The sequence below is a fragment of the Porites lutea genome, chromosome 12 (assembly GCF_958299795.1).
Source record: "Porites lutea chromosome 12, jaPorLute2.1, whole genome shotgun sequence".
Lineage (NCBI taxonomy): Eukaryota > Metazoa > Cnidaria > Anthozoa > Scleractinia > Poritidae > Porites > Porites lutea.
In genome coordinates, this window is record NC_133212.1 from 15,313,093 (window position 1) to 15,383,291 (window position 70,199).

The following is a 70,199-nucleotide window of genomic DNA, read 5'->3' on the forward strand; positions in this document are numbered from 1 at the left end:
AATCCCTCAAAGCAATTCCCCTCTTTTTTCCTTCAAAGTTTCAGATGGAATCAAATCACTATCAGATGAAACTGCATTTACAGACCTCATCATTTTCTTCAGATTTAAGCTAATTATGTCGATAGCATGTTTATGACCCTAAAAACGTTGTTTCCAAATATTTCCAAAACGCTCTCATAGAATTTGTTCAGACTTTGCCATAATCGTGGCAACTATGGGGGAGATAAAAGCTCCTACTTTAAGCGATTTCTGAAAAAAAAAAATTCTTGGCAATGAGAAATACAAGGGCAAGTAAAAACGTAATCGTGTCATTATGTTGCCTTGGAAACCCCGATCTCAATAAAAAATGAATCAAAAAATTTTCATCTTTATACAGTACAGCTGTGGTAACCGTTTTCCGCTATCTTTTTTAATGCAGACGTAGTAAACGCTCAAATTAAAGTGGGGAAGTAGACTCCCTAAAAAATCCAGTCTAGCCACCTTAACAAAGGTTGATACATTTTAATTATTAATAAAAATGAAGAAAATAAAATGACAAACAGTAAAAAAGGGGAGAGAAGCAAACCGACAAGCATCCGCAAATGTTTTGCTTCACTAAACCCAGTTTTCTGAGCCAAATTTTGAAAGATTTCATTTATTCATTCCTTTATTCATAATTGCTGCCATCGACTTGGACCACTAAAGGAGAAAAAAACGTCAATCTTTGGTCTAGCCTGCGACCTCCCTATATCTCTATTATGTTGCCTCAGCTACAACTTGCTCCAAATTTTCTTAAAAGTTGCCCAAAAATTCTTGAAAAGCTGATTGAAGTTGCTGGACATTTCGGTCTAAAAAGTTGCTCAAGAGTTGCTTGTTTAGTAAAATCAAAATGAAAGCTACTTTTTGCCAACTGCTGTTATGTTTTGTTATGTCCACTACTGCTGGTGAATTTCAATAATGCAATTTAAACTGCTTCCTCCTTTACTATCATTATTATCATAATTATTTGACGCATTTACGGCGGGTGACGTTTGAATGTACAGCAACTGTGTAATGTCATTTGTTTTATATCCTACAAAATCAGAGTACAGTTTCAACATTTTACAGAGACGAACTAAACAATTTAAGTCTTCTCTATATCAATGTCTTTCTCACAGTCTTTGTCTTGTTTTTCTAGAAAAAGGATACAGTTTCACTGTATATTTACTGCTACGCGTTTCGAGCAGACCTTAAATCATTCAGTGTACGCTTTAGACCAGTTTTGTGCAAACAGAAGGTTGTGAGATGAAAACCCTCTGAGATCAAGATCTTTTTCCAATTTGGTTTTCATTGTGCAAGTGTATTCTTCTGTTCGGATAGGGTCGTATTCATTCGAGGAAGAGAAACTACTATGTTTCAATATTTGTCGCCACCGTTGAAATGAAGGGGTCTTTAACTTTAGGCATTTCTGCTTTCTGGTTTGTTTTGCTTGAAACTTTGGGCAACAAATAAGTAGCAAGTTAAAGATGATAGTACATCAGCGAATCTCTTTGTAATCTGGCATAAACAGTATTTAACGTGAGCTCTGCTTTTAGGTTTGCCCAAACATGTGACAATTATCAAAAAATTAGAAACGGACTATCTAGACATCATGCTTGCAATTGTTTAGTAATTTTTTTCTGAACTGATTGGTATTGAATATTTATGTTTATGTTTATGTTTATGCTTTAGCGTAGATATTTTGCAAAGCTTTTACTAAGCACCATACTGAAAAGATCGTAAGTTTGGTTTTACGTTAAAGATGCGAACGTTCCAGTTTCAAATGCCACCTTTCCTTACAGAAACATGTTTGACACTACGTTTTTGTTTGACACTACACTACAATCCTAAGATTGGACCCAAAAGTGTACCAGAGTTAGCGATAAATATGATTGAAGTACTGTCAACGGACAAATTTAAGTCAATAGAGGGTTCGCGAAATCAATTTCTTCATTAACAGGCTCATTTTTGGAAAGCTGGTTAACCAAATTTTTAAAAACTGACACTACACACACCCGAACCGACATAAAATCAACATTTTTTCCCATTCACTAACCTGCTAGTTGGCAACATTTTGCGTTACAAAACAGCTTGGCGAAACGAGGAATCAGTCTGAAATCCTAGGGAGATACACCCTGTTGTAGGAAATAGTCCAAAGGCAAACCTGTGGTCCCTTATACTAAATATGAAAGTTATTTAATTGAATCGAATAAATCTATATCATGATTTGTCTCATGCACTATGACAATTTTCTACTGCCTTACTATTGGGTCTGTCTTCGTTTTTTTTCTTTGTATTTTTGTAAACGTTACTAATTATCGAACACACAAACTAATCCGCAGTATTCAGTCGTAACCGGGATAGTCTGAAGATTTATGATTATCCTTCATTCAAGTAACAAACTTTTTAAAGTGTCTACAGCTGAGGTTTTAGGTGATATTTAAAATGCTTTCTTCTCAAAAGTTCCATATTTCCTCTCATTTATTCCTTTTCTTTCTTTTGTCACATTTTTCCTTAAACATCACTAATTATAGAAAAAGGAAAACAAAACCCAGCTGTGGTCACTTATATCATTCCCTTCGTGAGCACCCACACAAACTAAAGCATCAATAGCGACGGAAATGGCAGGCCGCTTTCTGGATTTCTGACTAAAACTGAAGATGCACGAAGAGGTGCCAAACGTATTGCTCGATGGGCTTTATCTAATTTTTGAAGAGAATCCGATAGAAAAAACTTCGTTTTACATCCTGAAACCGTCGTGTCGAGAAATAGACAAATGTTTTGAAGAAAGTTTAAGAGGCAGTAAGGTTTTTAAGAGTTTATAATCAGCCTATCGTGGATGAATGACAAATAATTATTGAACTCGGCTTCTATTTGATGCAAGAAGAATTATCATTATGCAGATCTCAGTGGCTGTTATCCAAATCGGCCGATAACATCTCTCCTCGATCTGCGTACGTGTAATTCCTCTACTTTACAAGGGTGTATACATCATTATATGGAGAAAATAAATGACAAACAATAAAGGGGGAGAAAAAACCGACAGGCATCAGGAAAGTTTTTGCTTGACTAAAGCCACTTTTTGGACACAAAATTTGAAAGATTGTATGTACTTATTTATTAATTAATTTATTAATTAACTTATTTATTTATAGCCCTGCATTTTGATGTCATCGAGTTGGACCACTAAAGGAGGAGAAACGTCAACTTCCGGTCTAGCCTGCGATTATGCCCTTATCAGTATTATGTCTACGTTAAAAAAAAAAAACCAAAACGCCTGATCGCAGGTTATTCCGGTCATAATAAAAGTAACCGCCCAAAATGCCAAGATTCAGTGGTTGCTTATGGAATCAAACATCATCAAGAAGTCAAGAAACATCTTCACTTTGAAAGAAGATTTTAGAATTTCGTGTTACAATATGTGTAGTTCCATGTTGTCTCTGAAAGACATAGAAAGACAGCCACAGCGAACAATGAAAGCCGACCATGCGTCAAGTCGTCGCTTAATTACAAGAGGTTAAAAACAATCAGGAATGAAGTTCTTATAAAGTATTTCATCAAAAAATGGTCGCGGTCGACTAACTGAGAGATGGTTGTTTACAAGGGTTTTTTTTTTACTGAAAAAACTTTGGTGTTTTACAAATTAAAGTGGTCGCATAAAGGAGACGGTCGCTTACGAGAGACTGTCACACTTAGAGGTTGAAACAAATTGATATATTTAGGAGACGCGCGCGATTTACACGCAAAGATTGTAGCAGACATGTACCTGGAATTGATAACACCCGTTCTCCTCCTGTTTCAAAAGAAAAAGTTTCACATAACTGTTCTCATTGCTGAACATTTTACTGCCTTAATTTCACGCGGAAAGGAAGGGAGGAAGGTTTACTGCAATCAAAATTGCTTTTGTTCGACTCGAAGCCTACATAAAATAAAATTAAAGAAATCGCAATACAGAATAATACGATTGTTGCCATCACTATAGTATACTAACCGTGATCAGCATCAACGTTCTCCCTACAATATCAAAGCTTAATGAAACAAATAGGTGAGGAAGCATGATAGGAACATGACCGAGGGGTACTCCCTTACATAAGCGATATGGGTATGTGCCACCCCCAAAGGGTGGGGTTTTTGCGCCGTTTTGGTCTGAAAACGGGTACAGATTTTGCCCATTTTGGTCTGCAATCGGGTATGGTTTACAAATGAACTACGGTTGTGTATCAATGTCTTCGTCGTTTCAATTCCAAAGAAATAAGAAAGAAAGTGTAATATGAATTCGAAGTTTGCTGCGGTTTTAATCTCAGCAATGATGACATAATTTCTGTTTTATGTAAACATGTGTAACCATTGTGTAAACATTTGTAACCATCTCCAGATTTGAAAACGGGTGTGGAAAATGACATTTTTTGGTCTGAAATAGGGTCAGGATTTGGAGAACCGGGCGGCACATCCCCACCAGGAATTTCCGGGAGTATCCCTCCGGGAAATATGATAGGAACATGATTGCACAAGATGAATTTGGTTGATTTGGTTGATCCTTGCTTTCTTCATAGGAAACATATGACAACAACAATGACAATTTGAATTTATCATTATAGGGTTTAAAGGGTTATTCTAAGCAAACTCGCTTTTATGACTTTTATGACAATAAATATTGGTATCAGATATTTTAGTAATAGCTTTCTCATAAAAACTGCACGCAAGGTTTAATATCCCCGGTCCATAAGAAAACAGATAGAGATAATCAAGACCGCCACTAAATACCTTATTACGCTAGTACATGGAGAATTTGTCTTTCACTTTATTTTATTTCAAAATTCAGAAGGTTACTATACATTTAATGTTAATGGCAATAATAAAAAAAAGGGCTAATATTGATCTGTTCCACTCACTGGATATTGTGTTGCCGTGATAAGACAGTAGTGCGTTTAATCAGTTGGTTCCTAGTAAGCGGATTCGATATGCGTTGTATTTGAAACCCAATTTGGAAATTAACACGTCATCTAATATATGTGTTCGCTAAATGAATAGCCATTAAAGACGTTTTTAATGCAAAGGCAGTTTTATGTAAGTACGTTATTATTATTGTTAGTAACTTCCGTAAAAGACGAAGTCTTTTCGCTAAACAAAAGGACTGAACAATCATGGCTGGAGACCTCTAAAATTTGACAGTGATAGACTTCACCGGCCAGTTAGTAAAAGTAATGTAAGGTTCCACGTATCAACCTATGATGACCCTATAATTATAGCGTCAGTTCCCCGGACCTTCAACTAAAGACACTAATTCTTTTTAAAAATTCGTAAAAAGCATACTTTTCTCTTGATACAAAAGGTGCTCGTTTTATTTAATATCTCCTTTATTTAAATTAGGCGAAGCAAACAAAGGATACTTTATAAAGTTAGTTGAATTTTTTTTTAACCATTGGATACCAGTTGTATTTTTTTCAAAATTTAAAATTATTTTCAAATAGAGATTATTTTATAAAAGGACATTTGTATAACCCTTTTTCAAAAACAAAATTGAGAAACGTGCAATGATTCCTTAGTCGAAGAAAACGAACAATATACTAAAATATTGAAAAAATTATTTTTTACGACTGTCTTTCCACCTTTTGGGCCGAATATCATCCACCGTCAAAGGGATGTTTACTGACTCCATGATCTACGCAAATAATGTTTGATCAGCTTTAGAATTTAACTTTAATCGTTCTGCCCAAGTAAAAGCTAAATGACAGTTTTTCTCCTCAACAGCCTTTAATAAAAGACACACCCGGCCCTGAAAGCGTCACTCAGTTCATTGAGTTCATTCTTCGCTTAGGCAAGTCTTCTTTGAAAGGTAATAGTTCAGAAAGGAGAGCTTTAATTTGCCTTCCCTTGGATTTTTATCTGGTATGATATACGTACTCGTTACTCTTCAAACGTTTAATCTGTGCTTTGAGCAACAAAACAGAATTAGAGCCCGCTGTGTTAACGCCAACCGTGGTAGAATTTGCTGACGTTCTTTGCAGTATTAAATTCAATAACTATAACACTAAAAACCGTTAAACCAACTTTTACTAGTTAATTAACAGCGTTAAAATTGTACTGATTGTTCCTTTTTTGATCACTAATTAAAAAGGTTAAAAATTTGGTTTTGATAATATTCGACATTCTCATATCAAAATAGAGATGCCCTCGTTTGGTTTTTAAATAGCACAAATCTTCGTTGCAAAAAAACCTTTTTTTGACTTTTTGCGCTTACAATTCTGATTTATGATCTTAAATAGGAACTCGATCAGGGGGCGTTAATAGCCTCTGGATTAATTTTTATTTTTTTGATTCATTTGTAAAAGGTTATTTCTTTTGTTATGTTAACAGCTACGAAAAATGAAAGGAATATTTCAGTCAGTCATCTACATCTTTGGTGCAGCGCTCATTGTCACATGTATGCCATCTCTAAACGACCAAGGTAAATATAGTGACTAATCCCCAGTAAATACGTACACCGTAAAATCCCACCTCAAAGCCCTTAAGGCCCGGTTCCTCGAAAGATCGTTAAGTTTAACCCAGGAATAAGCAAAATTTTAAGCAAGGTTTTCTAGTCTAAGAATATGTAACTTGAGCTACGGATTAATTTAGCAGTTTCTGGGCAAAAACGTATCTGGGAAACAAATTAAAGCAAACGAAACACATACACTTGGAGTTACATTAATTATAATACATTTATTGTGCGTCACAATAAAGGAAGAAAGTATTTCAAAAACATCTATAAAACACTTATGCGACTGGAACAACTGGAACGGAACAGAACGAAAATAAAAAAAATTACACGCCTTAACGTTATCAATTTGCCTTTTTGCCATGAAACGATCCTGTATGTCATTGTTCAGTTGCGTTGGAAATGAACATTGGAACAGAACTCGTAGCGTTGTTATATTATATAAGCATGAACATTTCTTTCTTTCTTTGGTATTGGTGTAATTATTGTTCTAAACTCCACAGCCTCTTTTTTACCGGGAATCGGGAATCGGGAATCGGAATCCACAGCGTAAAATCAAGATTTCAAGACTGTCTTAGATTGCCATACTTGAAGCGATGTAGCTATCGACCTCGCCCGTGTAAGCAGTCCTTGAAACCGCTAATCAGAAAATTTCGTCTTTATAGTTAAACTGAGCTTTCGTATTGTGATAAACTTAGATTTTCCAGCAACAATTCTCGTCACAGTAAGATGGGATACCCGTGCAGTACCCATGATTCCGACAAAAAGTTGTGCTCTTTCTTCCCAATGTTGATTTTTTTGCTTTTGTGATGCCAACTCGCAAAAACCGACTTTGAGGGCGCAGAAAATATCCCCACTGTCCCAACTAATGTCACGAGTATTGAAGATACAGTACGTTGTGCCCCTCGCGCACTGAACAGCTTCCAGTCACATGCGCACGGCAATCTCCTGGATACCGCCAAAAATATAAACCTTTTTTTTCTCTGCTCCCATTCCTTACACTGATAACGTTTTTTTCTGCAGATTCAGATTCGTGAATTGCGGTGCGCAGCCCTTAATGCGACGTTTCCATTGGTCAGTTTACTATGACGGTGATTGCTTTTGAAGGCAGCCCAAGAAAAAAGCCGACATTCCGCAACGCCACTGTTGATTTTCCCGCGAAATGACGTCTGGGGAACAAACGCAAAAACTCCATACTGATGACGTGTCACTTCCCAAATCTGGGTAGTGCTTCTGATTGGTTGTAGAAAATTTCCCACGTGGCACGACCAGTTAAAAACACTGCTCACATCTGGGTTGTGACACTTGATCAGTATGAAATTAACGAGGCTCGTTCCTCAGACGTCATTTCGCGCGGAAACTAGCGATGACGTCGGTTAAATGTCGATTGTCGACTATTTTGAACGTTGGCACGGTTGGGTCTAAAAAAGCTTACAAAAACATTCAACAAATTGGCCGGGGTGACGGGCCTTATTGCCATTGCAGTTTTTTAAGAAAGACTGAGATCTTTATTTCGTGTATTGATTTGAGTAACTTGTTTCATTTCTTATTAGATATCTGCGATATCAAACCCAAAAATCGGAATGAATGTGGATGGTTTGGAATAGATCAAGGAACATGTGAGAAGAAAGGCTGTTGTTGGGACAGTACTCATCAAGATGCCCTCTTTTGCTTCAACTCAAAACGCGGCCCACGTAAGTTTGTGAACATTTTATTTAAAGCATTATAACTCTTTCTAGTATCACCCAACTAGTAGACTAATGCAAATCCTGCATTTTAATTACCTGCGCAACTAGGGGGCTATAAGTAATAGTCCTCGAGTGGCGAAATTCGGCCAATGACGGCCGCTTCGCGTTTTGTCGAGCTTTCAAATTAGTTTCTAGATAACTTGCTAGACAATTACATTCCAGAAAAGACTAAAACAGCAACGGAGTATGGAATGGAGATATTTAGTTGTAAGTTAACTTGTTTTACTAGACGAAATTACAAGCATTTAACATGGTTTCGATTTAACGGTTACCATCAATTCAAAACAAATAACCTTTTTTCGATCAGTGTTTTCAGTATATTGTCACATTTATTATTATAGAATTATTTCCAGATACGGCAAAATTCAAAACAGTTATACAAGAGATGTAGAAGGAAGAGTTAAATGAATGCCTCACAATGTTTTACGCCAAATTTAATTTTTCATTTTACCTTCTACAAATCGTTTATTGCGTAGCATATCGCGATATATAGTGACCGATCACCTAAAAAGGGAACTGGAAAGTAGACCTTTAAAGGCTTTTTTCTTAAAAACTAGCCATACGACCTCATCTCAAGAGGATCTCAGGATTTACTTAGTGTTTCTCCTTAGGTTCCTAAATTTTCTCAGTCCTCTTCCTAAACAAGTCCAGAGTTCCCATTGAAAAAATCCCGTAAAAAAAGACAAACATCCACACAAGATTTTTTTCTATGGCGTAAGCGCTCCTCCCCTAAATCCGGGGACTTTTATTTGAAACTGTCAATCAATCTTCCCGCGCGTAACGCAATTTCCGGTAAAAATGCACTTCCGGTTCGCTCTTACAAACAATTCTTTTAGAAAAAAGGCCCAAGAAATAATCCTTAACACTTAGTACGTAGAAATTATTGTTTTTAGAAAGAGAAAACTCCTGTAGACAGAATTTTTGCAAAAGGCAAAAACGCAGATAAAATGGCCCAAGGTACGGATATTAGCATGAAAGATAATATTATTTTTACGTTAAAAGTTAATTGGAGGCTTGTGTAACTGTATTAACCCTCGGACGTACAAGGAGGTTTTTCTGAGTTTTTTCTTAGAAGATTAAACATCAGCACCTGACGTTTTCAGTAGCTGTTCGTTCATCCCTCGCGCAAATTTTGAGACAAGTTCAGTGATGGTCAGTTTCTATGGTTATACAAGTTTTTTTTTTAACTTCTTTTAACAATAAAAGTAAATCTTGCGGCTAAAATCATGTACTAGTAGTTTTTCTCGCGCTTTTAACCTGATTTCTAATTCTTGGTAAAATCCAAGATGGCGGCCAAGGTGGCGACCATTGTTGTTGACGTGACATTTCTCCAGCAGCACAACCACCCATAAAATATACCTCGTCTTGTTAAGAAAATCAAAGGCTTTTCGCTAAAGGTAAAATCGTTTCGAAATACCGCAAACTCCGGGGAAGGGGTCCATTCCCCCTCCCCCTTGTACCAAGGTGGGAGTATGAATTTGCGTCACGTCCGAGGGTAAAGGTAGTGAACCATTATCTAGTTCTAAATCACTTTTGTTTCAGTCCTTGCAGTTCATGAAAGTATTGTGGGTCATTGCACTATTGTAAAGGTTTTTGTTGTTGCTTTTAAGAACAGTTTTGGTTGGATTTCCACCGACTTCACCTCTGAATGAGCGAACGAAAGAATTTTCACAAGCTTTGCTTTTCTATCACGTGTTTCAGAAACGTGTCGGTTAAGTGAATTTTTATTATGCAAATTTTGCGCAATCGAGCTTGGTCAATTACTTTCCCAAATATTTTTTAAGAAGTATTTCTTACCTTTATAATTGCTTTTTGTGCGACTAGCAGGGTGAAACAAAAACAATTAGACTCTTCGCCCTCAAGGCCACAGGTCAACATCCCATGACCCGTACCCCTTTGGGGCTAGGGGTCTATCTCGAACCGAGGCACTTTAAAGAATATTATCCACTCACAACGTTTTTAAAAAACAAAGATTTATGTTTGCAAACGGACCAATGAAAATCAAGGTCTGCTCCTGTCAAGGTTCAACTATGCAACCGTTAAAAACTTTACAACTACTTGAACTTACCTGACCTCTCAGGAAACAGCTATCAGATTCATGAATGTTATTGGTCCGTAGCAAAAAAAAACTTAAGAATCTTTTGTTTTCGAAAAAAAGTCGTGATTGGATAATCTTCTTCCAGGTGCCCCGGTCCGAGTAGTCCCACTTGCAAATATACCTTCTTTATCCTTGAATAGTACAGAATATCAAAAACCAAATTGCTCCATGGAAAAGTTCTGAAAGGGCGGTTTCTTAACAAAAGGAAAGTTTAAACCCATAGTAAGCACCGTTCATTTAGCCAAGATACTTGAAATAATAATGTATTGTGTTTCCACCTTGGTTATGCGTGAAAGTGGTGCAACATGATGTGCTCATTTAACCCCCCCTGAAAAAAAATTCCCATGTCCCCGTAATAGTGACCAACATCAATTTTCTCTTAACAATCTTGATCCATATTTAAGAGAAAAGGTTATGAGAATAAATAACCTGATCAATGGAACGTAAGGTACAGCGTTAACAAGCTTTGCATTTTTTTAATTATCTTGTGTTTTGTAACTTACAGCCCCTCCGTGTGACGTGCAATCTCAAAACCGTTGTGAATGTGGATGGCTGGGAATCGATAAACAAACCTGCTTGAGGAGAGGCTGTTGCTGGGATGAAAGCGATCCAAACGCAAAGTACTGCTACGTTAAAAGACACACGAGTAAGCCTTGATTAGGTGACAGTGCAGCTAAGAGAGGCCCTGTAAAAAAGTTTGGTGATCGCGTTTTTGCGACTAAAAGCCTGCATACTCGCAAGTTTTCGAAACACGTCACAAACTTACGCTTAAGGTTATGAGCTCCTGACGCTTAACATTTCCTTGAGGAAGGAAAATTGATTGGACGGCTTCGTAACCAGGAGCAAATATTTTCCAGTTAAAAGTTTTTTTTCCTTTTGAAACAATTGAAGATAAATTTGCATTAATAGCAACCCAAAGATGTTCCTTTTGTTACAGTACCATACAATAGATGTAGAATACAATGCAATGCAACGTGATACAATAAGATAAAGACAAATTATATATAGATTTATAAAACTGTCTTTCAAAAGTAATTTTTTCTGAGCCTGCGATCACTTGAATACCTTCACTTGTCTGCGGAAAACTATAAAAAACATGTTTCCTCACAGTTGTGCAACTAAGCTCGCCATACAGTCATGTGTGACTGGTCAGCGGGTTTTCTATGACAGTTCACAGCTGTTAATTGATCATAACATGGATGTAGGGTAAGACACTTAATATCCGCTTACATGAGCGGGGGACGTACGCAAGTACGTACGAACGATTTTCTCAGAACCAAAATCTCTTGGATGCATGGATAACCGAATTTTCTTACCCATGGTGCTCCGTTGCGCGAGAGCTCCACTATAAATACGTACTATTATTTTGTTAAGAATCATCACTGGTTAATAAAGGGTATACGGATGTTAAAATCTGTACAGATCTTCCTGATGGACTTTGTCCCGTGGCTCCATCTGAACGTGTGGAATGTGGATATTATGGGATAACAAAGGAGGAATGTCTTAACAGAGCATGCTGCTGGGATGAAACAGTTACAGCATTCGGTGCTAGGTGGTGCTTCAAACAGCCCAGTAAGTTGAGTTCGTCAAGTTCAAGTCCACGGTATACGTTTAATCATGCTGTACAAAGTCATACATTCGGAGCTTAACTCGGTGGTAAAACGGCCATGCAACAAAAACGTACAACTTGTTTTTCAACATTGCTGCAAAACGAGTTAAATAGCGATTTTGCTTGTCATCACCCACCTTCAAACTTGTCTTGCAACAAATCAGGTTCTCGATGGTTGCAAACATTTGTTGCAGAAAGTAGAGAGTGGTTCTACTTTTTGTAACAACATCTGTACATGTTGCGCGATTTAACGACCCAGCCTCGTCCCCACCGCCATTCACTGATTTTTTTTTGTAACAGGACTTTAGGCTTAGCAACCAACCAAATTACGACAAGCAATGAGCACTTTACGAGTTTCAGTCTGCCAATCAAAAGCATCATCTTTTCCAAATGAGGACATTTTACACACAACCTAAAAATAGAACATGATGTGATCTTTTTCTTACTTGTGACATCTCGGTCTTAAATTATTTCTGCGCAAAAAGCAATAACGACCCCAATAACATTTTTTAGACATAAAAATACAAGTAATAGAGAGGAGAAAGGCGACGTCAGGTTAACATGGCAGCAAAATTTCTGGATCACAACAATCTTTCTTGACAGAGACGGCCATTTGCATTGTCAAACGATGGAAGAAAAGTATGGGCTGCCGTTTTGTTCCTGAGTGTGATCATGCATAGGAAAATAAGACATGTTAACCTTTTCGCTATTTTCTGTCATATCAGCAGGACCACGGTTTGTTGAGACCCAGAAACCATGACAACCAAGGCAACGTGATCTAACGACTTCTCCTCTCTATGCTATTTATACAGTCTAGAAGCAGACTCGTACCCAGTCGCTATTTAAGTGTTTTTTGGGGTGAGAGAAGACTGGGGATTAGGTTGAGGCGCTCAGGGTCTCATGGGCTATTTTTCCTTCTTCTCTTCCCATGAGACCCTGCGCACGCCTCAACCTAATCCCCAGTCTTCTCTCACCCCAAGAAACACTTAAATAGCGACTGGGTACGAGTCTGGTCTAACTGGTACCGTTAGGTTAATAGTCTGATCATCGTGTGGTGCTATTAATTTCTAGTTGATAATCCACCTCTTGGTTGCTACATATACCACGGTATCGGAGGTACCTGCAAGTACGTATGTGATCAAAATGAAAGGAAAATCTACGGAATGTCCCAGTGTAAAGGCCGCATCTGTTGTGTTAAATAGTTGTCAGTAAGTATCCTATAATCTTCAATCCCGATATATACATACCGACATACACAGTGGAACCCGACTAAACAGACACCTCAGTTATTACAGTCAGTTTTCTTTGTAAATTTTTTTTATTTCTCTTATTGTGTTTCTTACCTTGGGAATTATACCCATTGGATCCGCAAATATTTTATGTATTTTTTCAAATTTTATATATTCGTTTTACACCTTGAACTTTTTCACTTTTCAACTTGATAACGGCGTAACGTAGAGCGGAAACGTCGTTCACTTTTTTAAATGTTTTTTAAATGTATTTTTTAAATCTTTTAGCGTTTAACATTTTGATCAAACCCTTAGGAAATCCCGAACATTTTCTCTAAATTGTACTCTACGAACTCGAGTTAATGTGGACAACGGGCACTTTTCTTTTGTCCGATCAACATATTCTCTTGGAAAGTTAACCTTGCTAATCCGGCCTCTCTCAACTTACTTTTTTGACAATAAAAAAGTTTCCACGGCATGCATGTCACAGTTAACGCAGCTGGCAATAAATGTGTTATACAAATAATATCATGAGTGACGAATTACTCCTTAATTTTGGAGCGAAATTTCAGGGTTTATACTACTACATGAGAGATTTCTGCAATTTGATTGGCTTAGAGCAGTGGTATTTCAGCTTAATAATTTGAAATACCTTCATGTGGAGATTACAAAACCTTTGCGGGTAGTAGTATAAACAAATAATAGCATGATTTGTACATGATATTTCAAAATTGTCTCAAATTTCACTCGATTAACGGCTCGTGAAATTACGTAGAACAATTTCGAAATATCACTCCTGGTATTTATGGCAAATATCACTACAAATCATGCTATTACTAATTTGTAATTTCATGCTTAAAATTACAAAATCGCCATGGCAACCTTCCGTACGTCTCAGTTCCAAGATGGCGACGAAGTTTTTAAATTTTATGAATGAAGATGTCAGGGCATGAAAAGCACGCTTTGGAAAACATAAACACACATCAAGAAGGCCAGATTCTAACAGGTATTTTGTCGAGACATTCTGAAAATTCTAAAATTCAGCCAAAGTTAAGCTCTAAACTTTTGAGAGCGTGGAGTTCTCCGATCGATGCGATAAAACCAGAATAGACATGTCAAAAATCCACAACTGCAATCGTAATTCGTCACCTACGATATTACTAAATAGGTAATCAAATCATATGCTGCGAGAAATAAGAGAATTATTTCACGTGCGTTTTGTCCAAATCCTAATACATATAACTTCCCTCTCCTAAAGGGTGGAGAAATTATTAGGATGTCACAAAACGCGCGTGAAATAATTCCCTAATTTCACTCGTCACCATTTGGTTACACATACAAACTGTTTTTGATTACCGTAAATCCTCTATTAAGCCCCCCTCTCAAATGAGGCAACTCCCCCCACCCCCATTTCAGAGGAGGAAAGTTAATAAGCCCCCCTCCCTCCCCTCCATCCTTATTCCGTGGACTGATCAGTTATGGTGTATTAAGGCTGGTAATTCATGTTGTTTTTGGTCTTCGGCCACATGACGTCAGACTTCATGATCATGTGCAGAACTTTTTCAACTTTACGCTCTCGTTCTCTGTGGAGAATTATTACCATTATCATTTTCTCCCGTTGATACATTTCGCTAAATTAAATAAGCCCCCCCCTCTCTTTTAAGCACCCCCCCCCCATCAAAAGTGCTTTAAAAAATAAGCCCCCCGGGGATCTTAATAGAGGATTTAGGGACAAATGAGCGACTTTTGAGTGTCTCCGAGGACATAGTCCACGGAACACCCCGTAAATACGGTCACTTCATATGGGCTCCTTAGTGTCGGTATTAAAAAAGGGTTTGGCTGTTTTATTAAATAATAGCTTCAATTCAGCCTTATCGTCAGTTTTCACCTTAGTGTTGAACTAACGGCAACTGATTCCTTTTCCTTTATAGAAATCAAAGACGCTAACACAGAAAAATGAAGTGAGCCAGAAAATCTTGCAGCGAACAACATGAACAAGCCTTAATATATAGATTTTACCACGCCTAAGAGCGGAGCTCCATTAATAATAAATAACCATTTACTTGTTCATTAATAAACTTTAAACCGTTGCAAAGAAATTTAAAGAACCAGCAACTATCATCACATTAGTTGATAGCACTTAATTGTCACAGCAATCCTTTGTGAGTTATCAGGAGGGGAAAATAAGAATGGGCTATTCTTACAGTTGTGTGCCCAGTGCCCAGGCTTTTGAAGTAATGTGAGGCTGGAGGCGACCTTGTTTTGTTACAAACTTAACTGCTATTTATCTGCACATCGTGTTATTTTCATATAAACAAGCCCGTGAACAGGCTCATTTGCATGTGAAAACAGGACGATTTGTAAAAAAAAAACAAGGTCTCTTCCAGCCTCGCCCCTATCCAAAGGCCAGGGCACTCAGCGCGAAACTGTAAAATGGTCTTCTGAGTTTTTCACACACTCAGGCAGTCAAGAGTATCATCCTCAAAAACTTCGCATTTTTCTAAAACTATCCCAAAATTGACAGAATGATTTCGAAAACGCCGATCTTTCCAACTTGACTTTAAGTCTTAAAACGTTTAACAAAAAATTGGGACCTCGTGTACTGAGAGGCAAATTCAAAAGATTGGAAAAAGAGAGCATTTATATGTACCTCACACCTATTGGTACATGGAGCAACTTTCTCTGAAACAGATTTAAGAACACAACGTTTGGGGAAATAACTTCATTCATTCTGCGCGCAAAATTCAAAAAATTCAAAAATTACTCTATACCTTACAGCTAAAAAGATGAGCCAACATTTGATCACTCTAGTTTATATATAGCCGTTAAAAATCAAAACTATTTTTAAAAGAAGCATAAAAGACTTGACTACCACGTAAAAACCTTGACTGTCACAGCAAAAGCTTGTGCACCCAACCCCATACTCGCCGAGTCTATGGCTTGGCTGCGTCCAAGTAGTTAGTTGAAAGCGAATGTCCCCAGGTTTTGTCAATCCCAGTAGGCATGAAGAACATTCATGCTGGAAATCAAAGCTAATGTCACCGCTCACCTCCTCTCACATCAGCTTCTTCATAACATGGCTGACACTGGAGGGTAAACGAAAAGCAGTGGTCGACTTTTTAACTTTCAAGGAGAGAACGTAACAACTTTTCTCTACAGCAGGTGAAACACAGTATTTTTTCATCCTCTCCGTTTTTTAATTACCTGGGGGCACATGCAGTCCTGAAGTACCTATTTCACTAAGTACCTCCTAGGTTCGAGCCACGTAAAAAGAAATACGCATACACTGAACAACGTAAATGACTGTCCATGACTTCATTTATTGAATTTATAAATACGTCTATCTCAGTCGGGTAAATACAGGAATCAGTAAAATAAGCAGAGAGGCAGTCATTACACAACCTAAAAACCAAACAAGTAAAAAATCACTTTTACAATGTTACGTTCTCAAATTGCTAGAGCAAATAGTAAATTAGAGATCTTCATAGGTATAGTAGACTACTAAAATCCGTATCATCTTCAAAATCTCTTTTAATTGATTTGCATTTCATATTTTTTATCAGCTTCATTTCCAGGCAAAATTATCCTCCTTTTTTATCTATCGCCTTATAGCCTCATGCCCCCACCGGTTCAGAACGCTCGTGTCCTCTCTTCCCATGATGCCTTGCGCAGAACGACTTACAGTTTTCATGGGATTTGGGTTTTTTCAAGGGTTTGAAGTATCAAACTCAGATACTTGAGGTCAGAATATATTTTCCATTTATAAAACATTTACAAGTTATTTTTGATTGCAAAATGCCCATAAGCCAAATACGAAGATGTAGTGGTTTCTTATTACGATAGTCAGACGGTTTTTCTTCTTAATTTGACCATGAACAATATTATGCTTGCAACACAATGTTTCGGTCGACTTTGTCAATCCCCAAGGCATGGCTATTCTAGGAAACTTCACGTGTGGTTACATGGGATATATACACCGTGTTTTATGACCACTGTACTTTTGACCTACACACCTATAAGACAAGCCCTAACAAAGGCTTTCCCTAATTCAAACTTAGTCAACATCATTTGTTTACCTTGCTGCCATTCAATTTTCATGATTAAAAAGTTTATTTCTCCGGCTAAAGAAGACATTCCGGTACCTGCAGGAAAAAAAGGAGGTTGCTTGGTTGCTTGGAGTTTGTTTTAAAAAGAAATGACCATTGTAACAAAAACAACTCATTCAGGAAAGGAGTAACACAACAAAATCATTTTCTTTTTATAGAAACTCATGTGTAAAATGAGGCTTGATTTCTAACTGCTCTTTCATAAAATGAGCCTCCAATTCAGTGGAGAAATGTCTGAAGTCGCAATTTTATTTCCTCCAGTCAAAACCTTTCCTGCTTAACTTGACCTAGGTACAATTGATCACCAAGTGCCCACTTCAAAGAACAGGTAAATTTGATGACTTTGTTCGTTAGGGCGCCCAGGCTCTTGAAAGTGTTCTCGTTCTTCGTTTGTTTCAGGTAACATTTTAGGTAAAGGAAGAACTGGCCAAAACGAGACCGTAAGGCTCTATGATAAGTAAGAAACAACACACAAACACCAAATTAAAGTGAACCTTAACGGATGCAATATTTTCATTCTCATATTAGTTCGCTTTGAAGATCAGTGGGAAGTTACATGTAAAGCTTGTATTTTGCCGTCCAAGTGAACGTTTTCAGAGCATGGAAGACCTGTGTGTGTATTAACTTGGTCGTAATTACCCATGTGAACATGTAGCTCGAGCAACCAATACAGGACACCTAACAATTCTTTCCACCTACCGCGTTCTTTAAGGCTTGATCCAAATCTTCAATTAAATCCTCAGTGTCCTCTAAGCCCACAGACAAACGTATCTAAAATACAATGCAATGATCATGATCAGCCAGGCAGCTTCCCTGTCAAGTAGTTCACTAGTTCACTATTAAAATTGACAGAGAACCGTCAACTCTAACTTCCTCAGCAACAAGCTATCGAGAACATACGGTCGATGAACCACAGACAGACCACTGGCTCATACTAGACTTCGAATGGCAGTCTCAGTGGTCTTCGGGGTCAACGCTAAAACTAGTAATTCGACGAGTGAATGTGCTAACAGCTAAAAAAGAAATGTAGGCGAAAAAGTTTTTTAAGAAACATAAGCAACCACCGTCCGAGTCAGTGGTTGAAAATTAACAATACAGTTAACTTTTCTTCAGTAACACCTTCGGCAAGAAATAGAAATCGAGAAAGACAACAACCACTAAAATCAGAAATATCTCCACCGCAAAACCTAGTATGAGGCAAGGTACATTGCTTTTTGCATACTATCATTTTCTGCAAAAGGTCCGCCGCCTGGTTAGCTAAGTTGGGAGAGCGCCGGTCTGCTGAGCAGGAGGTCGCGGGCTCAAACCCCAGCCGAAACAACTCTCAGGGTGTTTAAATAACTGAGGAGAAAGTGCTGCCCTTGCGATGACATCTGCAATCGATTAGACTCAAGTTCTACTCTTCCCGGATAAGGACGAAAAACTGTACGTCCCGCTTCACAGCACTTTCACTTATCTGGTTCTTGTGGGACGCAAAAGAACTCACACTGCTGTTCGAAAAGAGTAGGGGACTTAGATCCCGGTAGGTGTGGCCAACCTCTCCTGGGCTGGGTGGGTTATCTGTAAGGACACACTTAAATTGGAGCCCCGCTTTGTTGTGTGTTCCGCACCACGGGGTGGAACTGATTGAATAAATAAATAAATAGATAAATAAATAGAAAATATGTATACTTTAACTTCGAAACTAAAGCAAAACTTTAGAAACGAGAATCAAGCTGGGCCCACTTTACCTTTCGCAAAGATTTCTGGAATTATTTCTGAGTCGAGCCCCAGGAAACACCTAAGTTCTTCTTTAAAATCCCTTACGTTGGGTACTTCTCAGTCGTCACTCATTTAATTTTTTTTTGTTTTAGTACGCAATATTGACAACGCAATGTAACGAACTTTGTAAGATCGCGCGCGCTTTACATTCAACGGCGATTTCAAAATACGTAACACTGAAGATGACGGATGTACCGTCGAAACATGTCTGGAAAATTAAAGAAAGTTGTTATGTTTTTACGACGTTCCAGAAGTCTTTGCGAAAGTTAACACAGGCTAGATTCCTTTTCGTTTGTACAACTCACCGGTGTGTCTGATATTCCCAGGACTTCCCTCTGCTCTTTTGGGACTGATGCATGAGTCATAATTGCCCTGAAATATCAAGTGACTTGTCTGTTTAGCGATAGAAAGTCTAAAGGTTAGTTTGGGAAGGCCCAAATGGCTCTTCAAAGGCATACATATCGCACCTAAACCTCTGCAAAGTCATGGAAAACAATGTATAACAGGATCACAACCGATCACTGACCAGAAAAAAAGGGAGCTTAAGTAACCATGACAACGACGACTTGAAAAAACAATTGGTTTTATAAGTAAAACAACAGCTCTGTAAGTGCATCACGCTTTTTAGTACATATTTCTTTGACGGCCACTACACAAGTACAGTGTACGGCGTGAAACTCCCTCATGCGTTTATGGAGGACGCGAATAGATGTCCACATGTCCATTTCTGAGCGAACGCGAACTATTTCCTGCTTATATTAATCATTTACGCTTCTGCAATGAAACTGCGCGGAAATACTTTCTACAAGCTTCTTAAACCACAAAGCTAGAGCCAGTTTGCTATACAACAACACTCTTGATGTAAAAAAAAACACATCTAGATTCACTGTAAGTGGCTGAACTTGACTAAGACGTTTATTGAAAGACCGTTTTCACTCTCTAGTAAGATGTTCTTTAGGGAAGTGTCATATTTCCTCTCCTTAGACCTACCAATATCTAGCTAGAGTCTGAATCTTACTTGTATGTGAGAGACTTTTGAAACAAAATGTATCTAGTTTCAAACACAAATAAATCACATGACTGACTCTTTGTTAATCACGCTACATTTTGTAAGTTATCTTCTCCAAAATGCATTTTTCAACTGCAACTTCAAAGCTGACATTACAAGGGGCCATTTTAACAGTGACATGCTATAAAATGTTCTTTAGTGGTCACAAAACTAAATGAAACACTTACGGTAGTTCCGTTAAACTTTCAAATCCTCCTAAACTCTTAGCAAGAGTAAACAACTGAAATTAAAAAGGATCGATATTAGAGACCTTCAGATTCGAGGACGACGACGATGACCACGTGATTTGACTTAACCCTTTAAGTCCAAATAGTGACCAACATCAATTTTCTCCTCACAATATCCATACACTGTAAAGAGCAGAGTCTCAAAGTCTGTGAGAATTAACAAATTGATCAGAATTTGATCTTTTTTTCAAATTCTCTCAACTATTTATTTAAGGAAATGTATGGAGATCAATCTGGAGAATTGGTATGTAGATATCGGGGCTAAAACGAAGAGTTAAAAAGACACCCTGAAAAGCGTCATTTTACTTGTTTCCACCAAAAAAGTTATTATTATTGAAAGAGGTAAAGCCCTCTCCAGATCCGCGCTAAATGATAAAACTTCTAGCATTTGAAAACTTGTTCTCGCTACCACAACATTATCCTAAGACCCGTAGTACAATGAAGACGGCTATCACGTTTGCCCGTTAAAATGATGCTGGATCAAGCTCGCGCACTACTTAATAAGTACTGAGAAAATCTCACTCTCGTAGTCGTCCAGGAATGTACCAGCCTCGTCCCCAGGGCTTTTCCCTTAAAACGGGTGGGAAAAGTTCTGGGGACGAGGTTACGAATGTACAGGAATATTATCCTTGTGAATTGGGGATGAAAAACAGGGGCTTAATGTGACTTCCAAACCAAATACTTTAAAGAGATTGGTAGCTAATTGAGGAGGAGGCGGGCAGGGGGTGAGTATTAAGCTTCAACCAAAGCGGGGATGCATTGATCATCATAAAATTTGATTTCCAAAGGCTGTTGGTACTTTTATTAGAGAGGGGTTGTTAATTGAAAGAGGAAGGGGCTTATAAAAGGCTTTTACCAATTATGGATAACAAGATTTGTCTGATAGGGGGTTTATCTTGCTGCAGAGGACTGCCAGTATTCAAGATAAGAAAAGACTAACTACAGATATGGGCGGAGATTTTCTGGAGAAGGAAGGCTTTTATGACACCCTGCTCGGAAGAAGGTGCTAATTGCAGAGTAAGTGTGGCTACTAGAGAAGGGTATATTGTTGCAAAGGAGCGGGGCGAATTTATGGCTGTTGAATATTAAGGGTAATCACGACATGAATATATTATAAATAATAAGAAAAACCAACATGACAACAATCAGGCTTCTATTATTTCGGGCAACCAAAGGAGCGCACAATTCATCTCCAAGTTGCTATAATTATGCACGCGTGGCACGTTGTAGGTAGCAGTCCTTTGGCCTTTCAATAACGATAAATGGAATACAAAGAACGCAATCTGATCACGTACGCTTTGACCTTCTATCATGTCACACTAACTTTGTCTTATCCAAAGCACAGCACTGGGCAAGAGCGTTTCGTTGCATCAATCTCGGTTGCACTCCCTTTCCTTTTACTATTGCTACGCTCTAGTAACAACAGTAAATAACAGAAATATACCTTGGACGATTTAAAAAATTGTTTGGCATTTTCCAAATCTCCCTTGATGAAGAAGGTAACCATTCCACCAAAGCCTGTCATCTGTTTCTTAGCAAGTTCATGTTGTGGATATGATTCAAGGCCTAAATCGTGAAACAGTCACACATTAGTGCCAAATGACTTAAATACGTACTAATTTCTTCTAAAAATTCCTTAATGCCTTTTCTTTGTTTGGTTTTCTCACCATATAATTTTCAATAATTGTGTAGCCTGAGTAAACAGCTGCCATTTCGCCACGCAACCACTGATTTCCAGGTGAAATGCCGTCTGAGGAACGAGCGTCGAAATTCCATACTGATGACGTGTCACTACCAAGATCTGGGGAGTCCTTCTGATTGTCTGGTTCCGAAAATTTTCCATACCCACCCCATAGGGACTTGTTTGAAATTCTAAGGGAAAGTGGAGGGGGGGGGGGGGGGGGTTGCAGGGAACATAGAGGCCAAATGTCGTAGAAAAGTAGGGCATGAAACTATACTGGAATTTCACAAAGGGGTGAGTGGGAAGGGTGTCAAACCAAAAGACCCTCATAGAGAGAAGTATGCCCCATCTCTGTCAGTCTCTCACCAACATAAACCCTGTATCGTAGTAAGGCATGAATACTCCAGTAGTCTTACCAGGGTATATCACCCTCTCTACCCTGGGGTTTTTCTCCAGGAATCTTGCAACAGCTGTAGCATTGACTTGATGTTGCCTCATTCTCAGGTGAAGTGTCTTAAGTCCACGGTTGGCCAGATAACAGTCAAAAGGACTTGGTACAGGACCAATAGCTGACAAAAAAAGGGACAAAACAATCGCACATAATAAACCAAAAAATTATAGTCATTTACTGTTGCTGGCCACATTGAAAAATGAATTATGAAACGATATAAAATTTTTACTTCTCTGTCTACTGTAAGTAATAACGAAATAACTACTGAAAGTAATGAAGAGATGGCAACAGCTTACTGGCGCTTTACAGTAACATGCATATTATCAAATATGCACTAGTATTTTTTTTAGTTACGTAGCAGTTGCAAAGAAACCTCAGCCTATTACAAAATTAATGTCATCGTAAGTTTGGTTTTACGTTAAAAATGCGAACGTTCCAGTTTTAATTGCCACCTTTTCTTATGGAAACATGTTTGACACCACGTTTTACTTCATGCGAAGTTAGTCCTAAAATTGGACCCAACAGTGTACCAGAGTTATCGATAAATATGATTGAAGTACTTTTAACGGACGAATTAAAGTCAATAGAGGGTTCGTGAATTTCTTTACTAACAGGGTCATTTTTGGAGAAATTGGTTAACCAAATTTAGAAACACTGACACTACACACACTCGAACCAGCTGATATAAAATCAACATTTTTTCCAATTCACTAACCTGTTAGAGGGAAGCATTTTGCGTTACCGAAAAACTTGTTGGCGAAACAAGGAATCAGTCTTCTAGTGTTATCCTCGGGGGATACACCCTGTTGTAGGAAATAGTCCGAAAGCAAACCTGTGGTCCCTTATATTAAATATGAAAGTTATGTAATTGAATCGAATAAATCTATATTATGATTTTTCTCATGCATTATGACAATTTTCTCTTGCTTCACTATTGGCTCTTTTTCCCTTTTTTTTTCTTTGTTTATATGTTTTTCTTGTAAACGTTACTAATTATCGAACACACAAACTAATCCGCAGTATTAAATCGTAACTGGAATATAGTCTGAAGATTTAGGATTAGTCTACATTCAAGCAAACTTTTTAAAGTGACTACAACTGAGGCAGGTTTTAAAATGCTTTATTCCCCCAAAGTTCCATATTTCCTCTCATCTATTCCTTTTGTTTTCTTTGTCACTTTTTCCCTTAAACATCGCTAATTATAGAAAAAGGAAAACAAAGCCCAGCTGTGGTCACTTATATCATTCCTTTCTTCAGCACCCACACAAACTAAAGTATCAATAGCGACGGAAATAGCAGGCTACTTTCTGGATTTCTGACTAAAACTGAAGAAATGCAAGAATAGTGCCAAAAATATTGCTCGATGGGCTGCATCTACTTTTTGCGAAAAAGCTGATAGAAAAAACTTCGTTTTACGTCCTGAAACCGTCGTGTCGAGAAATGGACAAATGTTTTGAAGAAAGTTTAAGAGGAAGAAAGGTTTTTAAGAGTTTATAATCAGCCTATCGGGAAGGAATCATAAAACAATTATTGAACTCGGTTTCCGTTTGATGCCAAAAGAATTATATGCAGATCTCTGAGGCTGTTATCCAACTCGGCCGATAACATCTTTCCTCGATCTGCTTACGCGTAATTCCTCTACTTCACAAGGGTGAATACATTATTATATGAAGAAAATAAAATGACAAACAATTATTCTTGCTTGACTACACCCGGTTTTCTGACACAAAATTTGAAAGATTCTACTTACTTATCTATTCATTTCCACCTCCAAAGCCAGGTAAAAGCGCCCTGGGGACGACGTTGATTTATTTATTAGAGAGTTTAAGCAACTATACGACGACGACCACAACGACGACTTAAAAAAACCAATAGGTTTAATGATCAAAACAACAGGCTCTGCACGTGCATCACGGTTTTTAGTACTGACACATTTCCTTGACTTCACGGTTTGACTTCCACTGCACGACTACGACGTTAAACCTCCTAATTTCACGTTTTATGTAGGACGTGAACATACGACGACGAATTTTCCTTTATCTTTTTGAACCTGAATAAAATCCTTAAGAATTCAACTCCAGGAAAAGTGGCCTGCATTTGACATATTGAGCGGGTCCAAATAGACGCGATTATAATAAGTTTGAAAGAACGCAAATATTTTTTTACCGACTTTTTCACTGCCGTGGTCGTGGTCCTTGCTTAAGGTCCCTATTACCCTCCTGTATGACGTCATCGAGTCGGACCACTAAAGGAGAAAAAACGTCAACTTCCGGTCTAGCCTGCGATTATGCCCTCATCAGTATTATGTCTACTTTAAAAAAAAAAAAACGCCTGATCGCAGGTTATTCCGCTCATAAGTAACCACCCCAAATGCGAAGATTCAGTGGTTGCTTACGAAATGAAACATCATCAAGAAGTCAAGAAACACCTTCATTTTGAAAGAAGATTTTAAAATTTCATGTTACGATATGTGTAGTTCCTTGTTGTCTTTGATCAAAGACATAGAAAGACAGCTACAGCGAACAATGAAAGCCGACCATGCGTCAGATGGTCGCTTAATTACAAGAGGTTTAAAACAATCAGGAATGAAATTCTTATAAAGTATTTCATAAAAAAAGTGGTCGCGGAAGAACTTATTAAGAGATGGTTGTTTGCAAGGGTTCTTTTTTTTTACTGACAAAACTTTGGTGCTTTACAAACTAAAGTGGTCGCATAAAGGAGACGGACGCTAACGAGAGACTGTCTGAGAAGTTAAAATAGATTGTTATATAGTTAGGAGACGCCCTCGCGATTTACACGCAACGAGCGTAGCAGACATGTACCTAGACCAGATAACACCTTTCCTTCCCTTCCTGTTTCAAAAGAGAAAGTTTCACATAACTGCTCTCATTACAGAACATTTCACTGCCTTAACTTCACGCGGACGAAAGGAACGGAGGAAGGTTTACTGTAATCAAAATTGCTTTTGTTCGACTGGAAGCCTACACAAAATAAATTTAAAAATCGCAATACAGAATAAGACTATTGTTGCCATCACTTTTTCAGCAATAGAAAATGTTTTCCGTGTTTGCATAGCCTTCGTCTCGGGTTTGCATAACTGTCTCGAATTCTCCCAACCCCTCTCATGTTTATATCAGGCTATATGCAAACACGGAAAACATTTTCTATTGCTTTTATAAATAACATTCCCCAGAAAAAACGCAAAACTCTTTAATATGGCACTGATAAAAAGCGAAATTCTTACCAGTCGCGAGGTCTTGCAAGCGTAATAAGTTCTTATTTCGCAAAAAGATGCTTTCCAAAATACGGATTTTTATCGCTCAAAATGTCAGCTTAAGCGAAAAAAAAAATTCACATGGCTTGTTGGTAAAAATTTCAACCGACGAAGGAATGGGTAAATAAAATAAACTTGTCGAGTTTTGAACTGGAAAACTTTTTCAAATGCGTGCTTGCCTCATAAGCGCGCAAAAAGCAAAACATCTTGACGCCACAACCGTGTTTACTGATACTCTCATGCAAACACTCCTCTCGGCCAATCAGAGCGCGCGTACTATCTTAATTATTTTACAAACTATACTAACCGTGATCAGCACCAACGTTCCCCCTATAATATCTGAGCTTAATGAAACAAATAGGTGAGGAAACAGATAGGAACATTCCCGGGGGAGACTCCCTTATATAAGCCATATAGGTATGTGCCACCCCCAAAGGGTGGGGTTTTTGCGCCGTTTTGGTCTTGAAAGGGGTATATATAGATTTTGTCCATTTTGGTCTGAAATGGGGTATGGTTAACAAAGGAACTACGGTTGTGTATCAACGTAGTCCGTCGTTTCAATCCAAACGAGTAAGAAAGAAAGTGTAACATGAATTCGAAATGGCTTTTTTTGCTGCAGTTTTCATCTCAGTAATGATGACATGACATGATTTCTGTTTTATGTAAAAATTTAATGCTGCGTTTTGTAACCACCTGCAGGTCTGAAAAGGGGTGTGGAAAATGACATTTTTTTGGTCTGAAATAGGGTCAGGATTTGGAGAACCGGGCGGCACATCCCCACCAAGAATTCCCAGGAGAACCCCTGGGGGGAATATGATAGGAACATGATTGCACAAGATGAATTTGGTCGATACATTAACAACTTCTCCTTGTAAGCAAACTCGACTTTATGACATTTTAAAATCTTTCCCGAAGTAAAATAAATATTGGTATCAGTGATTTTACCAATAGCTTTCCCATAAGAACTGCACGCAAGGTTTAATATCCCCAGTCCATAGGAAAACAGAGAGAGAGATAATCAAGACCGCCACTATACCCTGTTATGCTAGTACATGCAGGATTTGTTTTTCACTTTATTTTATTTCAAAATTCAGAAGGTTACTATACATTTAATGTTAATGGAAATACTAAAAAAGAGCTAATACTGATCTGTTCCACTTACTGGATATTGTGTTGCCGTGAAAAGACAGTGGTGCGTTTAATCAGTTGGTTTAAGGGGATTCGATATGCGTTGTATTTGAAGCCCAATTTGGAAATTTACACGTCATCTAATATATGTATTCGCTAGGTGAATAGCCATTAAAGACGTTTTTAATGCACAGGCAGTTTTATGTAAGTACGTTATTATCACAGCTAGTAACTTTAGTGAAAAATAAAGCCTTTTCGCTAAACAAGAGGACTGAATAATCATGGCTGGAGACCTCTAAAATGTGACAGCGATAGACTTCACCGGCCAGTTAGTAAAAGTGATGTCAGGTTCCACGTATCAACCTATGATGACCCTATAATTATAACGTCAGTTCCCCGGACCTTCAACTAGGGACCCTTACTCTTTTTAAAAGTTCGTGAAAAGCATACTTTTCTCTTGATAAGAAAGGTGCTCGTTTTATTTAATATCTCTTTTATTTAAAGTAGACGAAGCAAACAAATTATACTTTACAACAAAGTTAGTTGAATTTTTTTTTAACCATTGGATGCCAATTGTATTTCTCTCAAAACTTAATCAAAATTATTTTCAAATAGAGATTATTTTATAAAAGCACATTTGTATAACCCTTTATAAAAAACAAAATTGAGAAACGTGCAATGATTCTTTAGTCGAAGCTAACGAACAATATACCAAAATATTGAAACAATTATTTTTTACGACTGTCTTTCCATCTTTTGCGCCGAATATCATCTACCGTCAAAGGGATGTTTACTGACTCCATGATCTACGCAAATAATGTTTGATCAGCTTTAGAATTTAACTTTAATCGTTCTGGCCCAGTAAAAGCTAAATGACAGTTTTTCTCCTCAACAGCCTTTAATAAAAGACACACCCGGCCCTGAAAGCGTCACTCAGTTCATTGAGCCATTCTTCGCTTAGGCAAGTCTTCTTTGAAAGATAATAGTTCAGAAAGGAGAGCTTTAATTGGCCTTCACTTGGATCTTTATCTGGTATGATATACGTACTCGTTACTCTTCAAACGTTTAATCTGTGCTTTGAGCAACAAAACAGAATAAGCTTATTCATAGAGCCCGCTGTGCTAACGCCAATGCTAAAGAAACCGTGGAAGAATTTGCTGATGTTCTTTGCAGGATTAAATTCAATAACTATAACACTAAAAATTGTTAAACCAACTTTTGCTACTTAATTAATTAACACGCGTTGAAATTGTACTGATTGCTCCCCTTTTTGATCACTAATTAAAAAGGTTGAAAATTTAGTTTAGATAATATTCGACATTCTCATATCAAAATAGATATGCTGTCGTTTGGTTTTTAAATAGCACAAATCTTCGTTGCAAAAAAACCTTTTTTTTCACTTTTTGCGCTTACAGTTCTGATTTATGATCTTAAATAGGAACTCGATCAGTGGGCGTTAATAGTCTCTGGATTAATTTTTATTTTTTTGATTCATTTGTAAAAGGTTATTCCTTTTGTTATGTTAACAGCTACGAAAAATGAAAGGAATATTTCAGTCAGTCATCTACATCTTCGGTGCAGCGCTCATTGTCACATGTATGCCATCTCAAAACGACCAAGGTAAATATAGTGACTAATCCCCAGTAAATTCACCGTAAAATCCCACCTCAAAGCCCTTAAGGCCCGGTTCCTCGAACGATGGTTAAGTTTAACCCAGGAATAAGCCAAACTTCAAGCAAGGTTTTCTAGTCTAAAAACATGTAAACTCGAGCTAACAGCGTTTGCTCTAAGTAAGAAGTAACTGTTAATGTTAGTATGGGGGGGGGGGGGGTAGGTGGGTATTTTCTTAGAAACCTAAATTGATCTACAACAAAATACTGTTGTGCCTTTACTTCGAAAAAAGGAAATGATAACACAAAGTTTTGCTCCAGGTAATGCATAGGACGGTAAATACAAAATGTGGAAAAAAATTAATCCTGCCATTTTTATCGCTAATTGGCCTTTCAGGAAGCTGGCCCTGGACTCATATAACTTCATAAGGGGTTTTGGGTGGGTTCATAAACTGGGGGGATTATAGCCGTGGGGGGAAGGGGGGGGGGGCATATAAGCTGAATAAAAAAATCTTGTGGAACGACGAAATAAAATTAAACGTATCTGAGAAACACATTAAAGCAAACATGTAGAGTTACATCTATAATACATTTATTGTGCGTCACAATTAATGAAGAAAGTATTTCAAAAACATCTATAAAACACTTATGCGACTGGAACAACTGGAACGGAACAGAACGACAGTAAAAAAAACTACAAGCCTTAACGTTTTCAATTTGCCGTGAAACGGTCCTGTATTTCATTGTTCAGTTGTGTTGGAAATTAACATTGGAACAGAACTCGTGGCTTTGTTATATAAGCCTGAACATTTCTTTCTTTCTTTGGTATCAGTGTGATTATTGTTCTAAACTCCACAGCCTCTTTTTTTACCGGGAATCGGGAATCCACAGCGTAAAATCCAGATTTCAAGACTGTCTTGGACTGCGATACTTGGGGCGATGTAGCTATCGACCTCGCCCGTGTAAGCAGTCTTTGAAACCGCTAATCAGAAAACGTCGTCTTTATAGTTAAACTAAGCTTTTGTATTGTGACAAACTTTTCCAGCACCAATTCTCGTCACAGTAAGCTGGGACACCCCGTGCTGTACACATAATTCCGACAAAAAGTTGTGCTCCTTCCCTCTCAGTGTTGATTTTTTTTCTTCTGTGATGCCAACTCGCCAAAACCGACATTGAGGGCGCAGAAAATATCCCCACCGTCCCAACTAATGTCACGAGTATTGAAGGTACAGTACGTATTGCCCCTCGCGCAACAGCTTCCAATCACATGCGCACAGCAATCTACTGAATACCGCCAGAAATATAAACCCTTTTTTTTTCTCTGATCTCATTCTTTACGCTGATAACGCTTTCTTCTGAAGATTTAGATTCGTGAATTTGCACTGCGCATCCCTTAATGCGACGTTTCTATTGGTCAGTTCACTATGATGGTGATTGCTTTTGAAGGCAGCCCAAGAAAAAAGCCGACATTCCGCGACACCACTGTTTGTTTTCCCGCGAAATGACGTCTGGGGAACGAGCGCAAAAACTCCATACTGCTGACGAGTCACTTCCCAAATCTAGGTAGTGCTTCTGATTGGTTGTAGCAAATTTCCCACGTGGCACGACCAATTAAAAACACTGCTAACATCTGGGTAGTGACACTTGATCATTATGGAATTAACGGGGCTTGTCCCTCAGACGTCATTTATCGCGGAAACTAGTGGTGACGTCGGTTAAATGTCGACTGTCGACCATTTTGGACGCTGACACGGTTGGGTCTAAAAAAGCTTACAAAGACATTCAACAAAGAGGCCGGGGTGACGGGCCTTATTGCCATTCAAATTTTTTAAGAATGAGACAGAGATCTTTATTTCGTGTATTGATTTGAGAAACTTGTTTCATTTCTTAGTAGATATCTGCGATATCAAACCCGAATATCGGTATGAATGTGGATGGTTTGGAATAGATCAAGGAACATGTGAGAAGAAAGGCTGTTGTTGGGACAGTACTCATCCAGATGCCCTCTTTTGCTACAACTCAAAACTCGGCCCACGTAAGTTTGTGAGCATTTGATTTAACTCTTTCTAGTATCACCCAACTAGTAGACTAATGCATGCAAATCCTGCATTTTAATTAACTGAGCAACTAGGAGGCTATAAGTAATAGTCCTTGAGTGGCGAAATTCGGCGGGTTTGAAAACTGATCAAAACAATGGCGGCCGCTTCGCGTTTTGTCGAGCTTTCAAATGAGTTTCTAGATAAATTGCTAGAGAATTACATACCAGAAAAGACTTAAACAGCAACGGAGTATGGAATGAAGATATTTAGTTGTAAGTTAACTTTTTTTTATTGGACGAAATTACAAGCATTTAACAAGGTTTCGATTTAACGGTTACCATCAATTCAAAACAAATAACCTTTTTTCGATCAATGTTTTCAGTATATTGTCACATTTTTTATTACAGAATTATTTCCAGATAAGACAAAATTCAAAACAGTTATACAAGAGATGTAGAAGGAAGAGTTAAATGAATGTCTCACAATATTTTACGCCAAATTTAATTTTTCATTTTACCTTCTAAAAATCGTTTATTGCGTAGCATTTCGCGATATATAGTGACCCATTTCAGGGCGGAAAAACGTTCTGCGCAAGCTTCTGCGTATCCCTTATCGCTCAAGGCGGGCTTTTCTGTGTGTTGACTGTGTTTGTTTGTTGCTGGAGTTCTGAGTGAAGTGCACGAGGTGCGAACGTTTGCTCCCTGTAAAGCATTTTTATTTGACATGTTTGCTTTTTTTTCGTCGCTTGAAAATTACTTTGGATTCAGAACAACCAATGTTAAAGGAAAAACGGATCATTCCGTCAGTCTGAGGTGGAATAAAAGGTTTTCAACATTTTTTGAAGAGGCGAGTATTTTTTCTGATTGTGCATCACATCCGATTACTTTATGAGTTGAACTGAAACCCGCTTGTATTCTGTTATTAGTAGTTACGCTTACTTTTTTTACACGCCCAGATTTATTACCTTTGCAGAACCAGCTTTATCTTTGTCTTCCGTCAAAGAACCATATTGCTGTTATAACGCATCAGAGTGAACAAACTTGTGCGCTTATTAAACTTTCTCGGAAATAGAAGGCCAGCAAGCTTACTCAGGATCATTTTTCTGTTGCTCAAGTAATAGTAGTCAGAGTTTTTTTCATTTTTCATTACATAGTTTTGTTTTCCAGTTCACTGTGAAAGTTTCTGTTCTTTATAATAATAACTTTCTAAGAATAGGCAAATTGTCCTTTTCACTCGCTGTGAAGTAGAGAACGACAACTGCTGGCAGTGACTTCAGAACAATTGACTCTTTTCCGGTAAACAATTGCTGTAGCATTTGACTGAGGCGAGCAAAACAAACCCTTATGTGCAATTTTCCGTATTTTGTAATGATCGGCTGAGTTTAATTTGCTTAAACGAAGACTCTCGCATGGACCAGTTAACCTTAAAGTAGCTAAATGGTGAATCATGGCTTGGCTGCCAAGTTACAACTGATCTTTTGCTTTTAAGATCTTTTGGTAGGTTGTTTTCGTACAGAAAATTCATTTCTTCTTTGTCAGCAAGAAGGTTTTGAAATAATGTAACTTTAACTTTGTTTGAAGGAAATCCTACTTACGCGTAGGTTTTTGACAGATGTTATGCGTATTCAACTTGACAACACAAAGCAAAATTTATATGTCTGTTCGAAACGAGCAAATTTAAAAAACTATAGTTGCTTTGAAACCGATTTTTGGGAAGATTTTACTAGATAAAGTTTGCCTTTTTTCTGCCCACATGTCAACGCAATAACTTCTACATTGAGGATTTTGTTTATATTTTAGTGATCTGCGAAACTACGAGTGTCTGATCGAGCGAGGGTTTTAAAATATCAGCTCGCGTGCGACAAAATTCAGTGACTTGAGACACATTGTGGGCAAGCGTTAATTTTTTGGGGCAAATCACTGTCCAAAGATATGTTGATTTGTGTCCACAGTGGTGCTCCGGACCTTATATATCCAGGAACTTCCTTATATGAACACATTTTGTGAATGCATCTTGAAAAAAATCGGACCTACGCATGCACATTTCCAGTACAACGCAAGGAAATTAATGTCGTTAAAGTCAGTTTTGCTATGAGGTATTCTTCGAGAAAATTAAGTCATGAGAAGGTTATAACCACAGCTTGCAACTTTTGAAGGCAAGTTGCTTGTTCTTTCCAGGTTAAGAGTGGAAACGTTTTATTATTAGGCAAAAAAAGTTTTGAAATTCCGCCATTTTTTCAAGCCCGGCCAGGGGATCTGGGCAAAAAAGTTCACGCATGCACATTACGTTTTTCCGCCCTGAAGTGACCGATCACCCCAAAAGGGGACTGGAAACTAGACCTTAAAAGGCTTTTTTCTTAAAAACTAGCCATACGACCTCATCTCAAGAGGATCTCAGGATTTACTTAGTACGTAGAAATTATTGTTTTTAGAAAGAGAAAACTCCTGTAGAAAATTTCAAAAGGCAAAAACGCAGATAAAATGGCCCAAGGTACGGATATTAGCATGAAAGATGATATTATTATTTTTACGTTAAAAGTTAACTGGAGGCTTGTGTAACTGTATTAACCCTGGGACGTACAAGGAGGTTTTTCTGAGTTTTTTCCTAGAAGATAAAACATCATCACCTGACGTTTTCAGTAGCTGTTCGTTTATCCCTCGCACAAATTTTGAGACAAGTTAAGTGATTATCAGTTTCTATGGTTACGAGATATGACGTCATGAGTAGTAGGTGGTCAAGCCATTTTTGGGTGAAAATACATGTTTTTTTAACTTTTTTAACAATAAAAGAAAATATTGTGGCTAAAATCATGCAAAGTACTTATTTATGTGTTATTTTTCATGTAAAGTACAAAAAATTAATATTTCTCGCGGTTTTAACCTGATTTCTAATTCTTGGTAAAATCCAAGATGGCAGCCAAGATGGCGACCATTGTTGTTGACGTCACATTCCTCTAGCAGCACAACTACCCTTATAATATACCTCATCTTGTTAAGAAAATCAAAGGCTTTTCGCTAAACGTAAAATCGGTTCGAAATCCCTCAAACTCCGGGGAAGGGGTCCATCCCCCCTGGGGGTATGAATTTGCGTCACGTCCGAGGGTAAAGGTATTTAACAATTCTAAGTCACCTTTGCTTCAGTCCTTGCAGTTCATGAAAGTATTGTGGGTCATGGCACTATTGTAAAGTTTTTTATTGTTGCTTTTAAGAACAGTTTTGGTTGGATTTCCACCGACTTCAAATCTGGATGAGTGAATGAAAGAATTTTCACAAGCTTTGCTTTTCTATCACGTGTTTCAGAAACGTGTCGGTTATGTGAATTTTTATTATGCAAATTTTGCGCAATCGAGCTTGGTCCATTACTTTCCCAAATATTTTTTTAACAAGTATTTCTTATCTTTATAATTGCTTTTTGTGCGACTAGTTGGGTGAAACTAAAACAATTAGACCCTTCGCCCTCAAGGCCACAGTTCAACATCCCATGAGGCGAATTGGCCCATACCCCTTAGGGGCTAGTGGTCTATCTCGAACCGGGGCACTTTAAAGAAGATTATCCACTCCAACGTTTTTAAAAAAACAAAAGATTTTATTTTTGCAAACGGACCGATGAAAATGATTGTTGGCTCCTGTCAAGGTTCAACTATGCAACCGTTAAAAACTTTAAAACTGCTTCAACTTACCTGACCTCTCAGGAAACAGCTATCAGATTTATGAATGTTATTGGTCCGTTGCAAAAAAACTTTAGAATCTTTTGTTTTCGAAAAAACGTCGTGATTGGATAATCTTCTTCCAGGTGCCCCGGTCCGGGTAGTCCCACTTGTAAATATACCTTCTTTATCCTTGAATAGTACCGAATATCAAAAAACCAAATTGCTTCATGGAAAAGTACTGAAAGGGCGGTTTCTTAACTAAAGGAAAGTTTCTACCCATATTAAGCTCCGTTCATTTAGCCAAGATACTTGAAATAATAATGTATTGCGTTTCCACCTTGGTTATGCGTGAAGGTGGTGCAACATGATGTGCTCATTTAACCCCCACCTAAAAAAAAGCAATTCCCAAGTCCCCGTAATAGTGACCATCATCAATTTTCTCCCAACAATCTTGATCCATATTTAAGAGAAAAGGTTATGAGAATAAACAACCTGATCAATGGAACGTAAGGTACAGCTTTGCATTTTTTAATTATCTTGTGTTTTGTAACTTGCAGCCCCTACGTGTGACGTGCAATCTCAAAACCGTTATGAATGTGGATGGCTGGGAATCGATAAACAAACCTGCTTGATGAGAGGCTGTTGCTGGGATGAAAGCGATCCAAACGCAAAATACTGCTACGTTAAAAAACACACGAGTAAGCCTTGATTAGGTGACAGTGCAGCTAAGAGAGGCCCTGTAAAAAAGTTTGGTGATGGCGTTTTTGCGACTCAAAAGCCTGTATACTCGCAAGTTTTCGAAAGACGTCACAAACTTACGCTTAAGGTTATGAGCTCCTGACGCTTAACATTTCCTTGAGGAAGGAAAATTGATTGGACGACTTCGTAACCAGGAGCAAATATTTTCCAGTTAAAAGTTTTTTTTCCTTTTGAAACAATTGAAGATAAATCCGCATTAATGGCAACCCAAAGATGTTCCTTTTGTTACAGTACCATACAATAGGTATAGAATACAATGCAATGCAACGTGATACAATAAGATAAACACAAATAATATCTAGATTTATCAAACTGTCTTTCAAAAGTAAATTTTTCTAAGCCTGCGATCACTTGTCTGCAGAAAACTATAAAAAACATTTCTCCTCACAGTCGGCACCTGAGCTCGCCATACAGTCATGTCACACTGGTCAGCGGGTATTCTATGACAGTTGACAGATGTTAATTGATCATAACATGGATGTAGGGTAAGACACTTAATATCCTCTTACATGAGCGGGTGGACGTACGCAAGTACGTACGAACCATTTTCTCAGAACCAAAATTTCTTGGATGCATGGATAACCGAATTTTCTTGCCCATGGTGCTCCGTTGCGCGAGAGCTCCACTATAAATACGTACTATTATTTTGTTAAGAATCATCACTGGTTAATAAAGGGTATACGGATGTTAAAATCTATACAGATCTTCCTGATGGACTTTGTCCCGTGGCTCCTTCTGAACGTGTGGAATGTGGATATTATGGGATAACAAAGGAGGAATGTCTTAACAAAGCATGCTGCTGGGATGAAACAGTTACAATGCCCGGTGCTAGATGGTGCTTCAAACAGCCGAGTAAGTTGAGTTCGTAAAGTAAAAGTCCACGGTATACGTTCAATCATGCTGTTCAAAGTCATATATTCGAGGCTTAAAGGAGCTGTGTCACGAAATTCAGCCAAATGAGGAAATTACAAAGTGCCCGTTAAATTAAGAGAAACATAAAATAACCGCTTAAAACATCAAAGGAAGGTTAAAATAACATAACAGAAACAACAGATGCCACGGATGGGCAAAACTGTAGAAGATTGAAAAGGATTGAAATTAGGGTTCTTGGAAACTGTTCAGCCTAACAGTTTTTCGAAGTTGATCCCTGCTACTTGCAACTTCAAAAATAATGCTCAGGAGGCATATTTGTTTGTCTCGGATCTCTGATTTTGTCATTTACCTGTAACTTCTTACTTTAAGTTCCGTAGCGATTGAGGGCGAGTAATTGGCAAAATTAAACAAAATGAACTGGACTGCCGTGACACAGCCCCTTTAACTCGGTGGTAAAACGGCCAAAAAAAACCTGCAACTTGTTTTGCAAAATTACTGCAAACGAGTTGAATAGCGATGTTGCTTGTTTTACCACCCACCTTCAAACCTGTCTTGCAACAAATCAGGTTCTTGATGGTTGCAAACATTTGCTGCAGAAAGTAGAGAGTAGTTCTACTTTTTGTAACAACATCTGTACATGTTGCGCGATTTAGCGGCCCAACCTCGTCCCCACGGTTCACAATTTTTTTTTTGTAACAGGAGTTTAGGCTTAGTAACCAACCAAATTACGACAAGCAATGAGCACCTTACGAGTTTCAGTCTGCCAATATCATCTTTTCCAAATGAGGACATAACCCACACAACCTAAAAATAGAACATGATGTGATCTTTTTCTTACTTGTGACATCTCGATCTTAAATTATTTCTGCGCAAAAAGCAATAACGACCCCAATAACATATTTATTTTTTAGACATAAAAACAGGTTACCATTGTAGCAAAATTTCTGGATCACAACAATCTTTCTTGACAGAGACGGCCATTTGCATTGTCAAACGATGGAAGAAAAGTATGGGCTGCCGTTTTGTTCCTGAGTGTGATCATGCATAGGAAAATAAGACATGTTAACCTTTTCGCTATTTTCTGTCATATCAGCGGGACCACGGTTTGTTGAGACCCAGAAACCATGACAACCAAGGCAACGTGATCTAACGACTTCTCCTCTCTATGCTATTTATAGTCTAGAAGCAGACTCGTACCCAGTCGCTATTTAAGTGTTTTTTGGGGTGAGAGAAGACTGGGGATTAGGTTGAGGCGCTCAGGTTCTCATGGGCTATTTTTCCTTCTTCTCTTCCCATGAGACCCTGCGCGCGCCTCAACCTAATCCCCAGTCTTCTCTCGCCCCAAGAAACACTTAAATAGCGACTGGGTACGAGTCTGGTCTAACTGGTACCGTTAGGTTAATAGTCTGATCATCGTGTGGTGCTATTAATTTCTAGTTGATAATCCACCTCTTGGTTGCTACATATACCACGGTATCGGAGGTACCTGCAAGTACGTATGTGATAAAAATGAAAGGAAAATCTACGGAATGTCCCAGTGTAAAGGCCGCATCTGTTGTGTTAAATAGTTGTCAGTAAGTATCCTATAATCTTCAATCCCGATATATACATACCGACATACACAGTGGAACCCGACTAAACGGACACCTCAGTTATTACAGACAGTTTTCTTTGTACATTTTTTTATTTCTCTTATTGTGTTTCTTACCTTGGGAATTATACCCATTGGATCCGCAAATATTTTATGTATTTTTTCAAATTTTATATATGCGTTTTACACCTTGACCTTTTTTACTTTTCAACTTGATAATGGCGTAACGTAGAGCCGAAACGTCGTTCACTTTTTTAAATGTTTTTTAAATGTATTTTAAAAATCTTTTAGCGTTTAACATTTTGATCAAACCCTTAATAAATCCCGAACATTTTGTCTAAATTGTACTCTACGAACTCGAGTTAATGTGGACAACGGGCACTTTTCTTTTGTCCGATCAACATATTCTCTTGGAAAGTTAACCTTGCTAATCCGGCCTCTCTCAACTTACTTTTTGACAATAAAAAAGTTTCCACGGTATGCATGTCACAGTTAACGCAGCTGGCAATAAATGCGTTATACAAATAATATCATGGGTGACGAATTACTCCTTAATTTTGGAGCGAAATTTCAGGGTTTATACTACTACATGAGAAATTTCTGCAATTTGATTGGCTTAGAGCAGTGGTATTTCAGCTTAATAATTTGAAATACCTTCATGTGGAGATTACAAAACCTTTGCGGGTAGTAGTATAAACAAATAATAGCATGATTTGTACATGATATTTCAAAATTGTCTCAAATTTCACTCGATTAACGGCTCGTGAAATTACGTAGAACAATTTCGAAATATCACTCCTGGTATTTATGGCAAATATCACTACAAATCATGCTATTACTAATTTGTAATTTCATGCTTAAAATTACAAAATCGCCATGGCAACCTTCCGTACGTCTCAGTTCCAAGATGGCGACGAAGTTTTTAAATTTTATGAATGAAGATGTCAGGGCATGAAAAGCACGCTTTGGAAAACATAAACACACATCAAGAAGGCCAGATTCTAACAGGTATTTTGTCGAGACATTCTGAAAATTCTAAAATTCAGTCAAAGTTAAGCTCTAAACTTTTGAGAGCGTGGAGTTCTCCGATCGATGCGATAAAACCAGAATAGACATGTCAAAAATCCACAACTGCAATCGTAATTCGTCACCTACGATATTACTAAATAGGTTATCAAATGATATGCTGCGAGAAATAAGAGAATTATTTCACGTGCGTTTTGTCCAAATCCTAATACATATAACTTCCCTCTCCTAAAGGGTGGAGAAATTATTAGGATGTCACAAAACGCGCGTGAAATAATTCCCTAATTTCACTCGTCACCATTTGGTTACACATACAAACTGTTTTTGATTACCGTAAATCCTCTATTAAGCCCCCCTCTCAAATGAGGCAACTCCCCCCACCCCCATTTCAGAGGAGGAAAGTTAATAAGCCCCCCTCCCTCCCCTCCATCCTTATTCCGTGGACTGATCAGTTATGGTGTATTAAGGCTGGTAATTCATGTTGTTTTTGGTCTTCGGCCACATGACGTCAGACTTCATGATCATGTGCAGAACTTTTTCAACTTTACGCTCTCGTTCTCTGTGGAGAATTATTACCATTATCATTTTCTCCCGTTGATACATTTCGCTAAATTAAATAAGCCCCCCTCTCTTTTAAGCACCCCCCCCCCCCCATCAAAAGTGCTTTAAAAAATAAGCCCCCCGGGGATCTTACTAGAGGATTTAGGGACAAATGAGCGACTTTTGAGTGTCTCCGAGGACATAGTCCACGGAACACCCCGTAAATACGGTCACTTCATATGGGCTCCTTAGTGTCGGCATTAAAAAAGGGTTTGGCTGTTTTATTAAATAATAGCTTCAATTCAGCCTTATCGTCAGTTTTCACCTTAGTGTTGGACTAACGGCAACTGATTCCTTTTCCTTTATAGAAATCAAAGACGCTAACACAGAAAAATGAAGTGAGCCAGAAAATCTTGCAGCGAACAACATGAACAAGCCTTAATATATAGATTTTACCACGCCTAAGAACGGAGCTCCATTAATAATAAATAACCATTTACTTGTTCATTAATAAACTTAAAACCGTTGCAAAGAAATTTAAAGAACCAGCAACTATCATCACATTAGTTGATAGCACTTGATTGTCACAGCAATCCTTTGTGAGTTATCAGGAGGGGAAAATAAGAATGGGCTATTCTTACAGTTGTGTGCCCAGTGCCCAGGCTTTTGAAGTAATGTGAGGCTGGAGGCGACCTTGTTTTGTTACAAACTTAACTGCTATTTATCTGCACATCGTGTTATTTTCATATAAACAAGCCCGTGAACAGGCTCATTTGCATGTGAAAACAGGACGATTTGTAAAAAAAAAACAAGGTCTCTTCCAGCCTCGCCCCTATCCAAAGGCCAGGGCACTCAGCGCGAAACTGTAAAATGGTCTTCTGAGTTTTTCACACACTCAGGCAGTGAAGAGTATCATCCTCAAAAACTTCGCATTTTTCTAAAACTATCCCAAAATTGACAGAATGATTTCGAAAACGCCGATCTTTCCAACTTGACTTTAAGTCTTAAAACGTTTAACAAAAAATTGGGACCTCGTGTACTGAGAGGCTTATTCAAAAGATTGGAAAAAGAGAGCATTTATATGTACCTCACACCTATTGGTACATGGAGCAACTTTCTCTGAAACAGATTTAAGAACACAACGTTTGGGGAAATAACTTCATTCATTCTGCGCGCAAAATTCAAAAAATTCAAAAATTACTCTATACCTTACAGCTAAAAAGATGAGCCAACATTTGATCACTCTAGTTTATAGCCGTTAAAAATCAAAACTATTTTTAAAAGAAGCATAAAAGACTTGACTACCACGTAAAAACCTTGACTGTCACAGCAAAAGTTTGTGCACCCAACCCCATACTCGCCGAGTCTATGGCTTGGCTGCGTCCAAGTAGTTAGTTGAAAGCGAATGTCCCCAGGTTTTGTCAATCCCGGTAGGCATGAAGAATATTCATGCTGGAAATCAAAGCTAATGTCACCTCTCACCTCCTCTCACATCAGCTTCTTCATAACATGGCTGACACTGGAGGGTAAACGAAAAGCAGTGGTCGACTTTTTAACTTTCAAGGAGAGAACGTAACAACTTTTCTCTACAGCAGGTGAAACACAGTATTTTTTCAACCTCTCCGTTTTTTATTTACCTGGGGGCACATGCAGTCCTGAAGTACCTATTTTCACTAAGTACCTCCTAGGTTCGAGCCAAAAGAAATACGCATACACAGAACAACTTAAATGACTGTCCATGACTTCATTTATTGAATTTATAAATACGTCTATCTCAGTCGGGTAAATACAGGAATCAGTAAAATAAGCAGAGAGGCAGTCATTACACAACCTAAAAACCAAACAAGTAAAAAAAATCACTTTTACAATGTTACGTTCTCGAGTTGATAGAACAAATAGTAAATTAGAGATCTTCATAGGTATAGTACACTGCCGCCCAAAAAAATCCCTATCATTTTTAAAATCTCTTTTACTTGATTTGCATTTTGATATTTTTTATCAGCTTCATTTCCTGGCAAAATTATCCTCCTTTTTTAATCTATCGCCTTACAGCCCCATGCCCTCACCGCTTCAGAACGCTCGTGTCCTCTCTTCCCATGATGCCTTGCGCGCAACGACTTACATTTTTCATGGGATTTGCGTTTTTTCAAGGGTTTGAAGTATCAAACTCAGATACCTTAGGTCAGAATATATTTTCCCTTTATAAAACGTTTACACGTTATTTTTGATTGCAGAATGCCCATAAGCCAAATACGAAGATGTAGTGGTTTCTTATTACGCTAGTCAGACGGTTTTTCTTTTTAATCTGACCACTAATACGCTACCGTGGCTGAATATTATGCAGTGCAATACAATGTTTCGGTCGACTTTGTCAATCCCCAAGGCATGGCTATTCTAGGAAACTTCACCTGTGGTTACATGGGATATATACACCGTGGTTTATGACCGCTGTACTTTTGACCTACACACCTACAGGACAAGCCCTAGCAAAGGCTTTCCATAATTCAGACTTAGTCAACATCATTTTTTTACCTTACTGCCATCCAATTTTCATGATTAAAAAGTTTATTTCTCCAGCTAAAGGAGAGATTCTGGCACCTGCAGGAAAAAAAGGAGGTTGCTTGGTTACGTAAAAACCTCGATGATATTTTTCTAGGTCGTTTTTAAAAAGGAATGACCACTGTAACAATATCAACTCATTCAAGAAAGGAGTAACACAATAAAATCATTTTTTTAAAGAAAATTATTAAACAATATTAAGTTTTCTACATCATGAAAGGTGTTAAATGAGGCTTGATTGCTAACTACTGTTTCATAAAATGAGCCTCCAACTCAGTGGAGAAATGTCTGAAGTCGCAATTTTATTTCCTCCAGTCAAAACCTTTCCTGCTTAACTTGACCTCGGTACAATTGACCACCAAGTGCCCTCTTCAAAGAACAGGTAAATTTGATGGCTTTGTTCGTTAGGGCGCCCAGGCTCTTGAAAGTGTTCTCGTTCTTCGTTTGTTTCAAAAGACATTTTAGGTAAGGGAAGAACTGGCCAAAACGAGACCGTAAGGCGCTATGATAAGTAAGAAACAACACACAAACACCAAATTAAAGTGAACCTTAACGGATGCAATATATTCATCGTCATATTAGTTCGCTTTGTAGATCAGTGGGAAGTTACATGTAGTGTTTGTATTTTGCCGTCCAAGTGAATGTTTTCAGAGCCTAAAACACCTGTGCGTGTATTAACTTGGTCGCGATTACCCATGTATTAGGTAGCTCGAGCAACCAATACAGGACACCTGATAATTCTTTCCACCTACCGCGTTCTTCAAGGCTTGATCCAAATCTTCAATTAAATCCTCAGTGTCCTCTAGGCCCACAGACAAACGTATCTAAAATATGAAGCAATGATCATGATCAGCCAGGCACCTTCCCTGTCAAGTAGTTCACGAGTACACTATCAAAATTGACAGAGAACCGACAACTCTAACTTCCTCAGCAACAAGCCATTGAGAACATACGGTCGTTGAACCACAGGGCGACCACTGGCTCATACTAGACTTCGAACGGCAGTCTCAGTGGTCTTCGGGGTCAACGTTAAAACTAAGAATTCCACGAGTGAATGTGCTAACAACTAAAAAAGAAATTTAGTGTTTTCGTCTACTAGACGAAAACATTTGTTAAGAAACATAAGCAACCACCGTTGGAATTAACGATACAGTTAACTTTTCTCCAGTAACACCCTCGGCAAGAAACAGCAATCGAGAAAGACAACAACCACTAACATCAGAAATATCTCCACCCCAAAACCTAGTATGACGTAAGTTACATTGTTTTTTGCATACTTTAATTTTCGGCAAAACGTCCGCCGCCTGGTTAGTAGCCTGTGCCAGGCTCTCAGATAGTATAGTGGGAACGTATTAAAACGAGCAAAGCGTTCTTATTACTGAACTACTTTCCACGGAGCCTGGAACAATCTACCTGGTTAGCTACGTCGGGAGCGCACCGGTCTGCTGCGAAGGAGGTCGCGATCGCGGGCTCAAACCCCGGCCGAAACAACTCTCAGGGTCTGTAAATAGCTGAGGAGAAAGTGCTGCCTTTGCAATGACATCTGCAATCGATCAGAGTCATGTTCTACTCTTCCCGGATAAGGACGGAAAAACCGTAGGTCCCGTTTCACAGCACTTTCACTTATCTGGTTTTGTGGGACGTAAAAGAAACCACGCCACTGTTCGAAAATAGTAGGGGACGTAGACCCCGGTGGTGTGGCCAACCTCTCCTGGGTTGGGTGGGTTATCTGTAAGGACAAACTTAAATTGGAGCCCAGCTTGGTTGTGTGTTCCGCAGGTTTAGGTGGAACTGATTGAATAAATAAATAAATAAATAAATAAATAGATAAATAAATAGAAAATATGCATACTTTAACTTCGAAAGGGAGAAGAAAAGTGAATTAAAACTGAGGCAAAACTTTGGAAACGAGAATCAAGCTGGGCCCACAAAGATTTCTGGACTTATTTCTGAATACGCGCCGTTCAGCTATTGGCCAATTTTTCCTTTGTTCCCAGAAACCGTCCCAGAAGTCTTTGCGAAAGTTAATACAGGCTAGATTCCTTTTCGTTTACAAAGTGGCGAATGTACAACTCACCAGTGTGTCTGATATTCCCAAGACTTCTCTCTGCTCTTTTGGGACTGATGCATGAGTCATAATTGCCCTAAAATATCAGGTAACTTGTCTGCTTAGCGATAAAAAGTCTAAAAGTGAGATATAGAAAGCCCTAATGGCTCTACGAAGGCATACATATCGCACCTAAACTACTGCAAAGTCCCCGAACATGGTAAAACAATGTTTAACAGGGTCACAACCGATCACTGATCAGAGAATAGGGAGCCTAAACAGCCACAACAACGACAACGACGACTTGAAAAAACAATACACAGGGGCACCCAAGGAGAATGTAGTTCAAAACCCCTTAAATATGGCATTGTTAAATGTATTTTAGTATTTAAACGGTACATATAGGCATATTTTTATCCCCTAAAAATTTTTCATCTGTTCGGATTTCCTAGCTGAAAGTCTGGTGATCCGAAAATTATAGGGATCAAAACTTACCTTTTCGAAAATTCCAGCCAGAAAAAAGGCTCCCGAAAATTCTAGGTGACCTTTTTAAGGGTAAAAATCCGTTAAAAATGGGCAATTATACCACTTTTTAGATGTTCGAAAATCCTAGGAGAAGCAAGCAAGCAAGAAATTTTACAACAAATGTTCTGAAAATTCTAGATCTCAAATCGTCTTCCGAACAGATATTTTCCGAAAATTGTCGTTGGGTGCCCAGCTCTACACGTGTACCACGCTTTTTGGTACATATTTCTTTGACGTCCACCACACGACTACAGTGTACGGCGTGAAACTCCTGATGTGTTTATGGAGGACGTAAATACATAACAACGAATTCTCCTTTCTCTTTCTGAATCTGCATACAACCCTTGTTAAAATAAGAATTCAACTGCAGGAAAAAAATCACCTTTATTTAACAAATTGAGAGGGACCTTTTCATTGCCGTCGTCGTCGCTGCGTAAACTACCTAATAAATACCATACGTAGCAAGCATTTCTGAGCGAACGCGAACTATTTCCTGCTCATATTAATCATTTGCGCTTCCGCAATGAAACCGCGCGGAAACACTAGTTCTACAACCTACTTAAACCACCAAAGCTAGAGCCAGTTTGCTATACAACAACACTCTTAATTTTAAAAACACAACTAGATTCACTGTAAGTGGCTAAACTTGGCTAAGACGTTTATTGAAAGTCCTTTTTCAATCACTTTCCAGTGAGATGTTCTTGAGGGAAGCGTCATATTTCCTCTCCTTAGACCTACCCCATTTCTACAGTCTGAATCTTACTTGTCTGTGAGAGATTTTTGAAACAAAATGTATCTTAGTTTCGAAACTAAATGTACCATTCGGAAACACTGGCAGACAACTTATTTTAATTAAATGCACACTATTCCAAAAAACAAATAAATCACATGACTGACTCTTAGTTAATCAGGTTACATTTTGTAAGTTATCTTCTCCAAAATGCATCTTTCAACTGCAACTTCAAAGCTTAAATTACAGGGGGCCATTTTAGCAGTAATAATATGCCATAAAATGTTCTTTAGTGGTCACAAAACTAAATGAAACACTTACGGTAGTTCCGTTAAACTTTCAAATCCTCCTAAACTCTCAGCAAGAGTAAACAACTGAAATTAAAAAGGATCGATATTAGAGACCTTCAGATTCGAGGACGACGACGACTACGGGGACGAGATTTTTGACCAACATCAATTTTCTCCTAACAATATCCATAGATTGTCAAGAGCAAAGTCTATGAGACTTAATAAATTGATCAGAAAGATTAAAATCTTTGATCTTTTTCAAATTCTCCCAACTAGTTTTTTACGGAAATACATGGAGATCAGTCTTGAGAATTGGTATGTAGATATTGGGGCTTAAACGGAGGGTTAAAAAGACACCTTGGAAAGCTTCATTTTACTAGTTTCCACCAGAAACGTTATTTTTCTTCAAGGGGGTAAAGCCCTCTCCCGATCCGCGCAAAATGATAAAACGTCTAGCATTTGATAACTTGTTCCCGCTAATACATTATACCTAAAACCCGTAGTAGAATGACGACGCTTTTACCAATTATGGAGAACAAGGTTTGTCTGATAGGGGGGTTATCATGCAAAGTCTGACTTATGCAGAAGACTGCCTATTCAAGATGAGAAAAGACCAACTACAGATATGGGAGGAGATTTTTTGGAGAAGAAAGGCTTTTATAACACCCTGCTCGGAAGAGGGTGCTTATGGTAGAGTAAGTGTGGCTACTAGAGAAGGGTATATTATTGCAAAGGAGCGGGCGACTTTAGGGCTGTTGCATATTAAGAGTACTCACGACATGAACGAATATACTTCATACAATGATGTGAATGCTACGCGCGCTGTGAATGGTCGTTGCCCATGATCTATTAGAGTACAGATACATGGATGACGTCACGGGAAACTTGTTTTCTTTGTTTTGTTCAACATGGCACGCGGTTTTGAAAATGTTTGTGAGATTATTTCGGATTGAGGCAAGTGAAAGCTTCGAAAAAATTTAGCAGGAGCTATTTACAAAGAAGAAAAATGGAGAAACGGGGACCAAAAAAGCTATTGACTACTTGACAATACCTATACTACAAGAAATCTTCACAACAGTTGCCATCGTGTGTCTTCGCTACGAGAGACTCGCTGTTTTGCAAAATGTTTTCGCTATTATTCTTCTTTGAGCAAGAAAAGACGGTGAAAAACTTTTCGAAGAAACTGTACGCAAGTAAGATAAAGAAGAAGCTAAAATGAAAAGTTGGGTTTGGGACTTAAAAAATGCCTAAACTAGCACAAATCCTCAAAAGGTCAAGCGGTTCGAGGCAGGTATGTGTATCGGTCTTTTTCTTTTCTGATCATTGTATAAAACGAATAGATTCCATGTTGCCGTGGGTCTTTTCAGTAACAGATCACAGAGGACGTCAAAATGTGGTAAAAACAACAGTGACACACTCGCCTGCGGCTCGTGTGCCACTTCTTTGTTTTTACGACATTTTGACGTCATCTGTGATCTATTACTGAAAAGACGCACGGCAACATGGAATCTATTTGTTAAATAAATTATAAGAAAAAACAAAATGACAACAGTCAGGCTTATATTATTGCCGGCTACCAAAGGAGCGTGCAAATTCATCTCCAAGCTGCTTAATTTAATGCATGCGTGGCACGTTGTAGCCAGCCGTCCTTTGGCCTTCCACTAACGATAAATGGAATACACAGAAGGCAATCTGATCACGCACGTTTTGACCTTCTATCATGTCACACTAACTTTGTTTTATGCAAAGCACAGCACTAGAGCAAGAGCGTTTCATCGCATCAATCTTTGCCTGCGTCGCAGACGCTTTAAACCTTACACGAGTGCGTGGGCCGGCTGCAACGCAGGCTAATCAATCTCGGTTGCACACCCTTGCCTTTGGCTATTGAGCACTACAATCTACTAATAACAGTAAATAACAGAAATATACCTTGGACGATTTAAAAAATTGTTTAGCATTTTCCAAATCTCCCTTGATGAAGAAGGTTACCATTCCACCAAAGCCTGTCATCTGCTTCTTAGCAAGTTCATGCTGTGGATATGATTCAAGGCCTACATTGTGAAACAGTCATTCATTAGTGCCAACCTGAAAACTGCTTAATGCCTTTTCTTTGCATGGTTTTCTCACCAAATAATTTTCAATAATTGTGTAGCCTGAGTAAACAGCTGCCATTTCGCCACGCCACCACAGGTTTCCAGGTGAAATGACGTCTGAGGAACAAGCGTCGAAAATCCATACTGATGACATGTCACCACCAAGATCTGGGTGGTCCTTCCGATTGGCTGAAAAATGTGTGGTTCCAAAAATTTTCCATACCCACCCCATAGGGACTTGCTTGAAATTCTAAGGGAGAGTGTGGAGGGGGGGGAAGTCTTGGAGGCTGAAAGTCTTAGAAAAGTAGGGCATGAAACTAAACTGGAATTTCCCAAAGGAGTTGGTGGGTAGGGTGTCAAACCAAAAGACCCTCATAGGGAGAAGTATGCCCCATTTCTGCCAGTCTCTCACCAACATATACCCTGTATCCTCGTATTAAGGCATGCATGCATAGTCCAATAGTCTTACCAGGGTATATCACCCTCTCTACCCTGGGGTTTTTCTCCAGGAATCTTGCAACAGCTGTAGCATTGACTTGATGTTGCCTCATTCTCAGGTGAAGTGTCTTAAGTCCACGGTTGGCCAGATAACAGTCAAAAGGACTTGGTACAGGACCAATAGCTGAAGAAAAAAAGGACAAAACAATCACACATAATAAACCTAAAAATTATAGTCATTTACCTTTGCTAGTCACATTGTAGAATAAATTATGAAACGATGTAAAATTTTTGCTTCTCTGTCTACTGTAAGTAATAATGAAATAACAATTAAAAGTGATGAAGAGATGGCTGCGAAAACATCCGTTTCTCCTCACTCTTCGCTGCTGGGGCGTTTCGCGCAGAACGTCCCTGGCGGCGAAGAGCGAGGATGTTTTCGCGGGCTAAGAGATGGCAACATGCAGCTTACTAGCGATTTTACAGTAACATGCATATTATCAAATATGCACTAGTATTTTTTTGGTTATGTAGCAGTTGTAAACCTACCATTCTGAAGAAACCTCAGCCTATTACAAATGTCATCATTGTTGGTACAAATCACTCCCATTACAGTGTCTGAATGACCTGAAAAAAAAACAAAAACAGTCAAACAGTTGAAATTACTGTTAATGTAAACAAAGAGGGGATAAAAGCTAAATAACAGTTGGTTAAAATGTATAATAATCTGATAAACATACCATTCATATATTTTGTTACAGAGTGCATGACAACATCAGCTCCAAGAGACAAAGGTCGCTACAAAATAATTACATAATTTTTGGCAGAGCAGTTAAATTAATACAGACAAAATGAATGGAAATTAGCTATGTTATAACAGAGACAAAAGTCAAGATAAGCTTCTCTTTTCAAAATCATGGTGGGACAGTTTGGTATAATTTCCTTATGACAGTTGAGGGTGGGGATTGGGTATCTAATCCCCTATTAGGGGTCTGAAATTTTGCACTGAAGGGATTTTTGTGGGTCTTGAATAAAGAGATGGCATTGATATTCTTATGGAAAGAGGGGGAGAAGGCAAGGGTGAGATTTTGGGGTATAAAATCTCAAGTCATTCATTATAACCCCTGGTGTTTTTGAAAGCCTGTTGTATCAGTCAAAGTGAGCCAGAGTGATTTTCAAATAGTTACAAGGATATTCTTTCCCATACAAAATACTTAAGAGTTGTTTTGAGTCAGTACAAAAGATAGTCAGGGATCAATAATTTTGGGGATACGTTACGTTTTAAGAAGGGCACAATGTTTTGGGTTAACAAGTGCTGACTGTCAAGAAAAGAATTGATAATTTATCTCTCTGGGCTGTTGGAGTATATTGCATACAACGTATTATACCTGGAAATATGATGACATGAAAGTGTTGTCCACCACTAGGAAGACACCCTGAAAAAACATTTAATATTTAACATTGATGAATGCAGTACTACATGTATTTTGTTACAGGTCAAAATTCATATATTCAGGTTAAAATTCTAAAGCTAGTTTGATTCTCAATTTCCTTACTTCGTAGCCTGCAACAGGCTATAATTCATTAATTAATAATCAGGGCTAGGAGACAAATGAATAGAGAATCAACTTGGGTTGAAAAATTTTTAACCTGAATTTACTTTTGACCTGATATGTAACATGTTCATGAACATATGCACTAGTTTCCATGCACACTTGATCGTTCAGTTCTCTATTAAGATATTAGTTTTAAAAAAGCATACTGCAGAGAATAGTCAAGGTTGTACAATTACATTGTGTATGATCTAACAAACTTACTTCATGTTGATGAACAATTTCTGCAGCTCCTTGAATATCAACAAGCTTCAGAAGAGGGTTGGTAGGGGTCTCAATCCACACCATCTATTTATGAGAAAAGGTGTTTTATTAAAAAAGCAGATGACTTTGCTTCCATGTTAAAATTAGACATTACCTCATTAAAATCCAAAAAGAAAAAAAACAAAAAGAAACTGAGACAAATTTAATATTAAAGAAATAACTTTTAGAAGTTGATCACTGAAACATGCAACGTCAAAAGAGCCAAATTATCAAAGATATTACAGGCTAACCAAAACAATATTTAACATTAGAAATGTTCTAAACAAGAACCTCACAGATCGGACCTGACCAGGGATTACAGTCTACCCAAGGATTGCAAAAGGAGCAAATGCCACGGCAGCATTACTACTATCAAACAACACTGATTGAACATTTGTAGACTGATCATTGAACTTTTCTTGGGAACTTTTCTTAGTTTCAACACCATTTTGATTAGCATTGCATCCATGCAAAATCTGACAGGATAGCAGCCAATTAAAGCTTGTAAATGCTTCATAAACAATCGTAAGAGTGAAGATAGACTTTCTAAAAGTCCTCTTTTTTTTCCTGGTTGGTTATGCCATTTTAAAGGACTTTTCATAACTGTTTGGCGTGAAATTCACTGGTCAAAAATTCTACCGGTAACATCATGACAATTGACCAATAGCTAGGACAGGGCCTGTGAGTGATATTTCATGCCGCTCCTGACACAGCATATGTCTATCATTTTTTTCCTCGCAGGAATATATAATATGATTCATATCAAATCCATTCAGGCAAAACAAGTTGACTTCAACACTTCGTTGTTTGCTCAGTCTCTGCACGACCTCATGCATTGAAGCACGCTTCGCTCACTTTTAAGAATAACTTATGAGAGGTCAACTTGTAGCAAGTCTAGAGTGAGGGAAAGGTTCTGGGAACCAGGTTGAAAAGAGGACGCTTATTTGAGGAGGGTGGGAACTAGTTTGCTAAAAACATTGGCCTAAGTAATTGGTGCTTATTTGGAAAAAATTTCTTGGAGGAGCAACCATGAAGGATGGTTCCGGAAAATGAGAGATCAAAGTTCAGTTTGTTACATTTAAAATTCACTGCAGACCTTGGTATTTGGTTTGATTCCATTCTTCAATTTACTAAGATCAGATGCATCCACAAAGGTGATTTCTATTCCCATCTGTATGGCTACAACTTTTGAAAAGTATCTGTTGGTTCCTATAATCAAAACAAATTGATTAATAATGGATGAATGGGTGAATGAATGATGAACCTCCTGTCCTTTTGACTTAAAACAATGTCAGGAAATTGCCCCTTGCACAAGAGCAAAGAAACCAATCAATTCCCTTGTCTACCACAACATATTCCCCAAGGGTCCTACCCCATAGGGAATCCGATGACATGTGCAGAACATGAATACATATTTATTATTCATTCAAAATATTTTCCCGATTCTGATTGGCTAAAAGCACTCGTTTAATTCACCATAACCAGTTACTGATGACCAAATTTGGAAAAATTTTGTGTTTAACGAGGAAATGACGTCAAACATGCAGCGTTTTTCGAAGGTTAAGGCACCGGTAACCGAGAAGACCTGGGGACGAGGTTGAGTTGTTTTGATTGTGAACTTGAAAAATGGCAGACATTTCACTCGTTTCAAGAGTAAGAACTAGGCAAAAACATAGCTAAAAACATGGCAATAACATCTGCTATGACATCTGCTATTTGGAGAATATCTGCGGAGCTGGACAAACCTAAACGTGCACTATCGAAGATGAACTTAACATCGAGGGATCGTTGGAGGTTAGCATATTTTAGCCATGTTTTTAAACTAGGAATTATTTTGAATTTGAATAATAAAACAATTATTGAATTCGGCCTTCGTATCATATGAAGAATTATGGAGATCTCGGAGGGTGTTATCCGCCTTGGCCTACCACCTCGACGAATAACACCCTCCTTGATCTCCATAATTCTTCATAAGATACTCAGCCTCATTCATTAATTGTTAAATAATAGTATTATTAAAAGCATGTGTTACCTCCATAAACATCATCCACACATAGAACATGCTCTCCAGTCTTAAGAAGATGTGTCAAGAGCATGGTTGCTGATAAACCTGATGCAGTGGCTAAGCCTAAGGAGATTATAAGGGAATTAAATCATTACAGCTGTTCTGTGAAAGTACCCTATGCTAAATCCTCTATTAACCCTTTAAACCCTGAGATCAAAATTTGAATTCTCATTTGTTGCTCCTACTCATTTCCTACAGAAGTAATGGGGAGAAGTTGATAAAATATCAAGAAAATTTGAACTGTGTGATCATGTCCGTAATTCTCATGACCACTCTGTTTTACAGAGCACTGATATTACAAGGAGAAATTTGATGCTGATCACTCCTAGGGCTTAAAGGGTTAAGCCCCCTGGTATGTATTAAACAGTGCTGGATCCAGACCTTGAGATAAGGGGGGCCCAGTCTCTTAAAAAAATTTTTTTGGCTGTTCAGGCCTCAGTTTGGTTCAAAAATAAGAGGGGTGGGGGGCTGGATCCGCCACTGTTAAACACGACCGTTACCAAAATATAGATCATTGAAAGGTTCCAGATGACTACTAGGCCGTCTGAAGTATAGGATTTCACAATGTTGAAATAACTTGTTATGCGAACGCTGATATCAAACAAAAAAACAGAGTGTGTTCAAAATCCGGATCTTGTGTTACACGTGGCCTTATAAAAACACAATATCACACAGTCAAACTAGAGAAAATCTCACCATGTTTTGCCCCCTCTAAAGCGGCAACACAGGCTTCGAAGCAATTCCTTGTTGGGTTTCCCGATCGAGAATATTCAAATCCCTATTAACAGATATAAATATCACGATCATAACAGAAGGTTAATTAATAACATTCTATGCAACATGTCTATTGCGTAAGAAGATTGAGGTTACTGTAAACTTACGCGATGTTCGCCCGGGGCATCTTGTTTAAAAGTTGAAGCCATTGAAATCGGTGGCACTACTGCCCTAGAATTCCACTGCTCTGGTTCTTGACCAGCATGGATCGCCAGGGTACCGAAATGAGGAAAAGAATCTCCCATCTTTTGAGCAGTCGACTCGTTCGCCAGTTTAGAACAAGAGAAAGAGAGAGACCGGGCGCTGATATGACGTAAGAATACCCTTGCTTTGTTGCATCTGCAAAGCATTCCAGCTTCTTCTTCGACGAACTGGAAAAAAGCTTAACTGAAAACAACTATTCCTTACCGAACATTTCCACAATGCTTCAACCTTAGCTTATTTTCTCCATGTGCAGCAAGAGATCGAAAGATAATTGACCAGCTCACAGCCCCAACCGTCCGTCCGTCCCCCTCCCCTCCCCTCACACAGGTTATCTTTATCTTTTTAAAACAGATCCCCTACCATTCTAAGTAAAGAAAAAATACAACACTGCAGAGATGTCCTAGACTCTTTTTGAATTAATGAATTAGTTTGTAGCGTGACTTTAACAAAGTTTAGAGCAAAATTGACAATTTGAAAAATGAATAAAATCCGCTCTGAGTCTCAAGATGAGAGGAGATTAGCCACTAGTCACCAGTCTCTTAGCTAATTGTTCACTTTCAAGATGGCCGCTTCCAGAAGCTCAAAGACGAAGATGAAAGTATTTTTCCCCAGCCACTGTCTTACTGAGAGTAGAGGATTGATCATTGGATGGAAGTTAGAAAAGGAGAACATATTCGTTGTAGGAACAGTTTTTACTCCGCCAAAGAACTCGTGGAACGTGCATTCTCTTTCGGAGATGTTGAATGGCAGTAACTTGATTTCCTCGTGTGTTCTTGGTGTCTGGCTGAATGAAAATGAAAATTATTCGGAGAATATATCATCTGAAGTGTTGGCTGTAGCGAAAACGATTTCACTTACTGAAGATACTATTGTCTTACATTTGCCAAAACAATGCAGAGTTCCTCGTTTATTCATTGTTGGCGAAAAGTTGAAACCAGATGGTTCTGTGGTAATTTTGTACAAGCAACCATCAAGCAATGCGTATTTAACTCATAGACCCCCAGATGATAAAACAGATAATGTTTGGAAAAAATTATTGCGCCAAGAAGAAAATCCTCCGACAGAAATGTCTAATGTACTTGACTTTATAAACAAATCTCGCATCGAAGAAGGTAACCTCCTTGCACTGCTTGAAACCAGAAGTCATCCAACATATTGCAGTAATTTTTTGCAGATACCTTTTGAAGCTTTAAGAAAGTTTTGTGAAATTTTTTCTCAAATTGGAAGGCACTCTGTTTGGGCCATGAAGATACTAAAATTCCTGTCAAGGTTATCGACAGTTATTTTACAGTCATGTGTCCGTTTCAATCAAGTGATGGCTTTGTGTACATGTGTTGCCCACTCGAAAAGTGCAGAGGGTGAGCAAAATTCCACACAGTCCACAAATTTTTCCAGAAAAGTCACAAAAAATGAAAAGAAGACTGATCAATGCAGAGTGTTTCCAGTCGTGTGGTTTGGCAGTCTGTTCACGGTGGTATCAATTGACATTGTTCTGGGACTGCTCATTGTCTCATGGCTCTTTGCAAATGGCTACAATGCATGTGCAACTAATTTTCTGATGGAAAAGACCGACACTGTAGTGGAATTCCTGAGTCAGTTGTTGGATTGGTTAAAAGGGGCTCCTGCTGGCTTAAAACTGAATAAACATCTTGCAGAATATCTCAGCATGTTCTTTTTGTATCATATCTATCTCTGGCAAATCTACCTGAGTTGTATTGAGCCTTATCTACAAGTGATCACCAGTTTAATCATCATGTCTGGTTGCTTAGGAGTAACATTCCTGTTGTCCTTGATCTCTGATGTGTTGTCTGTTGTTACTCTTCATATTTACTGTTTTTATGTGTATGCTGCCAGGCTTTACAACTTCCAGCTTAAGAAGCTGATCACTCTCTTCAGGCTTTTCACCGGTAAGGGATATGCTTGGGTTTCAAGGTTTGTTATGGACACCAAAAGATTTAAGCACTGTATTAGTAAAACAGTATTTCATTAAAACTAACACATGCTGATAATTTTCACATTTCAGGCAGCTAAAAGAAATGCTAACTACTTAAGTGAAGGCTCTTACTTGAGTAGAATTCTCATTAGGATGTCATTCTGTAAAATGAAACCAAATGAGAAATTTAAGCTTCTAGAGCCCTGACCAACACATCTTAGAGCAAAATATTATAGTAGAATACACCAGAGTCAATGCAAGAAAGGAAAAACATTTTTTGAGGATGTTCAGAAAGTGAACTTAGAACTTGTCAGAGCATCATAGGATACATGTATCTGTGGATGTTGTTGAATATGAATAGGCCCTTTGTGATAAATCCTGGCACTATCAGGACAAAAAAGTCACACCTATGGCTGAAAAATGTCAACAGGTATAATAAATTTAGAGAAAGTGACCTGACCTAGCAGAAGGGATACTTTTCCCCTATATCTATGCTGGTGACTTGTGATATCCTTTATTACTATTTGAGAAACTGAAGGGGAGTGAAGGGCCCACTCTCTTAGTTTGGCTAAGAGAGTGGGAATTATTTCGGCTGGAGCACTTACACACGGGCATTTCATTATGTGAACATCTCACCAGTTCAGTGCCATTAAGGAAAGGGAAGTCACATCATCCTCATCATCATCATCATCATCATCATTAGCATCATCATCATGTCTTACGGTGACAGGCATCAACTTGCAATTCCATTAGAGTCCCATCATACAGTTTACATTGTTCTGGTACAAGTACATTGTAGATGTTGTGATTCAATTTTTATCATTGTTTTTTATTTTGGATATGGTGATGAGTTTTTAAGAAAGGAAAATAAAAGAGGAAATTAATTTTGTGTGAATGGAATAAAATTTATAAGTAAATAAGTATAAAGTAGATTATAATAGAACCATGGATAAAATTGAACTACAAGACAATTTTGTTTTTACTTATAACATCTTACCAAATCCTTTTCCACCCTAGGTAGGAGGTGGAATGTTGAGACAAACCAAATTGAAAATGTTCCATTCAAGGCAGACAGACTGTTTGTGGGTACCCTGTGCTTCACAGTGCTGCTCTTCCTGTTGCCAACAACTACTATGTACTATGTTGTGTTTACTGTGCTGCGGCTCATTGTATTGTTTGTTAAAGGCATCATTGCCAAAGCTATTGATACAATGAACAGTCTTCCAGTGTTTGCACTGACTATTACTTGTGTGAGACCTGACTTAATACCAGGTACGTGTGGCATTAACTGTAGATTATTTTACAAAAGAAATTGTCCTAGCTTGTGTAGCGGGTGTTTTTTTTGGTGTGTTTTTGATTTGTGCTTGGTAAAGTAAGAGACAAAGTTATGGGAAAGCTATACAGATGTCAAGCAAGAAAATGATGGGGGAGGGGTCAGGTGAAAAGGGCAGAGAGAATGTTGTTTCTCTCACCTGTCACTCCCTTCCCCCACTGTTTTCTCATTTGAATGAAAACCACACCAAAAAAAACTGCATGCCATACAGACTAAAGCTACCTCTTCCAGAAATAACAGTTTTTATTTATTTATTCTTATTTTTATATGTCTGCTTCTCTGCAAATGGCCCTTATGCATGATTACATTAGATGGGCAAATTTCACCACCAAGCTCCTCGTTTTTAAGCAAAATTCTTTGCATCTGCACTCTTTCTGCATGGGTGTTCTTTTCAAATATACTGCCTTGGAAATTCATCGACATGTAAAACATGCATTGTTATTTATTGAAAACGAGACTTGGTGGTGAAATGTACTCGTTTGATATAGACATGCATAAGGGCTATCATCTTGTGGTTTGCACCCCAGCTTTGCCACCCACTGTAATTTTGAAGATAATGGACTCAATCAATCATCTCATTTCTTTCCAGGCGGTGTAAATTATGAATTGCTGGAGTCACCAGATTCCTCTGATACAGGACTCAACATTTTTCATGACAGCTTCATCAGAAAGTTAAGTGGACCCATACCATCTGTGTGCCTTCTACTTCGTAACCAACCCCTCCCTATTACACAGCTCTTATGCCGCCCACTAATAGAGGAGTTCCCTGGTTATGATGACCACAAACAGGATTGCTCCGCACTGCTGGGAAAATTAGCAAAAGGAGAATTGATTTACCCCTGGGTAAAGCCCAGGCATTCCAAGTAAAAGTTTTAGACACTACTGTGGTTAATAGAGAATTGAGAGGTGCTTCAAATACTGAAAAAAAGAGCAATACCCTGGAACTCTGTTCGCCCATCGTTGAGCCATGAGAATGGTCTGAATTTTTTTCAGATATCCAAATGTAGTACAAGGCTAGGATTATAGAAAAATAGCGACTTTAATATAGCTAACATTGAAACTAGTAACAGAATTCTTCCTCGGAGCCAGTGATATTCTAAAAGAAAATATATAAAAAGCTCCTTTACTTTACATTAAATTTTGTAATGGTTAACTAGTACATGCAATACCAATAAACTGTGTAATAAGGCTTTAACAGCAACTTTAATAAGGCTACATTTATGTTGAAACTAGTAACAAAAGTCTTCCTCGGGGCCAGTGTTATTCTAACAGGAAATATATAAAGGCTTCTTTCATTTACATTTGCAATGGTTAACTAGTATACGCAATACTGCAGGTAAATGGTGCAACTGATTAATGGTCTTGAAAAATGCCATTTGATAATATACATACCAAGTGAGTGCTGACTTTTTTAATGTATGCACTGTGAATATGCTCAGCAGTTGACACTGTCCACTTCAATAATAAAGCTCTTTCCTTTAAGTTGCCCTTGTTGTCTTTAACAAAACAACAGTTGCAAATGACAATGATTCAAATCAGTTTTCGCATTTCATCTCACTTATTTGTCAACAAATTTCAACTGCAGTCACTTAAATTCCTTTTCAAATATTTTAGTTTACTATTTAAAAAATTGTTATGTTTGTAAAATCAAGGAATTATAGGTGAAGACTGAAGGTTAATTTAGTGCCACTCAATGTCTATATTTCCTTCTGTATAATTAATATTTTTAAATAGCTGTAGCCTTACTCAACCACCATGCCATCAGGCCCCAAGTTTAACAGCGTCTATTTCCATTTTGTGTTTCAAATCATTCCACTGTGTCGCTAACATAACAGCCTAACCCTAACAACATGTATAATCAGGAGGCATTGGTATAGAATAATATTACTCCTAAAAAAAGACTCTTGTTTGTTTGTTAAGGTTACTGTCCTAAAAAAACTTTTGCACAATACCAGTTCATACCATCCTGTTTGAGGAAAGTGTGAAAAAATTGTGAGGAGAGGTACCAGTTCCACAGTTCCCTCCTTGCCCTTTCCCCCCATTTCTATCGCCCCTTCCCCTCTTGCCCGAAGGCCTGATCACAGGCTACCTAAGAATTATCCTACAGTGTGCTGAAGATAATTGTAGGAAACTGGCCACTGCTTACATTAGTTCCATTCCTAGAAGAAACTGAACAGCTAAATAAAAATTGGATTCTTTTAACTTTTACGAACTTTTTCCCTGTAGTCATATGCCATGATGGTGGGCCCTGAATAAGTGATACAATCTCATATCTTTTACCCTTCTCAAGGCAAACAGGGTGATCAAACCGGACATCAAATCCGTAGTAACCTTTTCTCTCATCTTCCTTTGAGGAATACATTCCTGTCTGTTTTACCAGAGAAAAACCATTTCCCACATCTTTCACTTCTAATGAAACTGTGTATTTGCCACCTTCACTACCAAAATGCTGCACTCCATGTAACATGACAGGTTTACTGACAGTAAGTTTAAGGGCATCAGAATTACCACGATAGTAGTACCAGGCACCATCAGGCATTTCGGGCGAGCTTACTTCCGTAAATCTGTAAACCCGATGCAAATGCTCAGTTTTACGCTGTCTAGGGGAATGCATGAATGGTAAAGAAGACTCTAAACCGACACCACCGTAGTGTTTCATCATGAAACCAATCTCTTTTTTAGTCAGAATATCACAATCCACAACAACTGAAGCAAACTCCTTCTGCGACATCACTGGAAACCTTATGGCTTTCACAATTTTCTCGCCAAGAATCCTTCTTTTGACCACGCCATCAGGGGTTAGCCCTTGCTTTTCCACTTCTTTAGTGGCCCAGCGATCAACAGCCTTGAATAAATCCACTTCCTTTACACTCAAGCTCTCCCTTTTCACCACAGACTCAACAACAGATCTCTCAAGCGTGACAAATTCTTCAGAAGTCAGAGCATTCTCGGTTTGCGCCTCAATTACTTCCCAACACCGTTCTTCCAAATCTTTATCCTCAAATTTCTGAGCTTGAAACAGGACAGAGAACACATTCGACGCCCCTAGATGTTCCTGAAGATATGCTGTACACTTATCGGCGAGTGAAGGGACCAGGTATTTCTTTGCCAAGTACAGAACTTGCATGACATTACTTCTGCTTAAGTTCACTTCATCGCTGTACAGAAAACGAAACAACTCTAACAGACTCTCATAATCACAGTCAGGCAATTGAACAGTGTCTGCAGCCTCCGCCATTTCACCGTAGAACATGTCATAGAAAACAGGACTGCTGATTGCAAGTACAAACTTGTGAGCTGGAATCATGCACTTCCGACTCTTCCGGCTTTCACTTTGGTTGTGCGACGCAGGAACTACAAACTTCACATCACTTAATAATTCGTTATTGAAAATAAATTTGGTTCTCTCGCAGATAGTTGGGCGAATAGTCTGCCAGTTATATTTATCGTCAAAAGACTGAAGAAAAGCCATTGCAACTTTCTTTGGGTTTCCCCAGGGTCTTCTCGCTTTCTATAGACTATAGCCCAGGGCTCTCACGGGTTTGCCACAGGTATCCCATTCTTTGTTTGAGTATGCAGTTTTTGTTCCTTTTCCTGGCGTCAATTTAATAATACTGTAAAATTCCGAAAATAAGCCCCGGGGCTTATATTATTCAAAGACTCTTTTTGAGGGGCTTATATTCGGAGGGGCTTATCTACGGAGGGAGATTTGTGTTTCAAAATCAACTGGGCTAGCCTTACAGTTGGAGGTAAATCTACCTTTTTTGCTTTGTTTTTCTTTGCATTTGAGGGCAATTTTCCAAGTACAAGCCGCAAGGGGCTTATATCTGGAGGGGCGATTTAACGGAGGGTTTTTGCGTTACCGGTTAAGGGGGCTTATATTTGGAGGGGCTTATACATGGAGGGGCTTATTTCCAGAATTTTACGGTACTTTGACAAGTAATATACAAGCGTAGCTATTGTTTCCAGACTCCAAAACACTCAAAATTACACTGGCAAAAGTTTTATAAAATGGACCCCTGTTGCACTAACCTGAGATCAGGCCCAGTTTTAGCGGTTCTCATTCACTCTCTCTAACGGCTACCGCTCTCTCGCCTTACCCGCCTTAATGTTATCCAAAGCGAAACGAAAATTGAGCCTGGTCTCAGATTTCTGTTGCACGAACGCTCAGGTTCGGTGGGACTGAGACTGACAAACAAACGCTGTCTTAACCGCTTACCTCGCAAAGAATACTAATACTGATCTACCGTCTTCAAAATTCTTCAGGAACGTTCCGATTAATTTATACTCAAGAAAACAATCACTTTACCGATAAACGTTAGAAATTTTTACCATGTTTTTAATTAGAAGCCTAATCTAGGATCCTAGCTGAAACGGGAGCAACAGCGTGAAATCAAAGAAAGATCAAAAATTCACTGGTCAGTGACTGGTTACCTTTATGCGTGCCAAACAAACTAACTGTGAAAAAAAATAAGAGAATTGCTTATATTTTGCGGCAGGCCAACCCAATGCAGTAATCAGGAGGAGATAAACAGTCCTGGGAAGTCACAGCTGGCTTTGTTTTAACTTGTTATCGATCAAGAAAATTAAGATGAAACGATAGTGTTTTTCAGTCATCAAAAGAAGTAGAAGTGCAAAACCGCTCTGTATGCTATAAATTCTGAGCGTTAAACTTTCACGCCAAAGCCGTGCAACCTGCAGCTAGTCGCTTGAATCAAAATGTATCTGGCCTTCCCGTGGGGTTCGCGCAAATATTCCGAAGATCTCCAGTCTCAGCCGGCAAAGTTGACTTAGCTGTGTTCATCGGCTACATCCTTTTGCGCCAGCACAAAAACCATACCGGATAGGGCCTCTATTAACACTTGGGAACTGTGATTTCGGCGTAATTTCTGTAACGGAGCAAAGCTGATGAGCCACGCCGATCCCTAAAGTGGAGACTCAAAGATCGGGAGAGGTGTCTGTTCGAAATTCTGTTCAGTGTAGCCTCAGTGTAGTCTACTGAATAAATTAAAAATTCCTCCTGCTTAGAGAATTGTTAAACCAATTTGAGACTTTCATTAAGATGTTGAACTTTATCGCACAACCAAAACGCCGAGACGAGGCATGAGTAAACCACAGCTTAAGCGAGGCTAACATTCCAATTAATACCAATAGGTCCAATGGTAAACGACAACTTTAACGAGGCTAACATTCTAAACAGGTCCGATAGTCTTTCTCAGTGCCGTTGTCTCAACAAAATATCGGTAAAGATTCCTTTTAAAGTTGTCAATGGTATAACTAGTAATTTGGGTCGGCCTTAACTCGAATCAGGTTCAGCTCATGTATAAAGTTCGGCGTCTGAACCGGGCCTTATTCGTACTTAATTTTGCGCGTCTTTAATTTCGCGATTTCGCGATTGTGAAAAAAATTGCGATGAAATTAAAGCCTCGCGAATAAAAATCCTCGCGAAATTTACACACAAGAAATTAAATACCATAGTAAGAAATCTGAATCACAAAAAACTTGATCAACATGATCAACAACGACATGTACAGCTTATGTATCGACATAAATAATAAATTATTCCCTGGTAAGCTCCATTTTGCATCTTGTCAAGAGTGATCAATAAAGGTAATTTGCAAAGATTTCACATGAATATATCGAGCAGGAAATCTAACTACTCATCTTCATCTGAAGATGATTTGACTGTTAATAGAGAAGCAAAACAGTTTATGAAAGACCAATTCACGTCTTGGTAATCGGCGCAAATTCAAAGTCAACTAGATTCAGGGGTGATCCTCGATGATGTTGATGTTGACCTGCGACTCTCCGTTCTCAAACCAATTCATGCAACTTGGATTGTTAGCATGTACAACCATTTGTCTAGCTCTGAAGGCAGACAGTCATGATCAATTGCAAAAGGATGGAAGAAGGCTGGCGTAACTGACGTTGTTAGTGGCTCAAAGAAACTTCCACCGGAAGATCTCTTTGAAGACCTGGATGTTTAGGAACATTGCGGACTGTAGGACAATATGTACCTAATCTTAACTTGTTCCAGTTTGTTTAGAAAGGTTGTAGTTCAGACCTCATTTTTTTGAAAATAAAATGACGTTGAGAACCCTTTCGCGAAATTTAATGATCTTTTATCATTTTCCCCCATCGAAATCGCGAAAATCGCGAAATTAAGAGCGCGCGAAATTAAGTACGAATAAGGTATTACCTATACAACATTAGAAAATATGGGCCAAACCAGGAGCCCATCAAATGGAGCCTCTATCTCCATTAATTTCTTGAGTCAACCCTTTCCCGAGTAAATTTATAAATAGAACGGCTTGTTTCCCCCGAAAAGTGTCATATTTCCGTGAGTCTCGTATGTCACCGTGAAAAAAACGAAGTTGGATGAAGTCGAACTCAGAAGCCCATCGTTCGACCGTTTTCCTTTTTACTATACATCCATTTTTATGATTTTACAGCCTCTGGGATCTGGGTATCATGAAATAAAAGTTAATGAATTACCCGACTGAGCGATGGGACAAAGGAAGCGAACTGAAGATCACTGAAAGGTTATCTTTGCGAGTGTTTTTATTGGTCGTCATACATTCAACATGCAATCATGCACTTCGAAAAGAGTCGACGATTACGCGTTCTGTGGACGATTTGGAACTTTTCGATGATCAGCGCCGAAAAAGTGCCAGGATCATGATTTGATTTTTGTCATCACCTTGGAGTGGATTTCGCCAGTTAAGCAACGCGTGCAAAAGCGATGACCTAAGTAGCAACTAACGACGAATGCTTTATTTCCGAAATTTGAGAAATTGCAGTCTTCCTCTACATCACCATGAGAGTTGCCTGATAAAGCTGGCACTTGGAAAGTTGAACAGAAGAGAACAGTTGCTCGACCGTGAAGCTAACTCAAAAGTAATTTGCTAACGGAGGAATTTGTGACATCGCGCTCCAGTCCAAAGACCCACTTGTCTCAAGAAAAACAAAATGGATTGTATCTGCGACAAAAGAATTTATGATTGACTGACAGGACAATTCTCAGCAGTTAATGTAGAAGTTTAGGCTCAATTCTTTCCGTCGAATTCGCATCTGTACATCACTTTTGTGTGAGAAAACAATGGCTGGGCCCGGTGTTACAAAACATAGCAGGGAATCATCACACTAGCTGACGGACAAAACAACCACAAGGACTACAAGTATTTTTTCAGATAAACGGATTTCGGAAAAAAAAAACTTGAAAAACTAGAAATTTGATTAATATTGAGTCATTTAGCCGAAATAATAACCTTAACGCTTAAAAAAATTGGCTAAAGAAAACGAATTCTGTCAGAACTACAGACTGCCGGGTAGTAGTTAATCATTATGCATCTAACAGACCAGCTTCATGGTTTCTTAATGTGAGACAAGCAGCCAAAATCAAGATTAACATAGTCAGAGTTTAAAACTCTTCACAGTATAATCTACCGGCTAGAAAGAAAAGAAAGAAAATTTCTGAGGGAAGAAAACGCTATTAGCGTGACTTTAAAAGTCACGTTTCACTAGCTTATGATTGTGTTTGGCCTGTCAACACCGAATTTCCTGTTGTTTGATGAAGTACAATAGCAGTGTCAATTTGATTGGCTCTTCCCACCGTCGGCGCACGAAGTCTCCCTTGGGAACCGTTCTAATTATAAATCTACTCGGGAAAAGGTTGGCTCTAAGGGCTTGTATGGGAGATGGAGGCTCCATTTGATGGGCTCCTGGCCAAACACACAAAACGGTTAAAAATCCATTCTGGTCCTCCTTTCGAGAAGTGGGGAGACAGGAGTTTCAAAAGTTGTACCTGTACCTTGCGTTACTGGCTCCCACCCCTTTTTAAATATTAAGCATTTTTGCATATGAACAGAAACTCATAAGGGGTTGAAACGTGTAACTCGCGTTCAATGCTCGTAAATATTCACTTTTACCATATTTGGAAACCTTAGTGACGGATATCCATTTTCAACAAAACGGCTGCCGCGCGATCACCATGCAGATGTTTTAAGACAAGAGCTCTGCATTTCAAGGTTAAAAATACACCATTAAAAGACAAAAAATGGACAGATTAGAGAAAGTTCAAAAGAATGCTCAGCTTTCTTTTTGTGGAGGAAGGGAAGCTTTTCACCAAGAAATCGTCCTTCGAGGAATTCAACCTTGTGGGTTTACCTCGGTGTAAGAACCTGTGATACTTTTTCTTTGTTTCGCGCCTTTTGTTTTTCTAGGATCTATTGTGCTGACTTCTTTGTTTTCTTTGTTTTATGTCACCCTTGAGTTCAACAGGTTCTTACACCGAGGATGAGCCAACTTGTTTTCTTCACGGCGGAGCGCATGGTCTGTTAAATGCAACCAAGGCAGCGAAGTTTTTGCTGAATTTTCAGGTACATTTTGCACTCTATGGGTGGTAAGGCAATAATATCCTGCCAGGAGCCTGATCCCGCTCATTATTTCGGTAAGATTCCTGGTTTCAACCTTTGAAAGCTTTCTCGGCTTTTGGGAGTTTTTTCCCCGTTAGTCATTTTTTTAAGCGGGCGCGGGAACATGAAGTAAAATTATGTCACGTTGTTTACGAAGTTTGATTGGTCAGTTATCTCTTCTCATCGTTCCAAGTATGGTACTTTCGAAAATGAATAATCACGAGTATCGGACAAAGTAAATATATGAGAGTTACACGTTTCAATCCCTTATGAGTTTCTGATATTCATTAATTCCCTCCGTTTCTCCCGCCGGCTTCCCTAATTCCTTCCCTTATAGAAATATCTAGATTTTTTTCTTATTAATATTTTTGAAGCTATTACGACTGAATTACACTGATAAAAAGGTTGGTTAGATCACCGTCCTCTTTTCAGACTGAAAGGGACAATCTCGACCTCAAATGACCATATTACGCGAGGGGACTGGCGCGAGTTTAGAGTGGGAAGTCATAGCGGAGCTCTCGCGCGCGTAGCGCGCGCAGCGGAGCACCATAGGTAAAAAAAAGGTGGTAAACTACCCATCCGAGAAAATTGGGTAATCACGTGACCGTACGCCGACCGACCGATCGTCCGCTCGCACCACAGGCATACCAATGTAAAATAATTCAATCAACAGGTATGGCAACCCAAATGCAACTCAAGGTTTTATTTGGAAAGAAATCGTATGGCCGCCCGGACTTTTAGAAACAACCTCGTCCCCAGGGCTTTTCCCTTAAAAAATGGGTGGGGCGGGAAAAGGCGGGCCTTTTCCCGCCCCACCCATTTTTTAAGGGAAAAGCCCTGGGGACGAGGTTGTTTTCGCAAGAAAAGACAACAACAAAGTCGTGTCTTTTTGGACGTTATTTTTCACGTTTACACTCACGTGGATAACCGAGAAAGAGCTAGAGCGAGTGATTGAAAACAGAAGAGACGAATTTTGTAGGAAGAAAAACATGAAAACTCAAAGCGGCTGTGAGACAATAAGAAATGCTAGCAGCTAGCAAGGTCAAAATGAGCGGCAGTAAAAAATAAAAGCGAACATGAACACAGGAGACAAAATATTGGGTCAGCACATACGACAATTTCTCTATAAAAATAATGTGTAACTAGCAAGTTTGACGTTTTAGTCCTACAAAACAGCGTTGTAGTTGTGCAAAACAACGACAAAGAAAGAAAAAAAGCGTGCTGCACGTGCAATTTTTTTTTTGCTAATTAGATTTATTAATCTTGATGCCATTTTCATTGCCCTCCCCGTTTAGCATTACACGAGTTAATTTTTTTTTGTTTACAAGTGTTATTAACCAGAGCTTCGCTTTTAGCCCTGGCTAAATCTATATATTGATCATTGCCATTTAAATTGTACACTTTGTGGTCTACAAAAATGAGCTTTGTTACTGTAACCGCTTGATTAGGGTTTTAATAATTAGTTTTAAGATACCGTAAAATTCCGAAAGTAAGCCCCGGGGCTTATATTCTTCAAAGGCCCTTTTGAGGAGCTTATTTTTGGAGGGGCTTATATGTTTAGTAACTCATATTAGTGACTACAAACTGCCAACAGGTGCAAATGGCAATGATTTCAATCGGTTTCCACATTTTATCTCACTTCGTCAATAAACTTCGAGCTATCACTTAAATTGCTTTTCACTTTTATTTTAGCTTACTGGGGGATAAAACTTGAAACTGCTTATCTCTGTAAAACCAAGGAGTCGAGTTAAACGAGAGGAATGGAGTGGGCAACAAAAATTCCTCTTTTTACCTTTTCTGCGCATGATCAATTTCATTCTTCACTACTTTAACTTGAATGTAGTAATAAAACGTGAAAGAATTCCATAGTCCTACTTGATAGCCGAAAATTAACATGCTATTCGTTTTGCTTGGCAAATCATTTCAGTGAAGTGAAGCTACCGGTGTGTCGACACAGCGTGCAAAGAAAGTAGTGTCCGATAGCTCGGGGCTAGTGGATTTTGCTATCGGGCTAGTAAATTCTGTTTTCAACTTGCCCGACGGGTAAGTGATGTTTTTTGAAGAATTCAAATAACAGAAGAACTATGAAATCAATTCTGCTAGTCAAAAAGTTTTTGGGGCTAGTTAAAATGACGTCTGGGCTAGTAAATGCTAGCTTCAGCTTGCCCGAATGGCAAGCTGTAAAAATGATTTTCTTTGCACCCTGCGACAGCATACAGCCTAACCCTAACAACAGGTGGTAGGGAATATATGATTCGTTACTCCTAAAAAAGACTTTGGCTTGTTTGATTAAGTTCTTTTTCAATGAATAAACAAATCTGCAGACAACAATTATCAATATCGTCAGTTAAGAATTAAACGACACTCTGCTGAGAATACACTCTGCTGAAAATAAATGAAGGAAACTGGCCAAGGTTAACATCAGTTCCATTCCTAGAAGAAGCTGATTTGCTGAATGAAAACTGGATTCCTTCAACTTCGTCCGAGTTTTTGCCGTGTATCACACGCCACGATGGCGGGCCTTTGACAAGTGATACAATCTCATACGTTTTACCCTGGTCAAGGGAAACAGGGTGATCAAACATGACATCAAATCCATAGTAACCATTTGTCTCATCTTTCTTGGAGACAAACGTGCCCCTCGTTTTTGCCAGAGAATAACCATTTGCCACATCTTTCACTTCTAATGAAACACTGTAACATTTGTAACCTTCACCAAAATGCTGCACTCCATGTAAAGTGACAGGTTTACTGGCAGTAAGTTCAAGGGCATCAGATTCACCACGAGCGTAGTTCCAGGAGCCACGAAAGGAACCACGCGGCATTTCAGGCTGGCTTACATTTTCAAATCTGTAAACTCGATGCAAAGGCCAAGCATCACGCTGTCTAGACTGTCTAGGGGAATGCATGAATGGTAAATAAGTCTCTAAACCGACACCACCGTAGTGTTTCATCATCAAACCAATCTCTTTTTTAGTCAGAATGTCACAATCCACAACAACTGAAGCAAACTCCTTCTGCGACATCACTGGAAACCTTATTGCTTTCACAGTTTCCTCTCCAAGAATCCTTCTTTTGACCACGCCATCAAGGGTAAGCCCTTGCCTTTCCACTTCTTTAGTGGCCCAGCGATCAACAGCCTTGAATAAATCCACTTCCTTTACATTCAATCTCTCCCTTTTCGCAACAGACTCAACAACAGATCTCTCAAGCGTGTCAAATTCTTCCGACATCAAAGCATTCTCGGTTTGTGTCTCAATTACTTCCCAGCACCGTTTTTCCAAATCTTTATCCTCAAATTTCTGAGCTTGCGGCAGAACAGAGAACACATTCGACGCCTCTAGATGGTCCCGAAGATATTCAGTGCACTTATCAGCGAGTGAAGGTACCAGATATTTCTTTGCCAAGTAGAGAACTTGCAAGACATTACTTCCGCTCAATTTCACTTTATCGCTGTACAGAAAACGAAACAACTCCAAGAGACTCGCATAATCACAGTCAGGCAGTTGAATAGTGCCTGAAGTCTCCGCCATTTCACCGTAGAACATGGCATAGAAAACAGGACTGCTGATTGCAAGTATAAACTTGTGAGCTGGAATGCACTTCTGAATCTTCCGGCTTTCACTTTCGTCATGCAAAGCAGGAACTACGAACTTCACATCGCTCAATAACTCGTTATTGAAAATAAATTTGGTTCTTTCGCTGATAGTTGAGCGTTTTGTCTGCCAGTTATCATCAAGAGTAGCCATTGTAGTGATTGCACCTTTCTGATTACAAGATATACGTAGCTTGCACTGTCGTCAACCTTCCCGTCCTCTCAAGTATGACCTCAAGTATATATATATAATCTAGTACCCAGGTTCTTCTCGGTTTTGGGACAGGTATTACCCATTCTTTGTTTTTCGCGTAAAGAGTAACAAATAGGGCCACACTAGACAAACCAGTAATTTCGTGTTTAGAATAACATCTTTATTATACCTATGATTTATTCGGCAGAAGTAACGGATAAAAAAGATAAGGTAGGCATGAGCATAAAATGTGCACAGCAACTTTTCAGCAGCTTTTGAAGTTTGAGCAACTTCAAAATTAAAGCCACCACCATCTTCCAACCACACCTTATTTCATGAACTGGATAAGGGGTTCCCTGGTGGTGGTTAACTGTATAAGTCATCGATATAAACTAGCTATAATTCTGGCGGTAGCTGTTACTTAGCCTCCATAGCAAGCGTTTCCGTTTGGTTTCACAGCAAAAAATTACCGCTGGACAGGATTTTCAGATTTGACCGTGCAACATGGAACGAGGGCAAGCCCTATTTTTTTAGGCGGTGTTTGACTCTCGTTTCTTTTTCTTTGCTCTGAAACTGCACGGAAATGCTTGCTACGCAAGCTAACTATTACTGAAGAAATAGGCCCCTTCAGGTTCTGTGTCCTGTAAGAATAAGTTTATTGCACTCTATACCTAAAAACATGGATTTGACAGCTAAACCAGAAAAAAAATAATACTGAAAGTTTTTGTAACAAATGGAAAAAAATTTCTTACTTTATTCCTTAACTGTTTTAAGAATTTACATATAATAATATAAAAATAATACATGTCTTTCCCCACCTCCTTATCCTATTAGTATTGCAAAACACTTGTCGCAAATATGATAACAACATTTTCCATCATCTGTTGCCATCTTCCGGTTGTTGTCTATACATTGACCTCCACAGCCTCCAGGAGCCATGCATGCACATTGCTCTACAGCCAGGAGAGCTCAACACTCGGTTACATGTAGTGCATCTCTCTTGAGGGGTCTCTGCAGTGGCAGTATTAATGATACCCATGATTCCATCTGCTACTGCAAATGCATTACCTACACCAGTGCTCCTGTCTAGATCAGAAGAAAGGGCTATTTTTAGTCCCCAAAAGGTTCCTTTGTTGATATCATAAACAACTGTCCATAAGCGACCGCCCTGATTGGGAAGATTTTAATATTAGTGGACACTTATGGTTGGAGGCGGCCGTTTAAAAGAATCAAACAAGACGGGGTCTCTTACAGGAAGCAGAGGTCCAGAAACATCTCATCCTCTTTTTGAAAGTCGAAGATTATAAGATTCATGCAATAATTTTTCCATGTTAAGATAGTAATTTTTAGTCCATGTTGTCACTGAAAGTTCTTAATAAAAGCCCCCTGAGGGTGGGTAGGTATGTAGGAGGCAATGTCCCTTTTTTACTTGTCTTAGATGCTGTCCCACAGTTTCAACCGATCCACATTTACAGCTGACTATGTACACAGGCCTTGCTTAGTTTTTTTTGTTTTCTTTCTTTAAGTGTTTGTATACGTGTGTATTTCTTTATCTAATGTACATGTAAATTTTTTTTCCGCATAGCCAGCCACTTAGCGTAACTAGCAATTGCGTTTTTTAAGTTGCTGTGCTCCCTTAATCTTGCTAATTGTCAACATGTAATTTACTTTAAATTTTTCCCAGGGCACTAATAAAGATTGATTGTTGTTGATTGTTGTCACTCTTTGTGTCATTTGTCGCCACAAGGCTTATCCCCTGTGAGGAAAATTTCTGTGAAATTTCCAAGGATCTGCTGGAAAATATTTTGGTGGAAAGTACGGAAAAGTGGTACATGGTCATGATTTCCACTTGAATGTTCAAGTCAAATTTGTTTTTCTTGGCATATACCTCTAACCTGTTTGAGAAATGATTCTCATAGACCTCTTTGAAAATGGTGGCCTATTACCTTAATGTATTCTTTTAGTTGTATAATAATTAGCCTTTCTGACCTCGTTTGAAAGTAAGGATTCTTTTGTATTTTTCACATGCTAAAAAGGTCAGAAAGGCTAATTATCATACATATAGCAGAATACATCAATAGGCTGCTATTATGAAAGAGATCTATTAGGAAATGGCTTAGCCTGTTCCACTCCCCTTTTCCCAAATCACGTGCTCATATTTTCGTGTGCCTTTCACTTGTGCGTCATCCTCACTATCCAAGAGCCTGGAA

At 38.6% G+C, this 70,199-nt stretch overlaps 7 protein-coding genes across 8 annotated transcripts; 3 read left to right on the plus strand and 4 right to left on the minus strand.

The window, feature by feature from the left end:
- The first annotated feature begins 6,328 nt into the window (after positions 1–6,328).
- LOC140921396 (uncharacterized) lies at positions 6,329–15,285 on the plus strand. Its single transcript, XM_073371395.1, has 6 exons — positions 6,329–6,445; positions 8,029–8,169; positions 10,827–10,967; positions 11,744–11,893; positions 13,002–13,138; positions 15,091–15,285. The coding sequence occupies exons 1-5, from the start codon at positions 6,364–6,366 to the stop codon at positions 13,130–13,132; spliced, it is 645 nt and encodes a 214-aa protein (XP_073227496.1). The 5' UTR covers positions 6,329–6,363; the 3' UTR covers positions 13,133–13,138; positions 15,091–15,285.
- A 3,967-nt stretch (positions 15,286–19,252) lies between these two features.
- LOC140953765 (cystathionine gamma-lyase-like) lies at positions 19,253–26,141 on the minus strand. The gene is made up of 6 exons (XM_073403155.1): positions 26,036–26,141; positions 23,170–23,295; positions 22,420–22,572; positions 21,767–21,888; positions 20,263–20,315; positions 19,253–19,398 (listed from the first exon to the last, which is right to left on the minus strand). The coding sequence occupies exons 1-6, from the start codon at positions 26,139–26,141 to the stop codon at positions 19,293–19,295; spliced, it is 666 nt and encodes a 221-aa protein (XP_073259256.1). The 3' UTR covers positions 19,253–19,292.
- Positions 26,142–27,751: 1,610 nt separating this feature from the next.
- On the plus strand, positions 27,752–39,488 carry LOC140921294 (uncharacterized). Of its 2 annotated transcripts, none has more exons than XM_073371283.1 (7): positions 27,752–27,888; positions 28,386–28,476; positions 30,358–30,501; positions 34,712–34,852; positions 35,616–35,765; positions 37,224–37,360; positions 39,312–39,488. In XM_073371283.1, the coding sequence occupies exons 2-6, from the start codon at positions 28,395–28,397 to the stop codon at positions 37,352–37,354; spliced, it is 648 nt and encodes a 215-aa protein (XP_073227384.1). In that variant the 5' UTR covers positions 27,752–27,888; positions 28,386–28,394; the 3' UTR covers positions 37,355–37,360; positions 39,312–39,488. The 2 variants fall into 2 exon arrangements, with proteins under 2 accessions (XP_073227384.1, XP_073227385.1); XM_073371284.1 differs by having other exon boundaries at positions 30,361–30,501.
- A 1,184-nt stretch (positions 39,489–40,672) lies between these two features.
- On the minus strand, positions 40,673–52,698 carry LOC140921216 (cystathionine gamma-lyase-like). The gene is made up of 15 exons (XM_073371194.1): positions 52,425–52,698; positions 52,240–52,321; positions 51,511–51,606; positions 50,575–50,687; positions 49,440–49,523; positions 49,011–49,058; positions 48,363–48,420; positions 48,172–48,249; positions 47,657–47,809; positions 47,024–47,145; positions 45,126–45,178; positions 43,580–43,646; positions 42,255–42,326; positions 41,476–41,541; positions 40,673–40,774 (listed from the first exon to the last, which is right to left on the minus strand). The coding sequence occupies exons 1-14, from the start codon at positions 52,665–52,667 to the stop codon at positions 41,521–41,523; spliced, it is 1,290 nt and encodes a 429-aa protein (XP_073227295.1). The 5' UTR covers positions 52,668–52,698; the 3' UTR covers positions 40,673–40,774; positions 41,476–41,520.
- Positions 52,699–53,090: 392 nt separating this feature from the next.
- LOC140921301 (uncharacterized) lies at positions 53,091–56,752 on the plus strand. Its single transcript, XM_073371294.1, has 3 exons — positions 53,091–54,428; positions 55,472–55,726; positions 56,377–56,752. Exons 1-3 carry the CDS (start codon positions 53,114–53,116, stop codon positions 56,652–56,654), a joined length of 1,848 nt encoding a protein of 615 aa, XP_073227395.1. The 5' UTR covers positions 53,091–53,113; the 3' UTR covers positions 56,655–56,752.
- Positions 56,753–57,880: 1,128 nt separating this feature from the next.
- LOC140921491 (BTB/POZ domain-containing protein 6-like) lies at positions 57,881–59,259 on the minus strand. The gene has a single exon (XM_073371494.1). The coding sequence runs from the start codon at positions 59,257–59,259 to the stop codon at positions 57,889–57,891; it is 1,371 nt and encodes a 456-aa protein (XP_073227595.1). The 3' UTR covers positions 57,881–57,888.
- Positions 59,260–65,490: 6,231 nt separating this feature from the next.
- Positions 65,491–68,017, minus strand: LOC140921331 (BTB/POZ domain-containing protein 6-like). Its single transcript, XM_073371328.1, has one exon. The coding sequence runs from the start codon at positions 67,948–67,950 to the stop codon at positions 66,556–66,558; it is 1,395 nt and encodes a 464-aa protein (XP_073227429.1). The 5' UTR covers positions 67,951–68,017; the 3' UTR covers positions 65,491–66,555.
- Positions 68,018–70,199: the final 2,182 nt, after the last annotated feature.

What these genes read in the sequence shown, in the direction of transcription:
- LOC140921331 (XM_073371328.1), bottom strand. Translation starts at nt 67,950, where the DNA reads ATGGCTACTCTTGATGATAACTGGCAGACAAAACGCTCAACTATCAGC.
- LOC140921294 (XM_073371283.1), top strand. Translation starts at nt 28,395, where the DNA reads ATGAAAGGAATATTTCAGTCAGTCATCTACATCTTCGGTGCAGCGCTC. An exon ending in CAACTCAAAACTCGGCCCAC is followed by an intron (nt 30,502 to 34,711) that starts GTAAGTTTGTGA and finishes TGTAACTTGCAG; the next exon opens with CCCCTACGTGTGACGTGCAA. An exon ending in ATGGTGCTTCAAACAGCCGA is followed by an intron (nt 35,766 to 37,223) that starts GTAAGTTGAGTT and finishes ATTAATTTCTAG; the next exon opens with TTGATAATCCACCTCTTGGT.
- LOC140921216 (XM_073371194.1), bottom strand. Translation starts at nt 52,667, where the DNA reads ATGCTTTGCAGATGCAACAAAGCAAGGGTATTCTTACGTCATATCAGC. An exon ending in TTTAGAGGGGGCAAAACATG is followed by an intron (nt 51,607 to 52,239) that starts GTGAGATTTTCT and finishes TAATCTCCTTAG; the next exon opens with GCTTAGCCACTGCATCAGGT. An exon ending in AAATTGTTCATCAACATGAA is followed by an intron (nt 49,059 to 49,439) that starts GTAAGTTTGTTA and finishes ATGTTTTTTCAG; the next exon opens with GGTGTCTTCCTAGTGGTGGA.
- LOC140921396 (XM_073371395.1), top strand. Translation starts at nt 6,364, where the DNA reads ATGAAAGGAATATTTCAGTCAGTCATCTACATCTTTGGTGCAGCGCTC. An exon ending in CTACGTTAAAAGACACACGA is followed by an intron (nt 10,968 to 11,743) that starts GTAAGCCTTGAT and finishes AAATCTGTACAG; the next exon opens with ATCTTCCTGATGGACTTTGT. An exon ending in GTGGTGCTTCAAACAGCCCA is followed by an intron (nt 11,894 to 13,001) that starts GTAAGTTGAGTT and finishes ATTAATTTCTAG; the next exon opens with TTGATAATCCACCTCTTGGT.
- LOC140953765 (XM_073403155.1), bottom strand. Translation starts at nt 26,141, where the DNA reads ATGGCTTATATAAGGGAGTCTCCCCCGGGAATGTTCCTATCTGTTTCC. An exon ending in GAACGTTGGTGCTGATCACG is followed by an intron (nt 23,296 to 26,035) that starts GTTAGTATAGTT and finishes ATTTAATATAAG; the next exon opens with GGACCACAGGTTTGCTTTCG. An exon ending in AGAGAGGGTGATATACCCTG is followed by an intron (nt 21,889 to 22,419) that starts GTAAGACTACTG and finishes TTCACGATTTAG; the next exon opens with GCCTTGAATCATATCCACAA.
- LOC140921301 (XM_073371294.1), top strand. Translation starts at nt 53,114, where the DNA reads ATGAAAGTATTTTTCCCCAGCCACTGTCTTACTGAGAGTAGAGGATTG. An exon ending in TCTCTTCAGGCTTTTCACCG is followed by an intron (nt 54,429 to 55,471) that starts GTAAGGGATATG and finishes TTTCCACCCTAG; the next exon opens with GTAGGAGGTGGAATGTTGAG. An exon ending in GAGACCTGACTTAATACCAG is followed by an intron (nt 55,727 to 56,376) that starts GTACGTGTGGCA and finishes ATTTCTTTCCAG; the next exon opens with GCGGTGTAAATTATGAATTG.
- LOC140921491 (XM_073371494.1), bottom strand. Translation starts at nt 59,259, where the DNA reads ATGGCTTTTCTTCAGTCTTTTGACGATAAATATAACTGGCAGACTATT.